We start from the raw sequence: 72089 nt of genomic DNA, 5'->3' as shown, positions 1-72089 counted from the left end.
AGACGTGGGCTACGTCTGGGCGGCGGGGCTCCGGCCAGGGGTGGCCGGAGCAGGGCTGCTGCACGCGGCGGCCGAGGAGGAGAGGAGAGGTGAGTTCGGGTTTAGGGTTAGGGATGGGTCCGGGTCGGGTTCTTGGGTCCGGGTCAAGTCAGTGGGTCATGGGTCGGGTTAAGTGAGTCCGGGTCCGGGTTTGGTGGGCCGGGCTCGAGTCTTTTTATTTTTAACATATTTTATGAATTAATTGGTTTTTGGGCCAATTAATTAGAAATAAAATTATTTGGACTCCCGAATAATTTTATTTGGGCTTTTAAAATTTTAATTAAGTTAGTCCATTAATTTTATGGGCTTTTGAGCCCATAAAAGTTATTGGGCCAGTCTTTGGGCTTTTGGGCCCATTGGGCCAGTTTAAGTTGTTATTGGGCCTAGAATATTTTATGAGCTTTAAATTATTTTAATTGGGCTTAGAACAATTTTATTGGGCTTAAGTATGTTAATGGGCCAGATTTAAGTAAATGGGCTTGAGTGTTAGGGCCAGCAGTCCAGGACCATCCATGAGAAAATTTCATGTGTCCTGATTATATATTTAATTATTTTTATGCATTGAAGTTATTTTAATATTTATATGTTAGTAAGAAATTTAAATTAAATATATATGAAGGACACACATTTTATTTAAGTGCATGCATTCATGAAATAATTTTATGCATAATTAAATGTTTAAGGTTGAGCAATAATAAAATATTTTATGTTGGAAGTTGAAGTAGTGTGACAATTTAAGGGGGATTCGTCCCCATATGTGAACTATTGAAGGGCAGTTTACTGCCAATTTAAGAGGTGATTCGTCACCGCCACGTACGTTGGTTTCCATGCTGATCAGTATTTAATGTATGATTTAAGGTTACACTACGGATACAACCATGCGATGTTAGAAAATAAATTGCTCAACAATGTTTATGTATTATGTTATTTAAGTTAAGTTATGTTATGTTATGAAATTTTCAAGCATGCTCATTCATGTATATGTATGTATTAGTATTTAATTGTTTTAAATTATTTTAAACCCTTGTTATGTTAGCATGTTGGGCCTCTAGGCTCACTACACTGGTATGGTGCAGGTGAGTACGTTGAGGATGAGGTTGTACCCACCGGAGGCGAGGATGTATGAGCGGGCATTCAGTGACCCCGTGACCGTGATAGATGTCTGAGTCACATGCATGTTTTTGATTATGTCAGTACGTTACACATTTTATATTATTTTTCAGTGGCTGTGAGTTTTGAATATTTTATTGAATATTGTCAGTGCATGCAAATTTTAATCATTTTATTTATGCAGTATTTTTAATTAAATATTTGACTCAGATATTTATTTTATTTTAAAGAATGCATTTTTATTTAAGTATTTTATTGTTTATTTATTTATTTTTAAATCTTTTTATTCTGTGCATATATGTATGGGCATATATGTACATATTTTATTAAGTAAGTATAAAAAAAAAAATTCCGCATATTTATTTATTAATTATAGAGTTATGGTCGTTTCATGCTCCGTAATTCATGCTTGTGGCTCTTCTCTTGCTCCAAAAATCATGATTTCTTCAATATTTCTACAAAAATCAACCAAGAGAGTGAAATGCACACACATACAATAAATAATGAATAAAAATTATAAAACAATATGAATGCATGCAAAATAAACATAAAAATAACACAAAATAATGCACACAAAATGCACTTATCAACTCCCTCATACTTAATCTTCCTCGCCCTCGAGCAAGACAAACAATGCAACAATAACACAACAAAAACAACAAAAATAAAGTAGGAAAAAATCATGAGAATTTGTCTCAGAGAATTCACATGTCATATTAAAAACAACAAACGCCCTCAACTCTTCACGATACACCTTTGGTTTAACGTGAACATGTGTGTGTGTAATGTTATTTCAGTTACATCCAACTTAAAAAGAATCCATTTTAAGACTGCTTAGCGAAATATGACATATCAGTGCAAGTTTCTCAATCAAGTGTCTCTTCCTCCCAACAACCTCTAGCACAAACACACCTCCCTTGAGAATAAATACGCACCGTCGGATTTTGCACCCGACATTTTTAAGCCTCAATAATTACCCGCAAACTTAGCTATAACTTTGATAGGATTAGAATTTCAATCCCCTCGTCTATAGCCCGGATGGAGCTACAATCCCATGAAACCCGCAAACTTAGCTATGGAAAAGTGATTAGGATTTCAATCACTATCCAAGACCGGATGGAATTGTTATTAAAAATTCATGCTATTTTTAAGAGAACACCCCCATTTTATCCGCAGACTTAGCCATAGAATAGATAATTAGGATTTCAATTCCTAGTCCACAACCCGGATGGAGGTAATTTTTTCATAAATTTTGTCAATTTTAATTTTTCAAAAATTTAGGTGCGCTCAAGATCATAAGTGCAATGCTATACAATCATTGAAACTCAAAGAACACAATTAGGGTCAACAAACACTTATTGTCGTGCAATGATCAAACAAGCACAACATCATCAATTATTTCGCTACAATTCACCGATCTAACATAAGTTCTTAAAAGAATATTTACGATTTAACCTACGGTTTCTCATGTCAAGTCAAGGGGAAAAACAAAAAAAATTTCACAAAAATCACGACTTCATATTATCATTGGCTCACATTCATTATCCTACTTAATACACATGCACACAACTACGAAAACGTTACGAATGCAACACAAACACGACAAACAACCACAAAAATGACAAAGATGCAAACAGACATGAAACAAGACAGATGCAACACAACACAAAACATTAAAAACTAGTTTATCCCCCCCATACTTATCCAAAGCATTGCCCTCAATGCTTTAGAAATAATGAACAATATTCAAAAACGAACAAACACATAATGAAAACAAAAATAACACTCCTCTGGTCATAAAAATCCTCTTCATCTTCCTCGGCAGCATCTTTTGGGGTGACAGCAGTAAACTGGGTGTAGCGGGTGCAACCTATTGGACATGTAAAAGAGATGGATAAGGCGTAGGAGCAGCAAAAATTAATAGAAATTGCAAAAAAATAAATAAACAAAAAAAGAGAGAAAGAAAACACTGGGTTGCCTCCCAGTCAGCGCTAAAGTTATAGTCTATAGCCCGACTATACAGTAGCAATCATCAAAGAGCGGCTGCCGCCCATAGTAAGAATCATATGATTCTACGTATGGACCTTGATTTCCTACGCCCTCAAGCTTGGCGTGATATTGAAATTGAAAGTTCGTCACTCCAACAACACTCGACATGAACTGATATTCATCTTCATAATCAAAATTCACTTTTGTCTCATCATCGCATGCGAGCTGTTGGGTAAACTTTGTGACAATCCATCGATTAACCATCTCCAAGTACATCACAAGGTAAAATAAATAATTAAATAAACAAAAGGAAATTAATAATAATAATAATAAAAATTCTAGACTCAAGCAAATAATCGTTCCTAATATTAACTAAACAGTCCCCGGCAACGGCGCCAAAAACTTGACCGCTTAATTCGGTATCAACTAGCAAGTGCACTAGGTCAAGTAATAGTAAAGTGGACAAAGAGTCCAAGTATCGATCTCACATGGACTATTGTCAATTCTCAAGAATTAATTATTTAGCTTAATCTAGACAGAATAATAAAACGAGCACTAAAAATTAAATAAAAATTTAATTACTAAAATAAAATAAGAATTAAAATAGAAGAAGAATAAATTCAATTAAATAGAGATAACCAAGACACACGCATGTACCAAACAAATCATGCAAAGAAGTGGCAAATCCAGGATCCAGATTTAATCTTAAATCACGGCGAATTATCCTATCTTTTTTAGCAGTCTATTTCTAACATGTTAAACCTATTCAAGTTATGACGGATTAATTTTCATAATTCTAATCAAACATGAATGCATTCAATGTTTGTGATAATTCAGTTTTCACCTAAAACCGCATACTGAAACCGAATACTATTTCTAGTCGGTTTAACCATATGTCAATTATTGGAGCCATCGAAATCAATTCCTCTTCTGTCGACTTGGAATCAATTAACAAGCAAGTAAATAGTTGATCAAGTTATTCACAAGACATAATTTAAATCCAACAATCAATAATATTAACAAAAATCCGAAAATCCTAAATAAACATCCAAATTTTCAACATAAAATTGTCTGGCCCAATCTCGCGGTCTTAGTTGAAGAAAAACTACTCAAATAACAAAAACAATATTCAACAAAAGTTTAATAATCTAAAGAAGAAAGGAAGAAAAACTCGAATGAAGCGTTCTTCAATCTCCAAGCCTCCGCCCTAGCCGCCTCACGATCTCTGCGTGCGATTGTAACCCTTTAATCACGTTCTAAACTCTCTTATTTATATGTATTTGAAAGCCCATAAAATAAAGCCAGAAAATTTAAGAATTTTAATTTCCGAAATTTTATTTTTCTGATTCTGCGACATGCACGGACCCTGGATAAGGGTCCGTGCCCACCTCCGGGTGCCCTCTACATCAAATTATTTTTTTCCTCGCGACATGTCCGGACCCCATGCCACCTCCGTGCATATATATGTTCCAGCGCGCAATTTTCTTGAAAAAATCATATCTTGAGTTCTAGCCGTCGGATCGAGCCAAAATTTGGACAGCAGCTTTAAAACATCTTGAACTTGATTTTAAACGGTGAAGATCGGATTTAAATCTTTATATCATTAAAAATGAATTTTTGACCATAGCTGCTCCGTAATTCATGATTGTGGCTCTTCTCTTGCTCCAAAAATAATGATTTCTTCAATATTTCTACAAAAATCAACCAAAAGAGTGAAATGCATACACATACAATAAATAATGAATAAAAATTATAAAACAATATGAATGCATGCAAAATAAACATAAAAATAACACAAAATAATGCACACAAAATGCACTTATCAGTCGCTCCCAGTGATAGCAAACCGGGGCTGAGCCTCCCCACAACCGGACACGAATCCATAAGAAGAAACTCATCACGTATGGAAACTGTCATGACTCACATCATACCAGATGCAGTCTAGTACGTATAAAAACATGCATGTGCTAAAGCAATAAAATATGGTAAAGCACATAGCACATACTCATGCAACACATATATCATATTTCATGCCGGCTATCTCGGTCAGTACTTACGTACCTTACTAAAGGTATTCCTAAAAGTCCCACTCTAGGTTTCAAGTCTATCAATAGCTCTACAATGCAAAATACTCATGCATCATTAGTTATGCTCTAAAAACCTTAACTAAACTATTGCATACTCCTAAATATTTTTAGGTAGCCAAAGCTATACCTTCGTTCGTCGTCAGCCCGCTGATGTCGATTGCCTCCAAAACTTAGGCACAGCTCCGCTACTAGTCCCGTAGCGCTTATCCACTTCCGGCCCTTTAGTAGGGCACCTAGAAACCCCCTAAAAAGCTAAAAGACTAACTAGAAAAGGAGAGGAAAAGAGGAAAGTTGCACTTGAGAAATGATCTCAGCACCCCTATTTATAGACAGCGATCGGAGCGTCCTATTTCATGTTCGGAGCCTTCGATCTCTACGTCCGAAATCTCTCAACCAACCACGTGTCTAGCTTTCAGAGAACGTCTGCCGACACTAGTTCGGAGCCTCCGATCCACCTTCGGAGCATCCGAAGTCCCCTCAGTGACATCATTGATGACATAATATTTCGGACAGCTGGCCCTGAACGATCGGAGCCTCTGAACTCTTCAGAGCTTCCGATCTTGGCTCTTGGCTCCCGATCGGAGCGTCCGATTTCATGTTCGGAGCCTCCGATCTCTGCGTCCGAAATCTCTCAGCCAACCACGTGTCTAGCTTCCAGAGAACGCCTGCCAACACTAGTTCGGAGCCTCCGATCCACCTTCGGAGCATCTGAAGTCCCCTCAGTGACGTCATTGATGACATAATATTTCGAACAGCTGGCCCTGAACGATCAGAGCCTCTGAACTCATCAGAGCTTCCAATCTTGGCTCTTGGCTCCGATCCTGGTTCGGAGCCTCCGATACCTCTGAGGACTCGGAACCTACCCGACTATATTTTTTAGTGTTCTGAATCCATTTTTGAACTTCTCAAACCCTTTTGGAAATTCTTTAATCATGTTTTACTTAATCTAACATGATCTCTTGATTAATTATTCATTAATCATTAATTCCAAATACGGGTTACTACATTCTCCCCCCTTAAAAGATTTCATCCTCAAAATCTAGGGTAAATCCCAAGAACGTAAATTAGACTCTTCTTGAGCGTCTGATCGAATAGCTTTCAACAAACTCAGACTCTCGTCATAATTCCGCAAGTCTATTGAAACTAGTCCGCATCAACCTTTCCAAACTCATCAGTTTGGCTCCCGCATAAACTGGAAATGTTGTGTTACTGAAGAAAGTCAAACTTTCTTGTCTCTAATGTATCCCAACACTGATACACCTTCTGTATTCAAAACAAATTCCTCAAACATTCTTTTACCGAGCCGACACTCGCCCAAACATATCTTGCAACTAGAGATATCTAATCAATGACATTGTTTTCTCGTCGCATCCCGATTTCAGCATGACAAACTACTATGTATCAAGATAAGTTTCTTGATGACTTCAATATGTTGACAATATCTTGGAACGCATAGTGTTCTCTATTACTTGATTTCCATAATGAAATCAATTCAGACGATAGTTCACGAGTAACCTCTTGGCACTGATCTTGTACCAATTGAACTAACCACGATCTCACTGATCAAAATAAAACACAACCACCCGTTTGTTCAAATTCACCAATCCAGGTGAGTCTTATACAGACGAATCCCAAGTTATAACCTAACTGGCTTGTGACATTCACCGAATCACTAACTAAATTCATCCATATAGTGGTTCCCAAAAACTAATGATGTAAAACACTTGTAATCAAGAAACACTCTCCCGACGCTGTTCTGTTACATCAAAAACAGGTATTACTCTGCAAGGTAAAACCAATTGACACCAAGTTATACTTCAATGTAACTGTTTACGACGATTTCTAGACTGGGGTAATTTTCCCACAACCCTATGAAACACAACAAGCTTCCAGAGCAACATTGTAAACCAATCCACCACGTCTAGTACTAATCTCAGTTCACGTTTCTCAGTATAACTCAACATTGTGTCCTGATGAAAAACTGTCATCACTTGACAACTATCTTCATAAGTTCAACCCTTAACCATTGGTTCTCGAAGCCATACGCCTACGCTGCCATGGTAAAAATCGCATCTTTGACGAACTACGTCGTCTTGATCACAGGCTACTCACCTATGACTCTCCATCGATGGACTGGTCAAATCCCCTTGACACTATCCCAGTAGCAACATAACTCTATAGGATTCAACTTCTGTTGAACATCCTCCAGGTAGTTATACCCTTGTTATAACTGTGCATATATCGAGACTAAGGAAAATTTCCTCCGCAATGCCTGACTGGAACAACTATCCACAGTACACCGGCATATGGTAACGCTTCCTATTCTATCTCGAGACACGACAGTCATTCGCACCTGGAATAACTCATCCTCGAGTCTCTGATGAAAACTATCATCACTACTCACAAACTCGCAAGGTCGAAAAAACTTATCTTAAAGAAAACTTATCCCAACGGATTCTACGACATCTCCAACTCGTGTCCTTGCTGAATGCATCAATCTTGACAACGTATTGAATTGACTAAGGTTTCTGATGAACACGCCATCTCTGGTACTATCATAAGTTACCAATTACCAAGTTGCTCTTGGAACATGCCTAGTACTTAACATGCCTGCAATAACCTTTACGACACATCGCATCTCCGACTATTGTCTCTTGCTGGAACACAACAGCCTCGACAATTTGTCTGCACTAATGTGACCCACTAACTGGAATGAACAAAATTTTTTCGTTGCGATCTTACGAAATCTTCAATCCTAGCGGCAATCTTGTTGGCTACTAAGTCAATCATTGACTGATTCAATCATCTCATTGGCATTGCGCATCATACATGCTGGAAGATTAGTGAAAACAATCCTGCTAGATCCCAAAAACTAGATGATTCCAGTGCTGGACCATCCGGAGAACAAGGAATTAAAAATGACACTGAAGGAGAAGAAGCATCTGACTAGATGAAAAGAAGCATCCGACTAGATGAATTAGGGATATTTTTTATGCCTTTATGTTTCCTTTATACTTCTTATTCTAATGCAGTTCTTAGTATATATCTGTTTGTGTTCTATCTTTGCTCTGAGTCTGTTATGAGAGTTACAATATGTTCTAAACTGTTACAATGCTAAGTGCCCTGATCTAATAAGTGTTGAGAGTCTGTGTTTCCAACACGATCAACCAACACTCAGTTTTGAAATGATCAAATTCATGGGGAGCATTAATTATCTAACTCAGGGGGAGTTATTCACGTACCTGTGTATGTTTTGTCCAGAAAATCAAAAAGAGAGAGATTGAAAAGAACGTGTTTCATGTGCCTTAGATTTCTTTTCTAAATTGCAATAAATATTTTATTAAAGTGTTTTGTCTTTCTGAACACTTATTAAAATAGTAAATAATATTCTTCTTAATTGATTCCTAATAAAATCTTGTTTCTATCTTATGTAGGAATTCAATTAAATTTTTCCTAGACCATAAAGATTATATATAAATATAAACAAGGGAAACGTACGCAAAAAAGACAGATACACAGAGAATTATAAACTCTTACTGCAGGAACTCAAGAGCTTGAAGATCGAAGAGTATTGAAGAATTCTTGGAGTGATCGTAGCTGATTTATCGTGTTTCCGTAGAGTGTTGGAAACACTTGAAGATCACACGAGTTAAGTGTCGTTCAAGAGTGGTTCCTTGTTGTTTCAAGTTTTGGCACACGAGTTCAAACATCCTATTGGTTTTCTGTTTTGTTTTTATTTGTTTTTAGGGTTTCACTTTATTTTCTCACTTTGTTGAGAAAAGTAGTTTTTAATAGACAATCACTAGTATTGATTTTTGTAAAACTGATTTGTTTTCTAGTGGTTATTTTGTCCTGAGACACCACACAAGTATTGACTATTTGTGTATTATTATATCTGTGTTAGTTACGGTTTAAGAGAGTGTTTGCACTCACTAAAAATAAGTGATTAATAGATTTTAGCTTAAAAAATCATATTTGTGTGTTTTTGAAACTCAGATTTTGTGTTAGCTTGTGCTTATATTAATTAGAATCTTAAAGCTGGTCATGGGGTGATTTTAATTGTGCAAAAGTGATTATACTATTTTGATAAATAAATAAAACTCTCTTTAGGACCATTTTACCCCTCTCATTTTTTCCAAAACATGAAACCCTCTCTTTCATTTCTCTCCTTCGACGGCCTCGTTTCTTTCATTTTTTTGCTTTGAGTTATCATCTATTTGGGAGAAATCATTGAATAAGAGATTCAATTCTTGAGTAATTTGCACTTTAAGGTAAAATCTCCTTGAATTCATTGTTTTTCATTTGATTTAACCTACAATTTTGTATCATGTTTTAAAATTTTCTATACCAAATGCGTTTTGAATGTCGTATATTGGATTATGAAACAAAAAATTGTGAAATGGACTGTGATTTTTTAGGAACACAAACTTATGTAATGTGTGAATGATTTACGTTGCATATCAGCTGCTTTGTTTTGAATGGTATATGTTGGGTTGTGGGATGTTTTTCTGGTTTCAATCGTTTTTGTTGTGATTTTTGATTGGTATGTTTTGATTTCCGGTTAATTTCACCATTCATGAGCAAACCTTTATAGATTCGAGATGGTTTTGTCCACGAAACACAGAGCAGGTGTGGGGACCTCGGGTTGCTAATCTCATTTAGGGCAATTACTAAACAAATAACATTCATTAAACATCAATTGAATAAAGCAAGAGCCAAGTAAAAATTTTTTTTTTTAAAAAAATTTCAGTGTCTCGCTCGATCGGTGAAAAACACCCGATCGAGCGAGCACAATTGCTCAGCTCTCGGATGGAAATATAATTTGGCCTCGCTCGATCCGTCAACTTCTGCGGATCGAGTGAGCCAAAAACTCAAATCCTCTGTTTTGAACAAAATAGGGCCGCGCTCGATCGGTGATTATCACCCGATCGAGCGGGCATGTTTTCCAGCAAAATCAGCAGATTTCTTTTTGCTGTCAAACCCGATTCCATCCATTCTAATTCAACAAACATGGTCCAAAACATAATATATCAATTCCAAAACATGCATATACATATAAACAAGGTCATAAGCATTTATACATGCATTTCATTACATCAACAAGTCGCTAAAGATCGGTAAACGACATCAATTATGCCAAACTTCATACATGTAATTCAAAACCAACTAGACTAAAGTTTCATGCTTCTAAAGTTCAAGACATCATCTACAACCCGAGTCTTCATGTGCTAGACTCTCTCCCAGCTGTCAATGACGTCGATGACTAGCTCCTGCCCCTTCTGTTATCATGCACACATACAAAACAATACAACAACCGGATAAACTCCGGTGAGAAACGATTCTCAGTATAACCAACATATATAGAAAGCGTTAAATAAATCATATCGACTCTATTTAAACTCGAATCAACAAATAGAGTAAATAACGCTTCGACTAAGAATTGATTCATATAACTTCGTGCCATCAAGATTCGTAAACGATCTTGACATGGATATCCATCTAACGAGTTCGTAAACGACTCGCAAATAAGGTTAACCGCAACCTTGGCATAGAATCAATCCAATATAGCATCATATCAACTCGAATATAAAGATCCACTACCTGAGATGGATTGACAACACCACAATCAAATCAAAAACATAAACAAGTATGTGGTTTATGCGGGCCAACTCAAGGTTAGTCGTTCTTGAGTTTCAAAGTCCCTACTTCGCGATGTCGTCATTATACCTTCATTTATCGAGGTTCTGAACTCTTCAAATCTGTGAGATATAAACAAAATACATATATCAAACTTCAAATCAATCTATCATTTTAGAAACGAGTCAAAACCATCAAGAATTCATCAATCAATCGCATTTCAAACCTCAACTCTTTCTTCGTTAGTTCAAGTCAGCGTCTTGTGTCATTTAGCCTTCAAACTCAACTGAAACTGAATAAGAAAAATACTATAACATTCAAAACATCTCAACAACAACTTCAACTCAAATATCGGCTATCAAAACAGTTCCAAAACTTGATTAAACGACGTAGCGATTCAAAATTGATAACCGACGTAATCCCGACTTCGAAACTTGTAACTCAAACTCATATATCAGCATATATCTTATAAAACTCAGTCAAATAACATCATATCAGCAACTAAACGCATCGATATACATGCTATAAGTCATAACCAATCCATTTAATCATCCAACTTCGATCCGGTAGCGCATATACAATCGATAGAATGTTAAGAACATAACAAACACATAAAATCTGATCTCTGCTCAATAACTGATTCTGAAACCCATATAAAACATCATAAAACTTACACGAGATCGAAGCCCTCGTCGTAAGGATTCCAGAACAATTTACGGAATCGAAATCGGATAATCGGAACAAAAGTTACTACAATTTGAATATCAAACTTTCAAAAGAAATGAAGAAGAACTCGGCTCTCTGCTTCAAAATTCTGATTTCGGAAAGAAGATACACGTTTCATGCTGAGTAAGCTAATAAAAATCTGATAAGTTATATACAAATTGCAATGCAGTCCCTTAACTCTTCAATAATTGCAATTTGGTCCTCAGCCCTTATTTTAATTCAATTCCAATCCTAAATAATTTAAGAATATTAGAATTTAAATCAAAACTCTAAATATTCCCAAATTAAATATACTCGGATTAAAATCAAATTAAATTCAGATTAATTTCTAATTAATCTCGGGCCTTACATTTCTCCCCCACTAAGACATGAGTTCGTCCTCGAATTCATAAACAGTATAGATATATAGACTGCATGCTCATAAGAATAAAGAATAAATGAAAACTGAATAAGAACTCACATCAGTGGAATAGATAAGGAAATCGTTGCTTCATATCATTTTCAACTTCCCACGTCGCCTCTTCAACTCCATGTCTACTCCATTGAATCTTCACCAATGGAATAATCTTCGTTCGGAGTTGCTTCGTCTTCCTATCAAGAATCTGCATAGGTCGCTCGAAGTAGCAAAGAGTGGCATCCAACTCAGCTTCATCAGATCGAATCACATGAGACACATCAGATATATACTTCCTCAACATCGATACATGAAAAACATCATGTATTCCAGATAAAGACATAGGAAGAGTGAGTCGATAAGCAAGATTGCCTATCTTCTCGAGAATCTCATACGGCCCAATATACCTCGGAGATAATTTTCTTCGTTTCCCAAATCGAACTGTGCCCCTGAACGGTGAAATCTTCAGAAACACTCTATCTCCCTGATCAAAAGATAATGGCCGTCGTCGTATATCTGCATATCTGGACTATCTGTGCTGTGCTGTTCTCATTCTCTGCTGTATCAGTTTCACCTTCTCAGTCATCTGTCTGATCATATCTGGCCCTAACTCAGGTACCTCAGAAACATCATCCCAATACAAAGGCGATCGACACTTATTTCCATATAATGCTTCAAATGGTGCCATCTTTATACTCGTTTGATAACTGTTGTTATACGAAAATTCCACGAGTGGTATAAAATTTTGCCATGTAACGCCAAAATCAAGTACTACAGCTCTGAGCATATCCTCAAGCGTTTGAATAGTTCATTCAGACTGACCGTCAGTTTGAGGATGATAAGCGGTACTCAAATGTAAGCGCGTACCTAGAGCTTCCTGTAGTCTATGCCAAAAGTGCGAAGTAAACCTCGGATCTCGATCAGATACAATCGACTTTGGCACACCATGTAGTCTTACCACTTCTCGAATATAGAGATCCGCCATTTGATCATGACGATAAGTCATTCGGTAAGAAATAAAGCACGCAGATTTCGTCAATCTGTCGATGATCACCCAAACAGTATCGCATCCTCGAGATGATCGTGGCAACTTCGTTACAAAGTCCATGGAAATGTGGTCTCATTTCCATTCAGGAATCGATAAACTCTGTAATAAGCCACCTGGTTTCTTTCTTTCAGCCTTCACCTGTTGGCAATTCAAACATTTAGATACAAATTCAGTCACATCAGACTTCATTTGTTTCCACCAGTACTGACTCTTCAAGTCGTTGTACATCTTTCTGCCTCCAGGGTGAACACTATAGCGACTGCAATGGGCTTCTTTCAAAATATTCTGTCTCAAGTCTGCAATATCAGGAATAACTATTCGATTATTCACATACAAGATATCATCGTCACTAACCTTGTACTAAGACTGATGTCCTGATCGGATCATTTCAATCGATTTCTGTACATTCTGATCAGCTTTTTGTGCTTCTTTGATACAAATCAATAACTCTGGCTCAGCACTGATTGCATACACTCTCATCGGCCTTCTATCTGTCTCAAATACATATCCAGAACTACAAAAATCTTCAATCAAATTAGATACACCTACCTTAGACAAGGATAAAGCACATACCTTTCTACTCAGGGCATCCGCTGCTGCATTAGATTTTCCCGGATAGTATTTGATTTCACAATCAAAATATTTCAACAAATCAAGCCATCGTCATTGTCTCATATTCAATTCAGATTGTGAGAACAGATACTTCAGACTTTTGTGATCAGAAAAGATTTCAAACTTCTCGCCATATAAGTAATGTCTCCAGATCTTCAATGCAAAAACAATTGCAGCCAATTCAAGATCATGAATCGGATACCTGACTTCATGTGGTTTCAGTTGTCGAGAAGCATAAGCAACAACATGTCCTTTCTGCATTAAAATACATCACAAACCCTGGTGAAAAGCATCACAATAAACAATAAAATCACCAGTACCTGTAGGGATTTTCAAAATCGGCGCTGTAGTCAATCTCTTCTTAAGTTCGATAAAACTGCTTTCACATGCTTCAGACCAAATAAATGGTGCATTCTTCTGTGTAAGCTGTGTAATAGGCTTCGCTATTGATGAAAAATCTCGAATGAATCGACGGTAATAACCTGCCAAGCCCATAAAACTTCGAATCTCTGGCACAGATGTCGGACTCTGCCAACTGATCACAACTTCATCCTTACTCGGATCAACTGAAATGCCATCTCCTGAAATTAAATGCCCAAGAAACACAACTCTTTGCAACCAAAATTCACATTTGGATAACTTGGCATACAATTTTTCTTCTCGCAATGTTCTCAACACAGTACGGAGATGATCAGCATGATCACACAAATTCTTTGAGTAAATCAAAATATCATCAATAAATATGATCACAAAGTCATCTAAATATCTTTGAAATACTCTATTCATCAATCCCATAAAAACTGCTGGTGCATTCGTTAGACCAAAAGGCATGACTATGAATTCATAATGACCATACCTGGTTCTAAATGCAGTCTTAGGAATGTCTTCGTCTCTAACCCTCAGTTGATGATATCCGGATCGTAGATTAATCTTCGAATATACTGACGATCCCTGCAATTGATCAAATAAATCATCGATACGAGGTAAAGGATAGCGATTCTTTACCGTTGCTTTGTTCAATTGCCGGTAGTCAATACATAGCCTCATCGATCCGTCCTTCTTTCTAGCAAATAATACCGGAGCACCCCATGGGGATACACTCGGTCTGATATATCCTTTGGCCAACAAATCTTCAAGTTGGTCCTTCAATTCTTTCAGTTCGATCGGTGCCATACGGTAAGGTGCTTTCGATATCGGTTGTGTACCTGGCATTAATTCAATACCAAAATCTACCTCTTTGTACGGTGGCAATCCTGGAATCTCATCAGGGAATACATCTGCAAACTCACTCACCACCGGTATATCAGTCAATTTCGGACTAGACTTCAGTATATCAACTGCATAGATCAAAAATCCCTCTACTCCCTTCTGTAACAAATCAGTCATAGCAATAACAGATATCAAAGGAATTTTGGCTCGTGATCCCTTATCATAGAATTTCCATTCATCAGTCATATCAGGTCTGAACTGCACAATCTTCTGAAAACAGTCAACTGTTGCTCTGTACTTGGTTAACATATCAATACCGATTATACAATCAAAATCAGATAAACCAAGAACGATACAGTCAAGCTCAACTTCATTACCTTCGTACTGTAGTACACAGTTTCTAACAGACTTCACTGATACTATACCTTTTCCCAACGGTGAAGATATAGACACTACAGTAGCTAATGACTCAACATGCAATGAATACAATGTAACAAATTGTTCAGATATGAAGGTATGTGACGCACCAGTATCGAATAAGATATAGGCAGGATAACCAGAAAGAAAACAGTTACCTGCAATCACATCGTCCGGTGCTGCTTGTGCTTGCTCTTCTGTCAATGAAAACACTCGTGCTTGTTGCCTCGGAGGTTGATTCACCATCTGACCTCCTCCTCTACTCGGTGCTGCAGGCTGTGGTTGAAAAGAGTGAACAGAAGATGTAGATTGACCTACCGGTCTCGATGATCCCGCACCCTGTGCACCTTCAGAACCTCGTTGTGGACACACTCGTGCAAAATGTCCCATCTTGTTGCAAATGTGACAGCTTCCAAATACACCTCGGCATTGTTCATTGGTATGGCGTCCACCACACTTGGTGCAATACACATCAGACTTCTGTCCAGCCCTAGACTGTCGAGAACTACCTGAACTCGAAGAGTTACTACCACCAGATCTCTTGAACTGTTTACTCTTGCCCTTGAAAAAGTTCTTCTTTCCACTACTGCTACCTCCAGCTTCAAATCGAGGTGGCGGTGGAATCTGTGGCTGTTCTTGTGGTTGCTTCATAGGTTGGGGAATAAACTGAGCTCCTCTTTGTTTCAGTATTCCTGCTTCTGCGCCCTTTGCTCGATTCAAAGCATCAGCAAAGGTATTCGGTCTTCCCGAATTCACAAGTGTAAACACATCAGGGTTCAAGCCATTGATAAATTGATCGGCTTGAGCTTCATCACTAACAGCAATATGTGGAGCAAACTTCAACAAGCTGGTGAATTTGGCAACATATTCTTCGATATTTAACTGCCCCTGTTGCAGACTTGCAAACTCTGCTCCTTTGTCCTTACGATAAGACACAGGAAAGAAACGCTGATAGAAAGCAGTTCGAAATACAGACCAGGTAATAACAGTACCTTGGTTTTCCAATGCTTTCTTCGTCGCTATCCACCAACTCTTGGCAAGGCCATGTAGTTGATGAATAATTAGTCTCACACGACGATCATCTGAATAGTCAATAGACTCGTATAACTGCTCAATATCTTCCAGCCAATTCTCACATTCCACAGCATTCTCAGTTCCTTGCAACTTCGGTGGTTGGAATGACTGGAATCGTTTCAGAAGTTTCTCCATCGGATTAGCATCACTAAACTCATCAGTAGAAGTACTACCCTGTCCATGTTCAGGTGCTATCACTGGGACCTGTGCAGCATTTGTCTGTTCAGGCTCATTCATAGCCAATGTCTGTCTAACTCTCGGTGCTGGTCGGGGAGGCATATCTGATAATCAAACAGATTAGTGTACAGTTCAATCTCAAATACATCAAGTCTGTGGCAGTCCACAATGCCTTCTTAAAAGATTTAGTTTCGATTCATCCTCATTCAATACATGCTATTACTTCAATCATATAACAGATAACATGCAATTCTTAAAGCTGTAAATCAAGTCAAATAATAAACATGCTTCGAGAATAACTAAATCAGAATAAAATATTTGATCTACCCCCGCTCATCTATTCTCAGTCCGATAAACTTATGCTCTGATACCACCTTTTGTAGGGACCTAGGGTTGCTAATCTCATTTAGGGCAATTACTAAACAAATAACATTCATTAAACATCAATTGAATAAAGCAAGAGCCAAGTAATTTTTTTTTTTTTAAAATTTCAGTGTCTCGCTCGATCGGTGAAAAACACCCGATCGAGCGAGCACAATTGCTCAGCTCTCGGATGGAAATATAATTTGGCCTCGCTCGATCAGTCAACTTCTGCGGATCGAGTGAGCCAAAAACTCAAATCCTATGTTTTGAACAAAATAGGGCCGCGCTCGATCGGTGATTATCACCAGATCGAGCGGGCATGTTTTCCAGCAAAATCAGCAGATTTCTTTTTGCTGTCAAACCCGATTCCATCCATTCTAAATCAACAAACATGGTCCAAAACATAATATATCAATTCCAAAACATGCATATACATATAAACAAGGTCATAAGAATTTATACATGCATTTCATTACATCAATAAGTCGCTAAAGATCGGTAAACGACATAACATGTAATTCAAAACCAACTAGACTAAAGTTTCATGCTTCTAAAGTTCAAGACATCATCTACAACCCGAGTCCTCACGTGCTAGACTCTCTCCCAGCTGTCAATGACGTCGATGACTAGCTCCTGCCCCTTTTGTTATCATGCACACATACAAAACAAGACAACAGCCGGATAAACTCCTGTGAGAAACGATTCTCAGTATAACCAACATATATAGAAAGTGTTAAATAAATCATATCGACTCTATTTTAACTCGACTCAACAAATAGAGTAAATAACGCTTCGACTAAGAATTGATTCATATAACTTCGTGCCATCAATATTCGTAAATGATCTTGACATGGATATCCATCTAACGAGTTTGTAAACAACTCGCAAATAAGGTTAACCGCAACCTTGGCATAGAATCAATCCAATATAGCATCATATCAACTCGAATATAAATATCCACTGCCTGAGATGGATTGACAACACCACAATCAAATCAAAAACATAAACAAGTATGTGGTTTATGCGGGCCAACTCAAGGTTAGTCGTTCTTGAGTTTCAAAGTCCCTACTTCGCAATGTCGTCATTATACCTTCGTTTATCGAGGTTCTGAACTCTTCAAATCTGTGAGATATAAACAAAATACATATATCAAACTTCAAATCAATCTATCATTTCAGAAACGAGTCAAAACCATCAAGAATTCATCAATCAATCGCATTTCAAACCTCAACTCTTTCTTCGTTAGTTCAAGTCGGCGTCTTGTGTTGTTTAGCCTTCAAACTCAACTGAAACTGAATAAGAAAAATACTATAACATTCAAAACATCTCAACAACAACTTCAACTCAAATATCGGCTATCAAAACAGTTCCAAAACTTGATTAAACGACGTAGCGATTCAAAATCGATAACCGACGTAATCCCGACTTCGAAAATTGTAACTCAAATTCATATATCAGCATATATCATATCAGCAGCTAAACTCATCGATATACATGCTAGAAGTCATAACCAATCCATTCAATCATCCAACTTCGATCCGATAGCGCATATACAATCGATATAATGTTAAGAACATAACAAACACATAAAATCTGACCTCTGCTCAATAATTGATTCTGAAACCCATATAAAACATCATAAAACTTACACGAGATCAAAGCCCTCGTCGTAAGGATTCCAGAACAATTTACGGAATCGAAATCGGATAACCGGAACAAAAGTTACGACAATTTGAATATCAAACTTTCAAAAGAAATGAAGAAGAACTCGGCTCTCTGCTTCAAAATTCTGATTTCGGAAAGAAGATACACGTTTCATGCTGAATAAGCTAATAAAAATCTGATAAGTTATATACAAATTGCAATTTAGTCCCTCAACTCTTCAATAATTGCAATTTGGTTCTCAGCCCTTATTTTAATTCAATTCCAATCCTAAATAATTTAAGAATATTAGAATTTAAATCAAAACTCTAAATATTCCCAAATTAAATATACTCGGATTAAAATCAAATTAAATTCGGATTAATTTCTAATTAATCTCGGGCCTTACAGCAGGTTTCATAACTGTAATTAAATAATTAATATTTAGAAACCAAATATTGAGTTTCTCATCTGTGCCGCTCATGGATGATAACTTGATTTATTGAGATTTGCCAAATTTTAGGTGAAAGATATATTCAAATCAATTGCCTCTAGGGTTCTTCTATTGTGTTCCAAAAATGAGGATAATAACATTAGTAATGAGTTGTAACTGTTCATACCACAAGAAGGCAAAATTCTGTATTTCTTACAAATTTTTTAAGTGCATTCAATGTGAATTGTATTTCTTCCTCGCCTTTTTCTGTGATCTTGTTTTTAATGCATGGTTTTTAGATTATTTTTCTTCTTGTTTTAACTTTTTGCATCACTTGATCAAGTTTTTGACCTTTTATTTTAACTTTATTTCTAATTTTTTGTAGGAAACAAAAACTCCTTCAACAGAGTCAATCGGTTCATCTGGGGAGGAAGAGTAAGATTATAAGTTTTCACGTGTTACTCTGCTTTATAAAAACTAGAGTTGCTATCTTATGCAAAAAAATGTATATCTCCAAGTTGTTTGGAGATTTCCCTTCATGAGAATATCTCTCTCGTGGCCAAATGTTACATTTTTGTTTTTCTGTTGGGTAGTAACTAAATTGTAGAGAAGCTATATCGATAAATTGCTAGCATGGCTGATTATTATTTTGTACTATTTAGAAGATATAATTTATTCCATCTTTGGATAATTTGTTCCATCATTCGGGCTTTTGTAGCAGAAAGTAGAAGATATATAATCATGGATGTTAGATTGTCTGAAAGTGCAAGTTTTATGCTGGATTTTTTTGTAGCTCGTCGAAAAGGCTTTCTATGTTTGACTTTGAAATGTTATCAGCCTGTTCCTTATCAATGATGTTATATTTTAATGAATAAGGTTGTGAATATTCTGAAGTATATTTTTAAAAATTTATGTGTTTTGTTACAATATATTTTCTGAATCATTGTTGCTATGTATATGTGTTTCCTTACAGTATATTTTTTTAAATGTATGCAGTATGTTAGATTCATCACCACAAAGCAGGTTGGACAATCCGATAAAATCATCGAGCATTAACACTTTAGATGACGGGATAAGCGAAGCAGAGAGCGAAGGTACCAGTCCAAATATATTCAGTACAAAGAAAAAAAAGATATATTCATGCTATTATGGTTGGGGCAACAATATATTATGAGAAATATTTACATAAAGAGTTCATTGCTATGATAGAGATTATAGTGGATGGGCTTTTTTGATGTCTATTTTGAAAGGACATCCTCGTCGATGTCACAATAATTTTAGGATGCATAAGGAAGTATTTTTTGAGTTGTGTGCATTATTGGTCACCAATTATGGTCTTAAACCCATGAGATCTGTCACGGTTGAAGAGCAGTTGACAACGTTTATGATGATAGTTGGAGTAAGAGAAGGTAATAAACAACTGCAAGAGACTTTTCAAAGGTCTGGTTTTACAATTAGCAATTCATTCCATAATATCTTACGAGCTTGCACAAAGATGTCTCTTGATTGGGTTAGACCATTCCAAAACTTCACAAGAACACCTTTCTATATCAAAGAAAATCCTAGATACTTTCCCCATTTCAAGGTAAAAAACAATATATTTTTTCCTTGTATGTTAAAATTATCACTAAGATGTAATACTAATTTTTATATGTTTTTTAAAAGGATTGTATCGATGCAATTGATGGATGATAAGTGCATTTTGTGTGCATTATTTTATGTCTATTTTGCATGCATATGTTTGGTCTCATATTGTTTTATGTATTATTTTTGTGTGATTTATTGCTTATTTGTGCATTTCACTCTCCGGGTTAATTTTGTAGGAAAATAGATTTTTGAAGAATGAATTACGGAGCAGCCTTGGTCAAAAATTCAAATTTAATTCTAGATTTCTCTAAATTCAATCTCCACCGTTCCGATTGTAATACAAGATGTTTTAAAGCTGCTATCCAAATTTCAACTCGATCCGACGGCTGAAACTCAAGTTATGAATTTTTCAAGAAAACTGCGCGCTGGGAAGAAAATATGGTGCCTAGGCGCGACCTGGACAAAAAAAAGACATTTGGGACAGAACTTTTCACGCCATGGTGTGTTTTTTCCTACGCCATGGCGCGACACGGAAGGAAAAAAATCAGAATTTTTGAGATTTTAAAAGTCTTGAGTCACGGGCTTTATTTGACTGGCTTTCAAGTACATATAAAAAGGAGATCAGAGGGAGACGCAAGGGGAGAGAGGCGGCCACCAAGCGAGAACCAAGAGCAAAAAAGGGAGACGACGTGAAGATCTCAAGAACCGCGCAAACTAGTTTCTTCTTTTCTCTCTTATTTTTGTTGGGATTAGGGGATCCTACCCCCAAAACTTTGTTTTGATTTCTTCTTGAAGATTGAATTTGATTTTTATGCATTCTTGATTATATTACTGTGTTTATTGATTATTTGGAGATTGATCAACTTTGAATTAATTTTATGTGTTATAATTGATACTGAAAGGAGATTTTATAACATGATAGGGTAATATAGTCCATGGATCTACAACTTGCATAGACATATGGGGTTGGATACATGTTGATAGTCATAGTCCAATAGGTCGAAAGCTAGAGGATTCCACAAATCTTAATGAAATTGCAATTGTTAAATAACATAAGGACACTTAGTTATTGCAATTTGTTAATTAGATTAATATAGCTCGATAGAGTATATTGATAGATTAGGAAATTCCGTCAAAAGCATGACTTGAGAACCGAATTTCAATCATTAGAGAAGAAAAAGGGGTAGGTGAACCGAGATCCTAACAATTGTTTATTTATTTTCTGAATTTAATTTTATTATTTTGCTTTATTTCATCTTTTATTTTAGTTTATTAATTTATTATCATCTTATCTTAATTAACTAAAGAATAATACTTGAGTAATTTTGTCAGACATCAATCTCTGTGGGACGATACTCGTATTTTGTACACTATATTATTACTTGACTCGTGCACTTGCGATATATTCGAGCTTAATTGATATATATATTTAGGTTGATTTTCAGTGGTAGTATTTTCTCGATCAATGGAACACATATCAAAGACTTAATACCATGTCATTTGCAAGTACCATATATTGGTAGGAAAGGTTATCCAACTCAAAATGTAATGGCCGCATGTGATTTTGATATGTGTTTCACATTTGTGTTACCTGGTTGGGAAGGAAGTGCTCATGATACTAGAATTTTCTACTCCGCAATAAGAGATGCATCCAAAAATTTTCCAATGCCTCCAAGAGGTGCATGTTTTATTGTTTTCTTTCAAGTCTAATTATTTCAATCATTTTTATACTGATTATCACTATTTCAATGACTTCAGGCAAATATTATCTAGTCGATGCAGGTTATCCTAACACATCAGGTTTTCTTGCTCCATACAAAGGGCAAAAATATCATATGCCCGACTTCCAACGTGCATCTGTATACAACAATCATTATGAAGCATTCAACCATTTGCATTCATTGTTGCGTTGCACCATTGAACGATCTTTTGGAGTATGGAAGAAAAACTTTTCCATGCTAACTGATATGCCTGTCAATATTATGTGGCCTGATCAAATTGCTCTTGTGTCAGCTACAATGTCGATTCACAATTTCATTCGTAAGAAAGACTTGGAAGATGATGATTTTATGGAGTATGAAAATAATATAGACTATTATGAAGATGATACGAGTAGAGTTAGTAGCCATGATAGTGAAAGTTTATCTCAACAAAGTGATTTGACAATGAATAAAACAAGGGATGATATATGCTCATCTATCGCATTTCGAAGACTTGGCGTCCCCTTGACTCGAACTTTTCGGTTTAGGACCTCAATTTCGTTTTATGGATGTTTGCTGCCTAATATCACTGTTTGAAACTTTATATAACAATTGAAGGATTTATATTTCTCATTTTTTTGTTGAAAAAGTATGCATATAATTCATATACTTGAACAAATAATATATATATGATTGACCATATATGTAGAACATATATTTGGTAAATTTACTCTAATCAAAGTTAATTATTTAAAATAAATCAATATATATATGTTCGGATACCAAATTATTTTTTTTGAAAATAATAGAGAATAATATAATTATGAGCCAAATAAAAAAATTTCATAAAATAAAATCCAATTTCATATATAGTTTACAAAAAGAAAAAAGAAAATAAATAATCCTCAAAATGCTGGAAATAAAATAGAACAAACAAAACAATAAAAAAGAGCAGATACAGTACACTATTTCCACACTTGCACAATTATTAAAAGCTGAAAAAAAGAAATATAGATGTTTTCCTCAATAGGGTTATTTTTGTCATTTTATTAAAATTCTTGATAATCACTTGTTTACCAAACACATTACCATAAAAAAGTTTCAGCTTTTGGCTTTTGATTTCAAACACCACCTAATTATGTTTTTTTTCTCATTTCACCATAATCTATTAATTTAATCACTTCTCCATAAACACAATCTATTGTAAACACTCCCTAATTTTATTTATACCGCTGCATGTTGTCTTGAAGTATTGACAACCGAGAGACAACACTTACTCGAAAAATTACTGTTAGTACTTATTCATGATGAGACGTCAAACCCTTTCAGATCCCATCTTCATCAAGGAATTCGCATGTCTCTATGGGCAATTGCAGAGAAGGAAACAAAGGCAAGGAAACTTTTAAATAAAGCGTTAAAAGTGTACACTTTGCATAAGATTCCCTCCAGTATTATTTCCTTTTCTCAGCATGTTCCATGAAATGAGCTTAACGTTTCAAGCACCAAGACATAGGCATGTGGTATGCACCATTCCACTAATTAAGTCTACCCCAAGAAAGTTCAAATTTTATCTTATAATATCTTTAAAATACAGATTTTTAGCACTTTATAGAACACGTTATATTAAATGATCTTGTTGAGGAATAAATACTGAATTTCTTTCTGTCTTACACAGTCCATGCAATAGAACAGATTTAAGTTGCATATCTTACTTTTATTATCATAATTTTAATATCAGATTTGGGTCAGTTTTGTATCTTATCCATCTGTGGATTCTGCAAAATTTTTGCTCGCATTACTATTATTCGAGGCTTTCTTTTCTTGCCTTTATGCAAAAAATATACCATTTGCCACATTGCCACCTTTTGTAAAGTTGCTTACTTTTTTTTAATATACCTCCCTTTTTATGCTGCAGAAAGTTTTCTTGAGGTGGGATCTTTTGATTGTACATACATCAGTTCGTGAGTTCTCTTCTTGAAAAGCTTCCGCATTTCATACCAAGGTTCATTGTGTTTTTCCTCTTCCTTGTATGCAAGGGCTCTCTACTTATATGCTCTTATTTTGTCGAAAATTACACTGTTTTCACACCCACGCAGAGTTCCATTTGCCTGGCTTTCTTCTGAGTTTTTCCTCCAATTCTTATTCATTCTTAGATTAGATAGTGAGTGCCAGTGGGATACAATAAGTTTGCATGTATTACATTTCCTCTGTATATTCAATGTTTTTTTTTCTGATCAGACTCTTGGAAAAAATTAATCTTTTTGTAATATATAAAGGTGAAAAGAGGTACAAGTAATGGCAGCAAAGGCAGCAGATGAGCCAGTACCACATTTACCAAAGGACCAGCTTCCAAATGTTGCTTACTGCATTACCAGCCCTCCTCCATGGCGTCAGTTTTTGTTTAATTTGCTATAATCTATTCGCTTTTTAGTATATACTTTGCTGATCTTGAATCCCAATTTTTTTTTGTTTTTTTGTTTTGGTAGAAAGGATTTAAAAAAATATTAACGTGGAGCCGGTTTGTTATATATATCTGTGAATCCTTGTTTGGTCAGTTTGTAGATACCATGTCCTAATTTTTGTGATACCATCTTTAGTTATTCTGCCTTTTTCAAGTTGTTCTGTTTTTATCTTTACCTTTTTATGAAAAATAAAAATATTCCTTCTGCTTTAATGTATTTCAATCCAATTTCCATAAACATGTAGTTACCCTTAATCATATGCATTACATTTTATGCATGTGTTTTCTAGAATACAACCGCGTTGACGGTGACTCAGGATGTGTCTAAATTTCTAATTATGTTGGTTCATTTACATTAGTTCAAGTTTGGAACTCCTTTATCTAAATGTTACGATAAACATAGCTGAGTCATAATCGTGTAACTTGTTATGTTGAAACTTAGCATTCAAATGTGTAATGGATTAATGTTTGCCGGTGAATGGTCAGAAAATGCCTTCGCTCTTGGTTTTATATAATACAAAAGGTGTGGAAGTGTAATTTTTTGAATGTAAAATTGTTATTGTTTTGCAGCCGAAGCTATAATTCTTGGATTCCAGCATTATCTGGTGATGCTTGGCACAACTGTTATGATTCCTACGGCCTTGGTACCTCAAATGGGAGGAGGAAATGTGAGGCATTGGATTGCCTTGTGCAGTTCAATTTCTGAACGTCGGCTCTATTTGATTTATATATGCTGTTATACATTCTCACACCAACTTTTTGCACCTCAAGGAGGAGAAAGCGAAAGTTATTCAGACGCTGCTGTTTGTTTCTGGTTTGAACACGCTGTTGCAGACATGGTTTGGAACCAGATTACCTGCTGTAATTGGGGGTTCATACACCTTTGTTGCCCCCACAATTTCGATCATTTTGTCTGGCAGATGGAGCGATCCTGACCCAATATCGGTTTGTGATCTTGATCCTATTGTTGTTTGATCTTTCAGTCTGTTGGCATGTGTGACTCCTCACCTCCATCCGAGGTGCGGGTACATATGCAAAAGGCCTTGTGCAAGTATGGCATGAACATATGCAAAAGGTCTTATCCTCGTGAAGTGAGAGCGTATACCCAGTAGTCCCTTGCAGAACTCACTTAATAGAGTATTGTTTGCGTGAGCTTGTGGGTCAGGTTGTAACAGCATATCATTCTGGTAGCTTAGGCTTGTTTTAGTTCATCAGATATGAACATGCAATAAATATCTCCTGCACCTCATAAACTATGCAGCAAATAAAATTACAAAACCAACTCATCTTATAGTCTTCTGAGACTTACATAAAACTGCATGGAGAGAACAGTACATAGAGAGTCCTGCGCGAAATACTACTGTTTATTTCTGATGATTTGATCTTTAAGACGTGTTTACCATGTATGATGTCTTCAGAAGTTCAAGAAGATAATGAGGGCCACACAGGGTGCACTTATTGTTGCTTCGACAGTCCAGATAGTCCTGGGTTTCAGCGGTCTTTGGCGTAATGTTGTGAGGTTTGTCTAATACCTTAGCCGTTATATCATCAATATTATTGAAGCACATAGTCATGTTTACTAGTTGTAGTCAACAACTAAGTTGTTTAAAACATGTTGTCTTATGTAAGATTACACTGGTTCCAGGTGTTCGATCTGTACTAATGCAACATGTTCAAAATGATGCAGGTTTCTGAGCCCAATTTCCGTTGTCCCTTTGGTTTCTGTCGCCGGTTTTGGGCTCTATGAGTTTGGTTTTCCAGGAGTAAGAAATAAAACAGCTTTTAGTTGCCACATTCAAATATTTTTTCTCCTTTTTCAAGAAACTTTGTTCAGTCAAATACCATACAAACTCACCCTTTTCTGCATTTTGCATTCAGGTTGCCAAATGCATTGAAATCGGGTTGCCACAGCTTGTCCTTTTGGTTCTCTTCTCTCAGGTAACAGTTACAAGTTCAACATTTTGTCCCCCAAGCATCTTGTCACTATAAGCAAATCCAACAGTTAACTCGGGTAACTAGTTTCAGTATCATAACAAGTATGTCGTTTACTACAGTATTTGGTCCACCTGATACGTCCGGGAAAGTATCTCTTGGACCGGTTTTCAGTTTTATTCTCAGTGGTGATTGTATGGATTTATGCTCATTTTCTTACTGTTGGCGGCGCCTATAATGGAAAGCCAACAAACACGCAAATAAGCTGCAGAACTGATCGTGCTGGACTTATAGATGCTGCTCCCTGGTAAGCTTAATTTTCTTGAGCTTCCAAAATTGTTTTCTTTACTAAAACAAGTGTTTGTTCATCATTTGCAGGATAAGAGTTCCGTATCCGTTTCAGTGGGGGGCACCTTCATTTGATGCTGGTGAAGCCTTCGCCATGATGATGGCTGCATTTGTTGCCCTCATAGAGGTTTGTTGTTATTTTCTACTTAGGTTGCAAAAGGATTGATAGTTGCAATATACATTCTACTTGGAGAAGACTTCAGAAGGTTTATGAAGTTATAGCATTGATCCCTTTTTCATTTGGGTACATCTTTTTTGTAAAAAGGAGCATATCGTGTCGCTTGCAACAAATTTTGTCCTTGCATTTGCCTTTAGGAGGCAGAAACTAATTGTTACATTAAGATTTTCTTGCACACAATGTTCATTCTATTTGTAGCACACAGTTCCTTAGTTAAAGTCTAATTACATTTTAAGAATTGCACGTACATAATTATGACTGCAACTTATTTCTTTATGCACATGTTTTGTGCGTCTACTGTGATTTCAGTCTAGTGGTGGCATTGTTGGACTGTCGAGATATGCGAGCGCAACCCCCTTGCCACCATCTATTTTCAGCCGTGGCGTAGGCTGGCAGGTAGAATAAGACATCTTTCACTGCATAGGGGGTTCTTTTAATATCTTAGTAATTTCCCAGAAACAGAATGAATGTTACAGAAAAGATTTCACGTCACCTGCTTCTGTATGCCAGGGTATTGCTATCCTGTTGTCTGGAATTTTTGGAACTGGGAATGGATCATCGGTAGCTATGTAAGGCAGTGACTCTAGATTTCCGCATGATTTCATCTCTTACGCTCCCCATATGATTTTCTTTGCTTCTGCTCAGTGAGAATATTGGCCTGATAGCACTTACACGAGTTGGTAGCCGAAGAGTGGTGCAGATATCTGCTGGATTCATGCTTTTCTTCTCTGTTCTTGGTAATTATCTGATTCATCTTGAGAAAATCGTGTTCTGTAGGTGACTCTGCGCTCTAATAAACAAGAGTTATCTTTTCAGGGAAATTTGGAGCAGTCTTTGCTTCAATTCCAATGCCTATTGTGGCTGCGTTGTACTGCGTCTTCTTTGCTTATGTTGGTAAGTGTTTACAGTCTGTCTATCCAATATCTTGTCCCTTGTGAGATTGTCTTCTTTGCTTATGTTGGTAAGTGTTTACAGTCTGTCTATCCAATATCTCGTCCCTTGTGAGATTGTCTTAGAGCTGTGACCAACTGGCAATATGCAATCAATCCAAAGCAATTTACTGGGGTGGGATTACCTACCCCTAAAATAATGTTCTTTAAAAATCTTGTTTGTAATTATTTTTATAATTATAAATTTGAACGCCAAAATCCATCCCATCGTGCAACGCCACCCCTCGTCTACTCTTGCTCTCATTTCCTACTTCATAGATGCAGCCTTGCATATGCAAGGGCACAACATGGGTTAACCATTTTCGTGAAATGTGAGCCGATGAGAAGTAGCTACTTATGGAACGGTATTATATCAAGTTCCACAATGAGGACCCATGGCATTAATTCTTTAACAAAGTTTACTGCATCTAAATGATTCGCATGATACTTACTTTATGCAATCCTAAACGCACAGGCTCTGGTGGTTTGAGTTTCCTGCAGTTCTGCCAACTTAACAGCTTCAGGAACTTGTTCATACTAAGCTTTTCAACTTTTCTTGGCTTGTCGATTCCCCAGTACTTCAACGAATACACTGCCATCAATGGCTATGGTCCGGTCCACACATCTGGCCGATGGGTATGCACAATAGCAAATTCTTGGCACTCATATATATAAGAATATGTACGTACTTTTTCTTCCTTTTTACTCACAAAAATACTCTTTCCATCTTGCAGTTTAACGACATGGTAAACGTCCCCTTTTCCTCCAAAGCTTTTGTAGCTGGTATAGTTTCATACTTTCTTGACACCACCTTACACAAGCAAGACGCACAAGTAAGGAAAGATAGAGGAAAACATTGGTGGGACAAGTTCAAAGACTTCAAGACTGATACCAGAAGTGGGGAATTCTACTCCCTTCCTCTCAATCTCAACAAATATTTCCCGTCTGTCTAATTTCTGTCCCTGAAAGGACAGCGGATCTTCCTTGTATCATGCTCGTTTAGTAGTTCTGTAAAACTAAACATGTATAAAGAATTATGGGAATCTATAATCCCATAATCTAGTGTCTGGTTAATTTGACATCAAGTCTTCATGTCTCAAGCCATCAAAGTTTTTTTCTTATAATTCAATCTGTTTCCGTAAAACAACATTATCAAATCCAACACTCGCATTCAAGCTGATCTCATGCACAGAACATGCCCTATGGCACAACGATCACTGTCACACCACAAAACCCAACTAACTTCGACATACACAACTTCCTTTCCCATATATAAAGGCATTCTGGTTAACATAAAACTTTTGCACACTTTGCACTGGTTTCGCAAATAAATTTAGAAAATTGAAAACACGTGATGGAAAATACGCATTGCATTATCGAACAAGTTTGTTAAAAAATTACATGGGCGTACCAGGCGAATTATGCACGCGTACCAGGTGTGACTCAATCACCGAACCTAAGTTTGGTATAACCAACAGTTCCATCCACTGTTGCCCTAGTTGCTCGCTTATTTGATTGTTTCCACTTCCTTGGTTTACTGGGATTTTTTTTGGAATGATGGCTACTGGGATTTTGAGCACATTATAGTCTAATTGCATCTCACAAACATTCAGATTGCATAAAAAAGAAAAAGAGATTCAAAGATCCATCACTCAATGGTTGTTTCCAGTCCCAGTCTCCAGCAGTGGCTCTCTACCATAGTCATGACCCCGAGCTCTCTCCTTCCAGATTTCTCCCACTTCCTCAAATGACAATCCCTTTGTCTCTGGCACAAAAAGAATGACAAATATAAATGCGACAATAGCCACTCCAGCGAGTATCAAGAAAGTTTGGCCAGTGCCGACAGCTTCAGCTAAGGACAAAAAACTTTGAGCTACTATTAGATTCGATATCCAGTTCACTGTAGCAGACATGCCACCACAAAGTCCACGGTAATCCTCTGGATATATTTCTGAATTAATTGTCCAAGGGACGGGGCCCATTCCAGGTGAAAAAAATGCGATGTAAAGAGTCAAACCCACAACTGCAATCCAACCATAAAACCCATTTACAGGATCTGTTGATTGCAAGAAAAATGCCACAGCGAGGACAATAAGAGATGTGGTTACTCCACACAAACTACTTAGAGCTAACTTCCTGCGACCAACATGATCAATGAGGTATATTCCAAGAACTGTACCAAGGGCATTCATGGCCGCAACTATGAGGGATAGAAGAAGTGCTAACTGATTGGAGTTAAAGCCAGCCATTTGCACAATTGTTGGGCTGTAGTACATAACTGTGTTGATTCCAGTAAATTGCTGAAAGGCCTGCATACCTGCTCCAGCCAAAAAAGCAAGTCTTAATTCCTTTGATTTAAGAACATTAATGTAACTGACATTGTTGCTTTTCTGTTGCTCTTCCCCAAGTGCAGCAGCAAGCTGCCCTATCTCCTTTTCTAACCGATGTGGATCATAAATTTTAGAAAGCACGAGAATGGCTTCAGATTTATCCTTCTTCATGTAAAGCCACCGCGGAGACTCGGGCAAAAATAGAATAAGAGAAAATTGTACAATAGCCGGCAATGCAGATACTCCAAGCATCCATCGCCATGTGCCTGGAACCTGGTTAACCATTAAACAACAAAAATCACAGAAGCCAACACCAATTATTACCGAAAGAAATAAACATCATGGATATGGCATGACTTAATTCACATTGATCAATTAATCTTATTACATGTGAGAGTAAAGATCGAATATAGAGAATTCTTGGAATGCAAAATCAGTACATCAAAAGTACAAGAAGAAATAGTTATATGCATATATCCAGGGGCGGAGCCAGAACTAGATACCGGGGGGGCCAATAGCAAACTCGAGAAAGATCAAATATTTATTGTATATAACAATAAAATTTTAAATATATATATTATATTTGTATCAAATACTACATCAATATTCATCATAAAAAAATATAAATATATCATTATTTTTCGAATCTATTAAAATTTAGAAATTCTCTTTGCAAATCACGAAAATCATCTACGACTACAAGTGAACTATATCGAACTTTTTAGAAATTTGATTCTCAATATACACTAGCAAACAATCATTAAGAATTTCACCTTTCATCATATTATAAAGCATAATTATGACTATATTTATAATATAATTACATACTTAAAAAAGACAAAGAAATCAATATATTTCAAAATATTAAGAATTCTCTCGAGTACATGTTAGAAATAAATGAAACAAAGAAAGTTATTTGAAAAATCCCTTAATAAAACATTAATGACAATGGATTTTTAAAAAAAAAAAGTCTCACAAAAATTTAAAAGCGAGTTATAATTCAAGAGAGTAAAAAAAAAAAAAAAAACACACCTTTTATTTTGTAGCCTTTAAACAAGATGAAGAGAAGAGGAGGAAAGAGAAGAAAAAATTAAAGACCAAATATTGCATGAAAAAATTGAGGTTGACATGCGATAGATTATGTTTCTCAGTTTTGTAAAATTAATTCCAATAAATAAAAATATATTACTCTTTTGAGAAGATAAATAAAATTATATAAATTTTTTTAGATGAAATAATAACAAAATTACAACACACATATATATAACTTAAAAAAAGTTGCCTCCGCCCCTGCCTATATCTACAACAACCGGTATCTAACTACCTAACAACTCTATTAACCTCCCACTGTTGATTATAATTTAATATATCTAATAAATCTCAAACAATCTTAAAATGTACAGTCATGTTGTCCCTTTTTTAAAACTTTCACCAGCTAACTATTCCTTATAAGAACATAGTAGAGCCATAAACCAAAAAACACAAACACAAACATAATTAAAACATGGATTAGCCATAACACCAAGAGGAAATATAGACTTTTGATAGGGATCAAACGCATGCATAGGAAACCTACAAAATCATTAAATGTTGATGTTGGGGATAAGTTTTGGAACTAGTAATGGGAAACAGAATTAGCAAGGCTTATGAAAGAATGAATTTATGAAAGAGAACTAAATCTCTTTTACTAATTGATAATAATCGGCCATCATTCTGAGATCAAAAGACACTTCTCAGCCGTGTCCATAGTCACCATAAATCTACCAAATACAAGGTGGCAAAACACTAGCAAATCTTTAATGAAGAGAGTTAACCCCAAGCTTGTGTGATTGAGCATGTAAACCTACCATGGTCATCCAATGAACATGTACAATTCGAAATGTCAGCTAAAACATGCTTTTCGAACCTACAATCATTTTAACTCTCCATCTCCCTACAGAAGCTGATCCTAACTATAGCACGGGTTACATTGACAAACCGTCAAGAGCCACACAGTACCTTGCACACTCTTATGTGTCCTAACATTTTAACAAGACGAATTTAACAAAAATAATGATCACAAAAATTAGCAACAACAAACGCCAACGAATAAAATGACCAAAACCAAATCTCTGACCTCTGTAAAAGCAAGGTTCACAAGGTAAGAAAGAAACTGCCCACCAGTAATCATCAGCACATTTGTACTGACGAGGCCACCCCTAATTTCCGATGGAGAAGCCTCAGCAATATATACAGGAGCCGTAACAGATGCTACACCAACACCCAATCCAACAAAGAATCGTCCCGCGATAAGAACATAAGCATTTGGAGCAGCAGCCATGACGACAGATCCAACAATAAACACTAAATCAGCAAAGATTGTAGCTTTCTTACGCCCGTAGGAATCATTAATCCAACCACCTCCAGCAGCTCCAACAATGGCACCGACCAAAGCCATGCTGACAATTGTTTCCTGTAAAAAACTACTCCCATTAACTTGCTCGAAATCCTCTTTTATGTACAAAAGGGCTCCCGAAATAACCCCAGTATCATAGCCAAAAAGAAGACCGCCAATACCAGCAACCAGAGTCAGCCCCAGCACATAAGAGTTGCTGAAATAGGTGATCTTCCGGCCCCCATTTCCTCTGCCATCATTCAAACACCCAGAACTCTCTGCCAATAACTCGATCGTCATTTCCTCCTCGCAGCAATTAATTAGTATCTCACAAGTCTTAATATATATAAAGGAAAATTCTCAAAATACAAACAGAAAATCAGAGATGAGGGTTTTGGTATGGGCAGAGGCACACGTCCTGAGGAGATGACAACCAAATTCAGTCAGCACAACAGTAAAAGATACTGTTATTTTATTCCGCTGAAGCTATTGTCGGAAAACAGTTCAAGAACTACACAGGTAACGAAGTTAAAAATCCCAAGATTCTCTTCAAAACAAAAAAATCCAATATTCCAAACAACGATTTTTGAGATCTCAAAGAATCCTTCTTTTTAGAATGAATTAATTTCAAAGAAGAATGCGAGCGGTGAGCGACAGCAGAAATTCCTTTGCTTCTCTTGGTAAAAACCCAATTACGATTCAAAAAACCGATGTGCGTTTTGTGGAGGAGACCAAAGAGTGGCAAAATAAAATAAAATAAAACTAAAAATTCATTTTGATAGATAAACTATCGCCAAATTTGAATATGAGCGATTGTAAATAGATTAATTGACATAGATAAAACGTCAAATTTGAATATGAACTATTGTAAATTAGATTGATTGATATACGGTCTAGTTAAAAAAATCAATTTTATCCTTTAATAAAATTGTTTGACAAAAACTCTTATAAGACGGTCTCAAAGGTTATTTTTTTGAGACGGGTCTTTTAAATGAGTTATACATTAACAAATATTACATTTTATGCCAAAAATATTATTTATTATTATAAATATGGGTAGGGTTGACCCGTCTTACAGATGAGACCGTCTCACAGGAGTGTTACTCAAATTGTTTTAAGTCTACGTATTTTTAATAAATTCAATTAAATATACCTTTTATTTTTCAAAATTATTTTTTAATTAAAAGTGTAATAATAAATTATATCTATTTAAAATAAGTGCAAATTGCTCAAAAATCCCCAATCCAAACATGTTTTGCTCTGCACTTCCTAGCCATTTTTTTGTACCACATTTTTTGTTAATTTGTACCACATCTTGTATGGTTTTGTACCACATCTTGTATTGTTTTGTATCATATTTTATGACTAGGGACCCCAAAGCAAAACATGTTTGCATTTGGGGATTTTTTAGCAAATTGCCCTTAAAATAAATAAGTATCTTACGATTTTACAAATCTATTTATATTTTACTATTAATAAATTATTTACTCAATATAATAAAATTCCAAAATATTAATAAATGGTATTTTTTCCCTATCTGTATTAAATATTGTCTTTTTTATATATAAAAAATTCAATATCTTACTATTTTATAATATTTAAAGGCTTATAAAAACTAACTAAATGACGACACCATCTTTTCTTTCCGTTTTACCTTTTTTCTTCACAATTACATTTTTCTATTTATTATTCTACTAAAAACTTTTCATTAACTCCATGATTTGCATTTTAAATAAAACTACAAATAAAAGTATAAAACTACGTGGAAAAAAATCTCTTTTATACACGCAAAATGTATGCGTTTTTCACTAGTTATTAATAAAATCACACACCAATAAATAAATCATGTACATGGATAAAATATATTTTAATTTGATCATGTACCAATTAAATCATTTATATTACAACAAACTTCTTAATCTCTATTGGCCCCTATCAAACCTTGTGATCTTTGTAACTCCTGCGAAATACATTATCTAATATATATAATGGAGCCAAAGCAAGGAAGGGTCGATGCCACCTATGGGGTACTATCCATGAGTGGCGTGTTAGTTTTTTATTGGTCAATTTTGTGGGCTCCATTTTTTATTGATCAATTTTGTGGGCCCCGCATGTGGGGCCCACAAAATTGACCATAAATTAATATACGTGAACAATAAAATTGATAGGATCAATTAATCTTAATAAGAATGATATATAATTATAATAGTTTGTAAAAATTGAGTTCAACGTTGAATGCAATAATGATGTGTAGTTAATAAGATAATTTGATGATATTTATAATAAACACTTAAAAATATATTTATTGATAATCATAATATTGTGAAATTACGAGATATTCAATAAAATATTTTAATATGAACTTCTATATATTTATACACTTTTCAACAAAAAAGTAAAAGAATATTTTTTTTTAAAAAAAATATAAACCAAGTATAGTTTTCGTCTGGTTTAAATATTATGATTTGAAAATTTAGATAATAGAATTGAAATCACTTCTATAATTTCATTGTTTTGGTATAATATTTGTTTGATTCTTTTTCAATATAAAGTTGTGATAAAAAATTTTTATTTAATTAATTTATAATCATTGTATAGTAATTAAAGGTATTAAAAAAATTTAACTTCATGCGGGTTTCAATTGGGTAAGTCCTACCCGATCCCAAATTATATTTATGTGGGGTCGGGTATTATCCAAACTTGAATGTATTTAAAAAATAACCCGACTTGATCGGGTAAATACTCAATTGGGTCAAATATCGAGTACCAGTACCGATACTCATACTCGAAGATCCACATTTACCCATAAAATAGATCTAGATGTTCTTGTCATATTAAACAAGTGGACAAATATCAAAAGTACCCATTCTCATTTGAGTTGGTGCCTGGAGGAGCAGCTGAGCACCTGATCGAAATTCAGGAATTTGAGTTTAATATCTTGTAACAACACTTTCACGGACGAGTTTATCTCATAGAGTTTGTTTAATTAATACGATTTATCTAGTTAGCGTGATTTACAGTCTTACCAGCGTAACATCATACAATTTGAATTTCCTAAGTACTTTCTCAATATAATGAGATTATGTTAGGGTAATTCCTTCAGATGTTTTTACAATCTTAATTCCTAAAATAACGTCTGTTTTTCCCATATCTTTCATATCAAAATATTTTGTCAACATTTTATTAGTATTCATGATGATATCATGACTACTACCCATTATGAGCATGTCGTCTACATATAGACAGACAATAACATATGAGTTAGGTGTGCCCTTTATATAAATACATTTATCACAGTCGTTAATCTTGAATCCATTTGACATCATTGTTTTGTCAAACTTTTCATGCCATTGTTTAGGAGCTTGTTTTAGCCCATACAATGATTTAACGAGTTTGCATCCTTTCTTTTCTTGACCAGGAGCAATAAAACCTTCAGGTTGTTCCATATATATTTCTTCTTCTAACTCACCATTTAAAAATGTCGTCTTTACATCCATTTGATGAATTTCGAGATTATTTAAAACAGCAATTGCTATAAGAGCTCGAATAGACGTTATTCTTGTAACAGATGAATATGTATCGAAGAAATCCAACCTTTCTTTTTGTTTAAATCATTTAGCCACTAACCTTGCTTTGTATTTTTCAACAGATCTATCAGCTTTGTATTTTCTTTTTAGGATCCATTTGCATCCTAAAGGTTTGCTTCCTGGTGGGAGATCTACTAATTCCCAAGTATGATTTTGCATGATAGAATCTATTTCACTGTTTATGACCTCTTTCCAAAGCGGAGCATCAAGACTAGATAGCGCTTCGCTTAAAGTCATTGGATCATTTTCTATAGCATAACTAAGAAAATCAGGACCAAAAGTTTTGGCTATCTTAGCTCGTTTACTACGCCTTGGTTCTTCACTTTCACGAGTTTCCTCATTAGTAGATTCATGAACTCTTTTGAAAGAGCTATTTTCTTTTTCTTCCTTACAAGGAAAGATGTTCTCAAAAAATGCAGCATTCCTTGATTCGATTATCGTATTTTCATGTATATTAGGAATTACGGACTTGTGCACTAAGAACCTATATGCACTACTATTGTTTGCATATCCAATAAAGATGCAATCCACTGTCTTAGGTCCAATCTTCACTTGTTTTGGCTTGGGTAATTCTACTTTCGCCAAACACCTCCACACTTTCAAGTATTTGTATGAAGGTTTATGTTCTTTCCACAATTCGTAAGGAGATTCATTCTTACTTTTGTGTGGTATCTTATTAAAAATATGATTTGCTGAAAGGATTGCTTCCCCCCACAAGTTTTGGGGTAATCCAAAACTTATCAGCATGACATTCATCATCTCCTTCAGAGTACGGTTTTTCCTTTCTGTGACACCATTAGATTGTGGTGAATATGGAGCAGTTGTTTGATGAATAATGTCAGATTCATTGCAAAATTATTCAAACGGAGCTACATATTCGCCTCCTCTATCACTACGAATCTTTTTGATTCGTTTGCCAAATTGATTTTCAACTTCATTTTTATAGGTCTTAAACACTTCAAGAGCTTAATCTTTGCTTCTTAAAAGAAACACATAACAAAATCTTGTGCAATCATCAATGAATGTAATAAAGTATTTTTTCCCACCTCTAATTTGTACAAACTTTAAATCACAAAAGTCAGTGTGAATTAGTTCTAGAGGTACCGTACTTCTTTCCACTTTGTGAAAATGTACTTTAGTTAATTTAGCTTCAACACATACTTCACATTTGTAGTTTGAATCAATCTTAGTCTTTGGAATAAGATTTAACTTTTCGAGTTTCCTCAAAGTGTTGAAGTTAACATGTCCTAATCTAATATGTCATAAATTAGAACACTCAACCAAATAATTCAAAGCTTTAACTGAAGTACATTCATTACATTCATCTTGAACAGTCATTTTTCTATATAACCTTTGCCTAGGAACTGTCCATTTTTCATGATTACAACTTTGCCGGCTTCAAACACTATTTTAAATCCGGCCTTAACCAGTCTAGAGCCCGATACAAGATTCTTTCGTATGTCCGAAACATGAAGGACATCGATAAGAGTAAGCTCCTTTTCCGAAGTAATCTTGATCACCACTTTGCCTAAGCCAATGATGTTAGATGTTGCATTGTTACCCATGTAGAGTTGTCGTCCACTTATGAGTGTATACTTGGAGAATAACTCCTTGTCAGCACAAACATGTCGTGTCGCTCCAGTGTCGATATACCATTCTCTAGGATGATCAACCATGTTAGCCTCGAAGACTACTGCTGATAGATATAACTCAGACAAGTCAACAGGCACAGATCTATGTTGGACAACATTTGCCCGGTACTGATTGTCCTTCTTTGGTAAGCGACAATCCTTGGCTTTGTGATTCGTCTTTCCACAGTTCCAATAGGTTCCTTTTCACTTCTTGTTCTTTCCTTGCTTCACATCTTTTCCAAACTGTTTTTTTTTCTTCGTAGCGTTCGGCTCCACCAAGTTTGCCTTTGCTTCCATCGGCATCTTACCAGCTTTTTTCTCCGCTTTGCGATTGTCTTCCTCAATTTGCAGCCTGACTATCAAGTCCTCGAGCCCCATTTCTTTGCGTTTATGCTTCAAATAATTCTTGAATTCCTTCCATAATGGTGGCAGTTTTTTGATTAATGCAGCCACTTGGAAGGGCTCACTGATCATCATTCCTTCAGCCATTATATCATGGAGGATGATTTGGAACTCTTGCACTTGGCTAATCACTGTCTTGGTATCAACCATTTTGAACTCGAGAAACTTTCCGACTACAAACTTCTTTGTTCCGAGGATACGCTATACATCGTATTATCCAACCCATTCAGTATGTAGTTCTGACACAGAAATTTTTTGTGAGACCATGCATCGTAAGCAGCCCTTGTCTGTGTATCTGCATTGTCTGACGGTACAACAGCATCCTCCTTCAAGTACCTCGCAAGATGAAGCATTGTGAGGTAAAACAACATCTTTTGTTGCCATGTCTTAAAGTCAGTACCAGAGAACTTCTCAGGTTTCTCAGCATGTGCAGTAGAAGCAACATGGGTCGTAAGAACATGCGGCGTAACAGGGGGCGACGTAATACTGGTCGATGGATCAGTAGCCATCATACAAAATTTGTCTTAAACTTGTTAGCAACTTAAAATTTTACCAATGTGGGACAATGAACATCAATATCTCATTCACCACCAATTTTTTCAACTTGTCCAAACAATTGTCCAAACATTTTTCCAACAAATATTACGTTAGTTTAAGGATTTTTCCGATGCACATCGAAAAATAGTGGCAGCAAATTCCTACCATTTCTCTATGCTTGTGTATATTAATTTCGCATTTGTCAATTTTTTTTTTTAAAATAAATATAAGATAAATAATATTGAATTTTGAGTTTTAGTAGTACTTAAAAGAATAATTAAGTAAATAGAAAAAATTATATCCACGAATGATAGCGTGCTTATATATCTAGTTTGATAAAAGAATAATTGGACCACAATGGCCAATTATATGATTTTAATAATAAAAATTAAATTGTCAATGATCAAAAATTAAATTGTCAATGATCAGATTTCGTAAGAAGACAAGTAAACCGTACAGAGTGAATGCCCATATTTTCTAGGTCTCTTTTACAGGTAGGGATGGCAACGGGGCGGGGCGGGGACGGGTTTGCCATCCCCATCCCCGTCCCCGAATTAAAAACCCATCCCCGTCCCCAAACCCGTGGGGACTAAACCCCCATCCCCGAACCCGAACCCGAACCCATTGTAGATATGAAAATGAGATTGTGATGGGGTGGATCCCCGAACACGTGGAAAAATCTCCAAACCCGTCCCCGTAGACATCAAAGTTAAAATATTCAATTTTCCAACAATTATCTTTTACATTCCAAAAATCATTAATATTACATTTTTGTGTACTGCCTTAGAAAATTCTCAAACTCTAACTCTAAAATTTTGACAAATATTCATAAATTCTAGATTTATATAAAAAATTTGAGACATTCGAAGTCTCAAATATCAAATAATTCAACTTAGTGATTCAAATATCTTTAACATATATACGCTGAAAATTCTAAATAAATTCAAGAAAAATTTATTATATGATGATGAGTGTGTGTTTTTTATTATTATTATTATTATTTATTATTTATTTATTTTTTGGGGATATCGGGGCGGGTTCAGGGGTGGGGATAGCATCCCCATACCCGCCCCACTCCACTTCGGGGATTTTAAAAAAAATCCCCGAACCCGAACACGAAACTCTCCCCCGAACCCATCCCTGTTTCGGGTTTTTCCCGCGGGGACCCGAACCCGCGGGGAAAATTGTCATCCCTATTTACAGGTTTGCGAGAAAACCACTCGATGTGTCCCCTATTATTTGTTTCCAAGCTTATCCACCACTTTTTTATTTTTATTTTTTTTAAAAAAATAAACAATACATTACTTCAAAAGATCTTGCAACACATTAGAGTTGATAAAAGACGGAATTTTTCCATTACACCATTCTATAATAATTAATAGATGATGACACAAAGGCTTCTCGGGCCATAACCACCACTTATTTACTTTAATTGCGTGCGTATTAGGTTCTAAATTTTAATCTTCATATTATTATTTTTTATGATGTGAAAACCTGCGGCCGCTAATTTTCGGTGCGTACTGGGTAAACTTTCGAACTAACGCAATAGTCTGCAAACTACGTTAACCAGGTAAACCACATCAGGCAAGTCTCGTGTGACAGACTATAGTCCAAGAAGATGTTGGTAGGAGGAATTGAACTCCTGACCTCTGGCCAAGAGTTCATATTATTTACGTGCACCATCATTTGATGATTATTATATTTTTTTATAACGTTGAAACTCGCAACAGCTAGCTTTCGGTACACACTGAATAAAATCTCAGCCTAATGCGATAACTTTCAAACCACGCTAGTAAGGCAAACTGAACTGGGGTTTGCACCGAGCAAGCCCATTACGATAGACTAGTCCAAAAATTTGTTGGTAAGAGGAATCAAGCACTTGACCACTGATCAATTACTTACCTACTCCACCAACTCGGACATCTTCTTTAGGTTTGATGATAGTTCTTCTTTTTCTTCTTCTTATTTCAAATGAAAATAATTAAATAGTCAAATAAGAATATATAAAAAGGTCAAACAAGCATGTGAACTTATGGTATATTCAGGTAGTGTTTTGGAGAGCTTTTACTTATTTAAAAGTGATTTTTCTAGAGATTATTTTGAAGTTGGTGAGAAGTTAAATATAAAGTGTTTGAAAATAGAAGTTTAAAGCTAATAAAAGCGAAAGTTTGTGTTTTTGGAGAATAGTTGCTTCCAAGCTTAATTTTTAGTTAAATGACAATCATACTATTACAATATATAAAATTGATCTCTTTTAATTATTTAAATTTCGATATCACATCATCAAAAATGTATTTATATTATTGTTATTATTATATTATGAATATTGTATGAAAATTGATTTATTATTTTATAACATGAATGCTTGAAAAAATATATAAGATTAATAAAAATATAAAAATGATAATAATTTGTATAAAAAATTCTGAAAATGAAAATTATATAAAAATGTAAAATATTATTTAAAAAATAAATTATTATAATAAAATGGGATTGAAATTTTATAAATTCTATTAGAAATTATTGAAAACTCATAAGGAGAGAAAATCAAGTCAAATAAATCAAGTGTATATAATTATGTAATATGATAAATATTTTAAGGATGTAAATTTCAACTTGTAATTTTAAACTTAAACTCTAAACTAAAAAAAGTACAATCTGAAAAAAAAAAATCACACTCTTGCTTTTAACTTTTGGCTAAAATTCATAGAAGCTGAAGCTGAAGTTGACATTCACAAACAATAAAAAAACACTTCCATGCAGCAAGAATCTAAGAAGTGCTTCCTAAAGCTCTCCAAAACATTCTCTTAGTATTCTGAATGGTTCGAAATCAATACAATGAACATTTGATCATTATTGGATTATTCGTAAAGTAAAGAAATTTTGCATATGATTCAACGAGTGTGACAAGTTGCATGAAAAATTCTCATTTTTTGGTGTCAAAAAAAATTTTGTGAGATGGTTTCACGGGTTAATTTTGTGAGACAGATGTCTTATTTGAGCTACTATCCATGAGAAAACATTACTTTTTATGTAAAAAATATTACGATAAAGTGTTAGGAATCAATCCAGAAGAGTTTGGTATTCCGAGAATTCACAACGCAATCACAACAACATGAACAATAACACAATCCCAGAAACAGATAAAACCAACGCACACAGATCAAACACCAACTCACACGAAAACAAATAAACGACACAAGTATTTACGTGGTTCGGCAAGGAATTTGCCTACGTCCACGGGAGAGCAACACAACACTTTATTAATCACCAACAGAAGAAATCCAAGCTCATAAACTAGAGCTTATTACAGAGACAGCCCAGAAAACTCTAACACTAGATACAGACTCAATTCAAGCTTATTATCATTGAATTCTTCCCGTCACAATCTGCACCCCAGTTCTCTCCTCTGAAATCTCTCTTTTCTTCTCTCTCAAATAATTTCTGGAGGTTGAAGAATTTGATTTTCTATTATGTTCGTTGCGGCCAGCTTCCATCTGCTTATATGTAGATAATTACACCAAATTTCATCTTGGTCTTTAGGTCAACAAAAAACTTACGGTCCAATTATAAAGTCAACATGGTCCAACCCGATAAGTCTTCATTCATCAGTATGATATGCTCTCGTACTTCGATCCGCTTTGATCTTCCTTCAAGCTTATAGCTTCTCGGACACTTCATCTGACTTATATCCGAGTCCCAGTGCTCAAGCAATCGATCTGCATGAACTCATTCGAAGAAATAATCTGACCATCACTTCTGTGGTGATCTCTGATGCTAATCTCATCTTAAGGGGCAACTAATAAATAAACATCATTAATTAGACAATAATAATTCAATCTGAATAAACTTAACCAGAACATTTGGCGACGCAAAACTATATATTTGGCGACGCAAAATCACGTCGCAGAAAGAATAATTTTTTATTTTTTACAGCCCCCCACACGGACCTTGGTCTGGACCATGCACGGGGTCTATGTCTTCATTATTCTGAACACATATTGAAACAATATTGACATGCATTTAAACATCAATCTACATATCTGTAATACATGAATTCACAATTGTAAATCAATACTCGACAACAACATATACAAAGGTTCTTGTTGTTCTAACATGTTTAACAAATTTATAAACTACATGTCATCTGCTTAAAACCCGAGTCACCACTTCTAATCTTTCAATCTCGTGCTATTCAAGCCACAACTGACTTGCTTATGCCCCAACCTGATGCAATACATACATACAAATAAAGAAACAGCCGGATAACTCCGGTGAGAATAAATCTCAGTATGAACGACATGCGTATACCTCATATAAGCATAATAAATCTATATGCTATAATAATTTTAAATCTCAAACATGTAAGAACATGTCAATCATGGAATCATAATCGAATCTTCATTCATATAACATAACTATTCAGTTACAGCAATATCAAATCAATCATATAAATACATTAATATCTTGAATGGCATATAATTACATGCTAGCATTTATAAACACATATTCTAAACCATAGAAATCTCTAGGTTAATGCATAAATGCAATGCATGTTTCAAGGAATAGACTATCAAATCTGATACCAATAAATCTTAGTTCTTGGGATCCCGGGGAAATAAAATCTTTAACCGACCACCAACTTATCCAATCGAGGTGGCGTTAAATATCTCAATTCCCCTGACTTTGGTACAACTATAGTGAGTCTTCTAGCTCTGGAAGTAAATCTACATTCCGTGTCACTCAACTATAGCCCTCCAAACGTCATTTCGCAATCTAGGCCAATCAACCCTCTATGCTTTTCGAGGTAGGGTTCAAGATGAATGCAACATAATATTGATGCATTAAATCATAAAAATACTGATAAACATCTTGAACATACAATTCAATAATCATTCAAAGCAACAATAACAAGTAAATCACATAAGAGCACTTAAACAAATAAGTATGTGATTTTAGGAAATTCGATAATCAAAACGATCTCGAGTTGTTCTTCTAATAATATCTAATTTCTATTCATACCTTTTGTCTGGTTCAAGTATCTGAACTTGTGCCAGTCTTGATCAATCACAAGTTATCCAACCTTTTTTTTTTCACAATCTGCTCAATATCATCAAGATTGTTCAAACTCTACTTGATTCAAACTTTGATTCAATTTCAACCAACTTGAGCTCGCCGACTCGAACTCGATCTCTTGCAATTCAAATCTGAAATGCATTGATATACAAGTCAATATCAGCTGCCAAATATCATTACAATCTTATGTAGGCTCAAACAATCCAACCACTTGATCACATGACTTGAATTCAAACCGACGGCATAACGGTTCGAAACCGGCAATTCTAAACGCATAAGCATCATCAATACCACCATCTAAACACTATATCATCACTAATTCCACAATATAATTTCGAAATATACAGCCCCATATTTTCAGAATTTCGAAAATCCTTTCAAAAATAAAAAACATTCTCAAACAACGATCTTTTCTTGATCCGTCTTAGATATGCTATCGTCGTATATACTAAAACATGTTTATACAATCAAAACTTAATTCTAACAATATCTTAAAATTCAAAAATGGTAGAAATTCTTAAAACTTACGTCAAAACGTAGCACTCAGAGCTGTGATCGCAAATATACGATCAATCGGAAATTCTACCGAGCGGATCAATTTTTATCGGAATTGGAACTATGAAAATCGGCTTTTCTTCTTATTCTTGGCTGAACTCTCGACTTTCTGATTCCATTCTGAAGGATATACACGTTCAATGCAATATTTATCACATGTGTCATCCACTTGCAAAGGAAATTGCACTTTGGTCCCTAAACTTTGGCATGACTGCAAATCAGTTCCCGGACAAGCGATTTAATTCAATTTCAATCCTAAATAATTTAAGAATATTAAAATTTAATTATAAACTCTAAATATTCTCAAATTAAATATTCTCAAATTAAAATTAAATACTTTTGAACCTTATCGTATTTTAGTCCTTGAAATTCTCAATAGTTGCAAATCGGTCCTTCTTTGATTCTAATTAAATCCGTTTCATATTTAAACTCATAATTAAAATATGAATTCCCAGAAATAATCAATTCAAATATTCTAAGCTTTTAATTTAAGAATTTCGGATATTAAAATCTTAAAATCCAAAAAATCCTCAAATTAAATATTTGTGACCCAAAATTGAAATCTCTAATTTTGACATTTCTCAAATTCATATTTTCTCATATTCGGAATTTAAATCTTAAATCATGTAATTAATAACTTAATATTTTCGGGCCTTACAATTCCTCCTCTCTAAGGAATGATTTCGTTCTCGAAATCGCATTCGATCTTAGTACTGAATCTCATAAGGTGCATAGCTAACTGAAGTAATACTTACTTCAATTCTATGAGCTTTAGATATCAATTCTGATATCCTCTCTTCTATCGTATCTTATTCGTCTTTCTGATTGCTTCTGCAATCATATCTATCCATTGTGTTGTAATCACTGCATCAACTAATAGCTGAGCTATTCTTCCTCTAGATCATACTCTGCATCGGCTATTCTGCTAGATTATCTTACCAGCTTCTGCTTCATCTGATTTAATTCACATAACATATTCTAGCTGATGTTCTTCAGCTTATGCATATGTATCACATTTCGTAGATCTGATGAATATTAATCAATAAGCTAGATTAAATACTCACAAGAATCAATTATTGATTCACTTCGGAAATCTCTCTCTGAATTGGATAATGCTCTGAAAATAAATCTTCTTGCTAATCATTATGTTCACAGATCAAAATCTCTATATGTTATTCTTCTATTATCTCTATTGATTCTGCTTTGTTCTTGCTTTGTTCGGATAAATGTTCACATTCTCTGTCTTTTCTCGAATCATATCTGATCTAATAGCTGATACTTCTGAAATTTTGTCTCAATATAAAGACTAGTCTGCTTTTCTTATCAGCTAACAATAAATACGCTGTTGTTATATCTATCAGATAGGTGTCACAGGAATTATAGTAATAAAGTGGCAGAAAGTCAATCAACTAGTATCGAATCTAGTACTATAGTTCTGAGTATATCCTCGAAAACGGGATAGTCAAATCTGACAGTCCATCTATCAAAGAATGGTATAATGAAATCTCATGCAACCAAACACTCAGAACAACTGAAAATCAGTGCCACAATCTAGAAAATAAATATACAGTCTCTATCTTGACAATAGATTTCAATCTTTCCTGTAATCGTATCATCTTGCTAACTTCTTAACAGCTATCTCTTTATTTCTGTATCATGTCTAATACAGCATATTCTTGAATTTGTCGGAATCTACTACTATCTAAATCGTAAAATCATGACGATTTGAGTAGTTTCGAACTAAAAACTTTCAAAAGTTGATCTTATTTCGTCTTTTCCGTAACTAAACTGTTACATAAATCACTTGATCTCTTCTTTTCTTCTTCTTTTACTGGAAATTTAGTATCGGCAATTTCAAATCTGTTGTATCTGCTTTCATTTTCTTTCACCAATACTACTTTCCAAATAATTCATACATGTAAGTCATACATTTTCAACAATTTGTTGGATATGAAATCTGTTGTAGTATGCTTCTGTCAAAATCGGATATTCCATTTCTAGAATATCTGGCATAAGCAAACTACTTATTCACCTCATAATCCATCTACTCTGATCTGCTTTCTTGCCTCATATCGTATTCTAGTGTTCTCAATCACAATTTCATTGCTTGATCTAATATAAATGTTGCTTTTATCTTTCCAAACTAATCTAGCTTAGCTTGGATTGCAACAATTCTGTTTGTTTTTTGAGTATCTGTCTAAAAACTCATGCACAAAAAGTACAAAAATTACAAATCTGTACTCAATCGATCAAGCATTCATCTAATTCTTCTTTTTATGTCCCAATTACTAGCAAATCATGTCATCAATCCATAAATCTTGTTGGTACTCTATATCCAAATTTCTATCAGTTACAAGCCAAAACTTCAAAATACACTGAATATGTACATTAAATGATCAAAAATTCTCGAATCTCGACTCAAAGGAACTTGCTCAAATCAAGATCATTCAAAATTATATATTCTGAATGACAAAATCTGCTAAGTGATACCAACTCACTTGCATCATAAAACTAAAAAAGAATGAATCCAATCAAACTCTAGCAAAGAAATAAGAGTCAATCAAAATAGATCGAGGTCGAATAACAAAAACCTCAGAATCGATATCAAGAGATTCAAGAATCATGATTTTTATAATGTAATAGCTTCAGCAAAATTGAAGAGAAAGCTCAACTGTAACTGATTTTTCTTATTCTCAATTGATATGAGTTTACCTATTAATTCTCTTTTGACAATATTCGAATATTATCTTTTCGACTTAACTTGTTGTCATAGAATTAATAATAACTTCGGGACTAGGATAATTCTTTGCTAATCAATATTCTGCTATTTCTGGAGTTCTTCAGTTCAAGTAGTGCTCTTCTATACGATTTGTCATAAGACCTTCGTACTATCTGAATCATTTCTGTATAGTCTAACCACTGACATATCTGTCAATTCTAGGTTAGTTCTATACTGATCTAGTACATCTACTAGAATTCTTCCGACATTCTTCTACTGTAATCTTGATATAATCAATACCGAAATAAAATAAATCTGATTTTCTGAAACTCATATCATAAATATCTAGAAATTTCTATTGCTGATCATTGCACGAATACAATCGACTATTAACTGGTACTCGGTTCTTGCATTAATATCTATAATGCATGCTAGCTTAGTACTCTAAATATTTTATTATCGAATTCAATCTTATTTCCTCAAATCTGTATTTCATCTTTTCTGACTAATCTTTCAAATGCGTTCTATCTACTCAAAGGCAAAATCTCAGCAAATACAATTAATAAAGGCTCAACAGATAAGGATTGTAGTATAACAAATCACTGATCTATGAATGTATGCTATGCAATCAATATATAAGCAGGTTAACTAGAATTAACTCACTTACCTACACTAGTCTTATCTGATACAACTTGAGTTCAATCTTCTATACTCGCTTATTGCCTATGAGATTATCTGCAATTCAAATTTTCTCTTGATCTGTTTCAGCTAGGGGAGCTATTCGTATATTTCTTCATCTACTGGCTTTTAGGCTGAATCGATATTTGCTGTTGTTGTCACTATCTCTTTCTTCATAGTTATACTGCTATGGAATTTGTAGTGGAGGTGATGATCATAGTTTTCTCAATTACAGAGGCGTGAATAAAGTTCTACTCTGTCTCATTCAACCGATTTGTGGTTTTTGTATTCTATCACTAGCTTCAATCAAATCATTCAAGTGGCTATGTTTCTGTTTGACAAATTCTGCTTTTCTATCTTCTCTATCAAATACAGAAAGAAACAATTCTGTTTACTTACCTGCTAAACCATTTCAGTACCTCTGTTCTTCAATAAGCTCTTCTGTACAATTCACCAACTTCTTGCTAAGCCATGAAGTTGATATAAAATCAGGCTGGTTCTATGTTCATCTGAATATTCTTCACTTGAAAAACTGATCCAGCTTTTCACCTCAACCCCTTTCTAGACATATCATATTATGTATCTTTCTGAGTTGGTGATTAATAGCTCTGGAGTTGTTCAACTAACATACTCCTCAGGGCAATCATCATATCGATCGGCTCAAAACCTTACCTCAACACTGTTCTGTTCTGTCTGAGGTTCTGTTCTGTCTCAGGTGCTCATGCTATCTGCACAATCTGTCTTAGTCGATAACAGAAACAATATATAATGCAGAGATTATAAAATACAATTCAGTATACAACATATAATCTCATGCTTCTTAATCTAACCCATGCTTGCAAATTCTCATGTTTTTTCACATATTACATGCTTACTACGAATTCAATTATTCTAATGAATTCAATAAATCATGCATACATATCAGCATATAAGCATGTAATTCTTATATCAGTAAAGCAAGCAGTGTTAAGCACACAATCATAGTCGCATACAATTCTTTAAAGCAAGTAAAGCATGCATGCAATACTATAAATGCATGCGACTCAATCTACCCGGCTCAAATTCTATCTTAATCCAAGATTTTCTGCTCTGATACCACCTGTTGTGGTGACCTCTGGTGCTAATCTCATCTAAAGGGGCAATTAATGAATAAGAATCATTAATTAGACAATAATAATTCAATCTGAATAAACTTAACCATAACATTTGGCGACGCAAAACTATACATTTGGCGATGCAAAATCACGTCGCAGAAAGAACAAATTTTTTTTAATTAAAAGAACAGCCCCCCACACGGACCTTGGTCTGAACCATGCACGGGGTCTGTGTCTTCATTATTCTGAACACATATTGAAACAGTAGTGTACACGGACCCTTACCCAAAATATGCACGAGGTCCGTGCCCTGCACTCAAAATTCAACAATGAAGCTTTTCAAATCTTAAAAAATGATACAATCTAGAAATAAGATTCTCAACATGATTCTATATACTTGACATGCATTTAAACATCAATCTACATATCTGTAATACATGAATTCACAAGTGTAAATCAATACTCGACAACAACATATACAAAGGTTCTTGTTGTTTTAACAAGTTTACCAAATTTATAAACTACATGTCATCTGCTTAAAACCCGAGTCACCACTTCTAATCTTTCAATCTCGTGCTATTCAAGCCACAACTGACTTGCTTATGCCCCAACCTAATGCAATGCACACATACAAACAAAGAAATAGCCGGATAACTCCGGTGAGAATAAATCTCAGTATGAACGACATGCATATACCTCATATAAGCATAATAAATCTATATGCTATAATAATCTTAAATCTCAAACATGTAAGAACATGTCAATCATGGAAGCATAATCGAATCTTCATTCATATAACATAACTATTCAGTTACAACAATATCAAATCAATCATATAAATACATTCATATCTTGAATGACATATAATTACATGCTATCATTTATAAACACATATTCTAAACCATAGAAATCTCTAGGTTAATGCATAAATGCAATGCATGTTTCAAGGAATAGACTATCAAATCTGATACCAATAAATCTTAGTTCTTGGGATCCTGGGAAAATAAAATCTTTAACCGACCACCAACTTACCCAATCGAGGTGGCGTTAAATATCTCAATTCCCCTTAATTTGGTGCAACTATAGTGAGTCTTCTAGCTCTGGAAGTAAATCTGCATTCCGTGTCACTCAATTATAGCCCTCCAAATGTCATTTCGCAATCTAGGCCAATCAGCCCTCTATGCTTTTCGAGGTAGGGTTCAAGATGAATGCAACATAATCTTGATGCATTAAATCATACAAATACTGATAAACATCTTGAACACACAATTCAATAATCATTCAAAGCAACAATAACAAGTAAATCACATAAGAGCACTTAAACAGATAAGTATCTGATTTTAGGAAACTCGATAATCAAAACGATCTCGAGTTGTCTGATTCAAGTATCTGAACTCGTGCTAGTCTTGATCAATCACAAGTTATCAAACTTTTGCTTTTCACAATCTGCTCAATATCATCAAGATTTTTCAAACTCTACTTGATTCAAACTTTGATTCAATTTCAACCAACTCGAGCTCGCCGACTCGAACTCGATCTCTTGTAATTCAAATATTTTAAGCTTTTAATTTAAAAATTTCGGATATTAAAATCTTAAAATCCAGAAAATCCTCAAATTAAATATTTGTGACCCAAAATTGAAATCTCTAATTTTGACATTTATCAAATTCATATTTTCTCATATTCGGAATTTAAATCTTAAATTTCGTAATTAATAACTTAATATTTTTGGGCCTTACAACTTCGATCTGATCTCAGTATTCTATCTGGACCATGAACTCAATTGATCACTGAACTCATCTGATCTGTACTCTTTGATCTGATCTCTTCTCTATTTTCATTCAATCTGATAGAAGCATACTTCAACAATCTCCACCTTGATTCTTTCAGGTTGAATGCTGCTCTCCATCCTAGATTCCTTTGGCTAGTTTCCAATCACCGCATTAACTAAGTCCAAACAATTCTTGAACTCAGCATACGGCAGTGACTTCATCATAACATCTATAGGATTTTCTTTTGATGCTATCTTCACAAGGATTACATCACCTTTTTCAATCATATCTCTGACGAAATGCATCTTCACATCAATGTGTTTGGATCGTTCATGATAGATTTGGTGTTTCGTCAAGTGTATTGCACTTTGATTATCACAGTATACTACGACTTGATCTTATTTCATACCAAGCTCCGCTATCATCCCCTTTAACCACAATCCTTCATTTATGGTCTCGGTAACAGCCATGAATTCTGCCTCAGTGGTAGAAAGAGCAACCATTGAATGTAGATTAGAATTTCAGGTGATCGTTGTAACATAAAAAGTGAGCACATATCCAGTCAATGACTTTCTCGTGTCTAAGTTCCCAAAAAAATCTGAATCCACATATCCAACCACCGAATCAATCCCATCTTGTTGTTTCTCAAACTTCAACCTCAGCCCAGTTGTGTTTACGAGATATCAAAGAATCAATTTCAGAGCTTCCAATGATATGTACCTGGATTAGCCATAAATCTTGACACAACACTGATTGCGTATGTCAGATCAGGCCTACTACATACCATTCCATATATGAGACTCTCCACTCCACTAGCATATGAAATACCAGCCATCTTCATCTTTTCTTCCTCACTTTCAGGTGATTGATTCGCAGATAGTTTCAAATGTTGTCCCAGAGGGGTCAAGACAGATTTTGCTTGATTCATGTTATACTTCAGAACAACTTTTTTGAAATAGTTCTTCTGACTCAGATGAATCTCATGTCTTTTTTTGTTTTTCATTATGTGCATGCCCAAAATTCTCTTCGCTTCTTCCAGATCTTTCATCTCAAACTTTGAGTTGAGCTGTTGTTTCAAGGATGATATCTCTGCCCTACTTTTACTTGCAATCAAAATAGCATCGACGTAAATCAGTAGATAAAAGATAACCTACCCTTCATCCTTTTTCAGATAGACACATATGTCATATTGGCTTCTCATAAAATGAATACCAATCATGAACTCATCAAACCTCCTGTTCCACTGCCTCGGACTCTGCTTTAGCCCATACAATGATTTTCTCAGTAAGAAGACCTTATTCTGTTTTTTCCTGATGTATGAAGCCCTTAGGTTGTTCCATATATATAGTTTCTTCCAGGTCACCGTTTAGAAACAAAGTTTTCACATCCATCTGCTCAAGCTTCAAATCAAGCTGGTTCACCAGTGCTAACATAATCCAGATGGAACAATGTTTGACCACTGGGGAATAGACTTCATTAAAATATATTCCTTCTACCTGACCAAAACTCTTTGCAACCAATCTGGATTTATACTTGATCTGATTTGTACCAGGAGTTCCTTCCTTCTGTTTATAAATCCACTTGCATCCCAATTTCTTCTAATTCTTTGGTCTGTTTACTAGTGTTCAGGTTTGATTTTTCTCAAGAGAGTTCATCTCTTAATTCATAGCTTCAATCCACTTGTTTTTATATTTATTCACCATAAATTCATCATAATTATTCGGCTCTGAATACTCCACCTCCTAAGCTACTGTAATTGCATACCAAGCCAAATCAGCTTCACCAAACCTCTTAGGATCTCTGATATTCCTTCTTGTTCTGTCCCTTGCAAGATTATAAGTACTCAAATCCTATTTTGGATCACTCGTTATCACATTCTCATCTTGCATCTCATCTGACCCTGTATCTGGCACAGAAGACTCCACCTCAAATGGTATTTTATCATTCACACTGATCTGAATGTCCTTTCCATCTGTATTCATTTTATATCCCAGTTTGGATTCATCAAACTTCACATCTCTGGTGTTGAAGCACTTTGGACCTCTTGACTTTAGGTTCCAAACCTTATAACCCTTCACACCATCCGGATACCCAATGAATATACATTTGACTGCCCTTGCTTCCAACTTGTCATGTTTCAAATGAACATATGCAAGACATCCGAATACCCGCAAGTTTGAATAGTCTGCAGGTGTTCCACTCCACTTTTTCATTGGTGTATTGAAACCAATTGCACTGGATGGACACCTATTTACCAAATAGCACGCGGTAGATAATGCTTCTCCCCAGAAGGACTTAGGAAGAGAAGCATTGATCAACATACATCTGACCCTTTCCAGAAGAGTTCTGTTCATTCTCTCTGCTAGGTCATTATGCTGTGGTGTTCCTGTCAATGTTCTGTGTCTGGTGATGTCTTTCTCTTTACATAGCTTCACAAACTTATCTGATAAGTATTCCAGCCCATTATCTGTTCTCAGGTGTTTAACTATTCGATTGCTCTTGTTCTCAATTGCTAGCAGCCATTCTCTGAACTTGTCATAAGCTTCATTTTTAGTCTTCAAGATGAATATCCATACCCTCCTTGAGTAATCATCTATCAAAGACATGAAGTATCTTCCTCCACCATGAGTTTCTGTCCGAGAAGAAACCTCATAGATCTGAATGAATATAGGTCAATGGCTGCTCAGTTGTGTGACTTCCTTGACCAAACGATACTCTTTTTGATTTCCCAAGAGCACATCTATCACACAACTCCAGTGATTCGATCTTATCTCTATCTAACAGACCCTATTTAGGCAGTTCAAGTAATCCCTTCTCACTTACATGTCCAAGACTCAGATGTCATAGCTTGGTTTTGTCCTGTTGTTCCTGAATACTTGTTGTGCTTCCAATAATCGTTTCACCTTGTAGTACATATAGGAGGTTCCTTTTGACAGCCTTCATAACAACCAGAGATCCTTAGACACTGAGAGACTTCCTGCTCCTGATTTGAATGAATATCCCTGAGCATCAAGCGTTCCCAATGATATCAAGTTTCTCTTCAACTCGGGCACATACCTCACATTATTGAGTATTCGGTCAATCCCATCATGCATCCTTATTCTGATATTTCTAGAGCCCTTTATTCTGCATGATTGATTATTCCCCAACAGTACCATGCCCTGATCTAATTTCTCTAACTTTTCAAACCAAGATCTTATAGGACACATGTGAAAAGAGCATCCTGAATCCAGTATCCATTCGTGGTTTTGATCACCTTTACAAACCGCCAATACTTCTGCTGAGTCATATCCATCTGAAGCTACGGCCAGAGTACCATCTTCCTTGGTTTTTTCCTGTTGTTTCTCTTTCCTTTCTGGACAATCTCTTCTTAGATGCCCAACCTTCTGATATGCATAGCACTTAATATTCCCCAAATTTCTGTTCTGGTATCTTCCTTGACTCTTCGATCTGGATTTTGGCCTGTATTTCCCATTGGATGTCCTCTTATCACTTCTACCCCTCGCCATAAGACCTTCTCCATGTGATTCGGTGTTTGTGTTTGACTTTCTCTGAAGTTCCTTGGATTGAATAGCCGACATAACTTCTTCCAAAGTTATCGCCTGTTATCTTCCATATAGCAAAGCATCCCTGAAATTTTCATATGCTTTAGGAAGTGCATTCAGAAGTATCAAAGCCCGATCTTCATCATCAAACATTACTTCAATATTCTCCAAGTCATCCAATATCTTGGTGAATTCTTCGATCTGGTTTTCAAGGTTCTTATCATCATTGATCACAAAGGAGTACAACCTCTGTTTCATGTACAGACGGTTAGCCAGAGATTTCGTCATGTATAGATTCTCAAGCTTAAGCCACACAGCCGTTGCAGATTCTTCTCTGGCCACCTCTCGAAGAGGTCTATTACCCAGACAGAGAATAATCGCACTGTGTACTTTTTCGATTAATTTATCCTTTTTCTTTATGTCATCAGACATCTCCTCATTCTTCTTAAGAGCTTCCACCAATCCTTGCTGTATTAGGATTGTCCGCATCTTAATTCTCCAGAGTGAGAAATCGTTCTTGCACGTAAACTTCTCAATATCAAACTTCATTGATCCCACCATCTTTGCTTAGTTTTCCACGGACGTCGCCACTTATTAGGAATCAATTCAGAAGAGTTTGGTATTCCGAGAATTCACCACGCAATCACAGCAACAAGAATAATAACACAATCCAAGAAACAGATAAAACCAACGCACACAGATTAAACACCAACTCACGCGAAAGCAAATAAACAACACAAGTATTTACGTGGTTCGACAAGGAATTTGCTTACGTCTACGGGAGAGCAACACAACATTTTATTAATCACCAACAGAATAAATCCAAGATCATAAACCAGAGCTTATTATAGAGACATCCCAGAAAACTCTAACACTAGATACAGACTCAACTCAAGCCAGTTATCCTTGAATTCTTCCCTTCACAATCTGCGCCCGAGTTCTCTCCTCTGAAATATCTCTTTTCTTCTCTCTCAAATAATTTTTAGAGGTTGAAGAATTTGATTTTCAGTTATGTTCGTTGCGGCCACCTTCCATCTGCTTATATATAGAGAATTACGCCGACTTTAATCTTGGGCTTTAGGTCAACAAAAAACTTACGGCCCAATTATAAAGTCAACATGGTCCAACCCGATAAGCCTTCATTCATCAGTCTGTTCTACTCTCGTACTTCGATCTGCTTTGATCTATCTTCAAGCTTACAGCTTCTCGGATACTTCATCTGACTTCTATCCGAGTTCGAGTACTCGAGCAATCGATATGCATGAACTCATCCGAAGAACTCATCTGACCATCACTTCGATCTAATCCCAATATTCGATCTAGACCATGAACTCATCTGATCACTGAACTTATCTGATCTGTACTCTTTGATCTGATCTCTTCTCTATTCCCATTCAATCTGATAGATGCATAATTCAACATAAAAATCTGTAAAATCATCTCACAAAAGATCTACTCTAGTTAAATATCAAATATATGAGCTGAGTTTTCAAATTTAAAAAAATAAAAGACCCACACGATCTGCATATCGGGAAGCATAGTAGCCATGAGATTATTCTATGCTACACCTGGAGTACTTCTCCTCCCATGATGTGGTCAAATATCAACCATTGGATCATCAAGACATATGTCAATTTTCATAAAAATATATGGGTCCCACGTGATCTAATGATATTAAAATATGAGAAGAAACACTCCCGGTGTAGCATAGACTAACCCATAGCCATGTAATGTGAATATTTTTGCGAAACAAGCTAAGTGTTCATTTATTGATTGATTGATTTATTTATTTGTTATGTGGATATAACGCTATACACCAAAAACTCAGTTGTAGGCCATATCATAATCACACGACCCCAATAAATATCTGCTTAGCCATGTCAAAAATTTATGTGATATGAACATCCGTTAGGTACCTAGGCCTCTCCATTGATTGCAATTGCACATAATTTTCTAGGTGTTGACTAGCAACTAATTTTTTTCGTTCTTTTCATGAATTAATGATTGATTGCAAATAATTATGTGTAGACGTTAATTTTTTTTGGATTGTGAATCAAGCTCGTCGATAGCGATATTCTTTAATCGAGAAATAACAGGAGAAAGAAAAGCGTTTACGTGCATGGACGAAAGCATATATATATATATATATATATATATATATATATGTGTGTGAAAAGATATTCGATCGGACGAATACATCATAAATCACAAAAACTCATAGCTATGAGAAAGTAACACGGATCAATGTACATCATAAATCACAAAAACTCCTAGATATGAGAAAGTAACACGGATCAATTTTATGATACGAATTTCTTATTCGACTTGATACATTTAAAAATAAAAAATATTACTTTTATATACATACGCGTCGGATCGACCCGTCTTATAAATACAGATGCCTGAGAATGTAGAGATTTATCCACTCATTATAAATTTACGGAAGTAAAATTGTGGAAAACAAATAAGGGTAAGAATATTTTTAGTAAATTCTGGTACCTTAAAATGATTTTAGTGTTTCAAAAAATACTATATGTTTTTTTTTTGTGAGAATATAAGATAATACTAGAATATATATGAGAAATGAACAAAGTTAACTCATGGTCATGAATCATGATAATATTGGAAGATATGAAACAGAGAAAAAAATATTTAATGTTTTTTTTTTTTCTGAAAACACAAATAAATAAGGCCATTATTTTCATTTTTTTAAAAAAAGAACAGTTAGTTGGAGTTGTTTCAAATAATTCACCAAATTAATATAATAAAAATAATATCAGATCCAATGCGGCAATGCCAGTTATGAATAAAATTTTACACGTTGTCTTAACTATCACATGATCTCATTATCCTACCATTTAACAAAACTTTAGCCTCTTATCGTAACTGATTTGGTAATTTATATGTGTAGACTGAAATACCCTTTAATTTTATTTATTGATAAAAATGATTGAATGACAATATGATAATTTACATGACTCATTTTAAATCCAATCTCAAACCCATGTTCTCTCCATTTTTCCTGCTACCCTTTATTTTTTATACATTATATTTCACACACAACGTGTGTGTAGCTAGTCATAAAGAAGACCCTAAATAATATTAGGTTAAAAAGAAGAAGAAAAAATAAATAAAGTCTCACTTTGTTTAAAAATAATATTATTCGTGGTTAAATGGTGATCTTGAATGTTCAAAAAAAAAATTGGTGATCTTGAAAATTTCTGGTATTTCCTATAAAGCTGGAAATCTACAAAATATTTAAATGACGACGATACAAGATCTTTTAATTACTTTTTTTTTTTTTAAAATAAACTATTTATTTCTCATTTGTATCCGTGTTACGTAGGTAAGTAATATTACAGACATTTCCTAGTCAAATGAGGAGAAAAAAATGTTTAAAAATATAAATAAAAATAAAAATGAAATAAAATTGCGAGTAAGGTGGATTTATGGGAAGAACATGTCATTATTATATATAATAATATAAGACAAATGTGGTCATGATTCAGTCACCATTTCTAAAACCCAAGCATAAAATAACTGCCAATTAAAAAGTTAATGCTTTGCTGCGAATAGAAAATCTCACCTTAAACTTGATTTCATATATATATTCCACCACATACATTAACATTTAGGGAGAGGTACAACATGCATGTCTATTTCTTATCTTTAGTTTTATTATCGGACAATTCATAATTTTAACTAGTACACCGATCACATATTTTCACGTGCACAAAATATATTTTTATAAATTTGAATTTATTTAAAAAAATTCTTCCATTAGGGTAATGAGATTGCACAAAATATATTTTTATAAATTTGAATTTATTTAAAAAAATTCTTCCATTAGGGTAATGAGATTAAAATAATGAGATAGTGGGAAGAGGAGTTAGAGAAGTTTGTAGGACTGAGCGCTTGCCGCTTTAATTATCAAAAACTATAGCTAGTGGTAATGGTGCATCTCAAATTTTTTAAACCGACAGTCCAAGCGTCATTGTTCGATCGTTCTACCCAGCAGGGACAATTATTGCACCCAACAATCTTTCTCCCAATAATTGCACTTCCTGCAATGAATGAAAATCTTGTAGGACCGTACGCTTGCCGCTTTACCAAAAAACTATAGCTGGTGGTAATGGTACAACTCAAATATTTTAAACCGCACAACAGCACAAACACCATGGTTCGACCGCGCTACCCAGTAGAGACAATTATTGCACCCCAACAAAGTTTAAATAATAAATTATTTTTTACCTCTTAATTATTAAATATTTTGAAAGAATGATAAAGATAAATTTGAAAATATATTAAATGACCAAATCTAGTTTTTTTAATGGTTTTATCTATTATATATAATATAGTAAGGATTGGTTAATTGATTTGCACATTTTTTTTTCAATTTGATCATTTCTTATTGGAATACAAACGTGAAATTGGGCAATATTCCTAGCGTGGTTTCGGATATTGCTGACATATTCAATGTTATGTCAACATTCTGACAAAAAAAATTAAAATTGAAAAAGACGTGCAAGTTAATTGACTAAAATTATGAATTGACCAAAAAAAAAAAAAAATGCAAGTTATGAGACCATTGATAATGTTCTCTCTTTAATTAACATTTGGTATAAATTATTAAATATATCTCTGCCTCGTGTGTGTATATATATATAAACGTTTCATTTCCAATTAGTGAACTCCACATGTATTGATAAATTATCACCATTAAATCTATCATGATAATACCTGTATAAATAAGTTGAAATAATCTAATATTAGATGCCTTTATGTTATACTCCCTTGTGACGTAATTTTGGTAAACAATTCTGCAGGTACCGACCCAATGACAAATTAATTATAGATTTTTGTTGTTTTAATTAAGGTCAACAAGAGCATCCATATTTGAACATAAAAACATTAGAGCCCACCTCCCGAGATACTATTATCATGTTAGTCATGGATATATTAATTAAAAATTTTCTCGATTTGAGTATTATTATATACTTTTTAAAAAAAATCTCAACATGCATCGATTGTATGAATCACAAAGGAAATTCATCACATTGTTTGATGCCTTGCATGCATCGGTGAAATTACAAAATTCATCTGGTTATAAATTTGGTTTGTAATTGCCTTCGATTATATAAGTTGTTGAAGTATGATATTAATTAGGTTAACGAGTTTTTTTTTTTTCCTCACTACTAACGTTATATCAAATATCGATGACGTGACACTAGACGATATTGACGTTGGGTCTACCGTAAAAGATTTGATTAATGCTGAAATCTTCAACAATATAGAAATAGTAATTCAACTGACACGTATGTGGAATGTTATTTGGAGAAGTGTTTGAAACTCACTTTATCTAGGCTATATATACATATGAGTGTGATGTGCTCCACCAAAAAACAAAGGTGGTGGTGGTGTGTGAGATTGCTTGCTTGCTTCTACATACATATATTCATTCCCCCGACTAAAAAAATCAAATGGGGAATTGCCAAGCCATTGATAATGCGACTTTAGTGATCCAACATCCCAATGGCAAAGACAACAGGCTCTTCAAGCCTATTGTCGCTACTGAGATCATGAAGATCAATCCTGGTCACTATGTCGCACTTCTCCTCACCACCACCTTATATCCGTCCACCTCCGCCCAAGCCGGAAACAAGGATAGAACGAAAAACAACGACGTCCCGCTGCGTGTGACGCGTATTAAGCTCCTTAGGCCTACTGATACTCTTGTTCTTGGCCATGTTTATAGACTAGTGACTACTCAAGGTTGGTTTGTTTAATTGTTTCTTTCTTTTGTTTTCGAATGTTTTTGAATCAAATTCAGGAGTTTGTTAATGGGTTTTCTTTGTTTTATGTATTTTAATTGCAGAGGTAGTGAAGGGATTGGGAGCCAAGAGACTAGCAAAATGGAAACAGCAGCAGCAATCTGGAGATGCTGTGAAACCAAATTCAGATTTCGAGGGAGTTCTCACAAGAAATGACGTGGAGATGACAAAGCAGGTGGATTTTATGAATTTTAAATCAATCTCTTGCTTAAATTATTTCAAGATTTTCAACCAATCTAGCCTGGTAATTTTCTTGTTAATTAATAATAAATATTGACAAGTACACTGTTAGGATACTCTGTATTTTGAATTTTTTTTTACACACATCTCCAGTATTTATTTGTCATTTCTCGAATAAAGCGCCATATTTTTTTGCCTGTGAAATGCTACAGGTGAAGGAAGGAGGGCACAAGTCAAGAAATAATAAAGCGCCTGCATCAAAATCCAAAGCATGGCAACCTTCTTTAAGTAGCATCTATGAAGCTGCAAGCTGAATATGTATTGTATTATTACCTTTTCTTTTTTATACTTTTGATCTTGTCCTTGGATTGAGATTCTGCCCCAAAATATCTGTAACTTAGATAAGCTAACAGGATCAAAATTAAGAGCACAATCTGGACATGAAACTCTTGTTCTCGGTGTATCAAAGACTTGTTTCCAAGTTGTACTTCGCGAGTAGTTAACAACTTATCACAACATCCAGCACGAATTAGATGGCAATGTGTGATTTTCTACCACGAGTAAGAATCGGAACGAATCTGAAAATTCGACAAAGTTCTTGCAAAAATTTACTTGGTTTAATTTTCGAGAGATTGATACAAGGTTTGATCTACCACTCATGCTAGCCTTATTTTGAAAAAAAAACTTTTGGAATGGTTTGAACAATTATTACTTCCAACTGATGATATCTATGTAAGCATGTTCCGAAGAATGCTTTGCAATGTAAAATATGCATTCTTTTTTCCGATGCCAACGTGCGAAAAGATTCTCAGAAGTTGGACTTAATGATTCTATGATGCAATCTTTGATGGCAAGAATTATTAAAAGAAGGCTTTTTAAAGAGAAATCACAAGTGTGAGATTGGTTCAAGAATTTAAGGAATACCGTGTGCGCGGTAACATTTTTCTAGAACATTCCCTGTTACATATAACAATGGATCGTAATACATTAAGTTTTGTTGTATTGTAACATATAAATGATTAATGAAACATGCCGAAGAATTGTTGCTGATGATTTTTTTCTGGAATACTAGTGCAATGAATTGGTTTGAATGAGACACTTAGGTAGTGTTTGGGAGAGCTTTTTAAAAGCACTTCTTAGTTTTTTCGTTAACAAAATTTTGAAATTTTGTGAAATTTTGTTAACGAAAAGTTGAGAAGTGCTTCTTACAAGCTCTAAAAAACGCTATCTTACTTTCATAATTTTATTAATACAATTTTTTTATTTTTCCTATTCAGTTATAAACTTGACCCTTTTTCGATGAGTGTCTACAATAATCTGAAATGGTCAAAGTTGAAGATAGGAATGAAACCAAGAAAACTGCAAAAATAATGATTATAGGAACAAAATTTGACTTGAAACAATCATTTGAGCCATCTTTGCAGCACTTTGGAATGGATTAAGAAGGAATCATTCCTCCACCACATAATACCATTAGATACTTCATTTTGCAAGCAAGTGTCCCACTGGAACAAAATTAATACTAAAAAAAGTAAATAATGGCTTTTGCTTTCCTTTCCTTTTGGCTTTCTATTGAGGAAAATATATATATAAAAGAAGAAGCATTAACAAGAAATATCTTCTTAAAACTATTCAAGTGTTTTTCAGATTTGTGGCCAACAAAAGAAAGGAATCTGGCGCATATTTTATGGAATCGAGATAATTTTTTGCAAAAACTAGGCGTGCCTTTATTAACATATGAAGTTGTTTTGACAGATTTGTTTTTATGAGATCAATATTCTGAAAAAAAGAATGATTTTTTGTGTGTGATATATATAGTCATATATAGCAGTGCATTATATTTAATTGGTGTCTAAAATTTTATTATCTGGGAAAAATATTGACTTGCTCTCTAGAAATTAGTATTCGTGTTATATTATTGCTGCATTTCATTTACTTTTTTCTGAAAATAAACTTCATGCAGTGATTTGTAGCATATGATCTATAAGTAGAAGTATATAATATAACTATATTAAATACATTTCTCATTTTAAACTTACCACTGCATATAAATTTATTTTTTGAAAATATTAAAATTAACTTGTTAAGAACTTCACTAATTAACTAAACATTATCAAGAAAAATACACCATTATGCATGCATTTACTTAAGAAAAAAATTATGGCAATTAATTTTTATGTTAGTTTGAGCACTGATACGATGAATTAAATATTTAAAAATTTTAATTAAAATAAAAAATAGTTAATAATTAAAATTTTAAAATATACGAGTTATGATGATTATAGATAAATTACATGAACATGGTGGTGCTGATGTGACTCAAACATGATGTTGACGTGTGCAGTGTCATCTCAACACTCACGATGAAGAGTAGGTCTTTCCGTAAGAAGGTCTTACGGATCTTTATCCGTTAGACGGGTTAACCTGCTCATATTTACAATAAAAAGTAATGCTTTTAGCATTAAAATTAGTATATTATCATGGGTGACCCAATTAGGAGATCCATCTCATAAAATTTACCCGTAAGACCGTCTCACAAGAGATTTTGTGCACGATAAAAAATGACTGAAGCTGTCAAAAATTGAAAAATATATACTTAAATTGAAATTTGATAACATAGAGGAACAAAATCACAATGAAATAAATATATAACACCAAAATTGCACTTCTAACTAAATTTTTTCTCTTTTTTATAATTTTAGACACACATAATAGATAAGGACTCCAAAAACTCCCATTTCAAGCTTCAAACAAAGACTCCAAAAACTCCCATCTCAACTTGGTTATATTACAGCAAAAACACAATAATTTTGTGATGGTACCCCCATCAAAACAAAATACTAAAAGGGAAAAGCTCCAGCAAATAAAACAGAAACAATCGTTCTTTAAAGTTTGATGTATCTCTATACTTGATGCTAGGGGTGGGCAATCGGATCGGGTAGTTCGGGTTTCAACCCGACCCCATCCCGATCGGGTGCGAAAATCGGGTAATTCGGGTTTTTATTCGGGTTTGGATAGTAACCAAACCCACTTTATATTTAGTCGGTTCGGGTTCGTAGTAAAATGCTACCCGAAATATCCGATCGGGTATCCGATAGTTTTTAATATATTTTTTTTAAAAAATTATATGGCTAATAGATTATAGAATTGAGCAGCTGAGAAGGGAGAAGGAAAGCGGCAATGGGCATTTCGGCAATCGTCTTTTTTCTTCCATGGTAGAACCTCAAAATTGGAGATCCATTTTCGAGATTGTAAATAACCTTAGAATTTCTTTCTTAGTACATTAATTCTGGAGGTTTAATATTTGCTTCAGTTTCTCGTCTCGAGGCTCTTCTTCTTGTTTCTGCCGATTTAATGTCAATTCGCACAGCTTTATTGGACTTTTCCAGCCACCATGTTTGCTGCAGATTGTCGAGTTGCTTTTTCTTCATTTAATCTATCTGGGTTCTCTTTCTTGATCGAAATAATGTTCATGTTATGTGTTCTAAATTGTAAGGATATCATGGTTCATAAAAATTATCAGAATCAGATGTTGTCAACTACACAACATGCAGCGGAAATATTAAAACGTGAATAGTAACAGCAAACCAACAGTAAAAATACTCAAGAGTAAATATGCACAAGTTCTAAAGTAATAAAAGGTTGCACATAAAACAGATTCAGATGTTGTTACTAGGTCTTGTCACATCTTCCATAACACCTTGATTAACATGCACCAGAATTTTTGAAAACATGAATAAAATAGTTAAGCAACCAAACAAATCAGACTCAAATATTTAAGCAAGAGTATAAAATACTCTTGCAGCGCAGGACAAAACTTTCACTAGAAAATAATCAAAGAGTTTTACAAACCCTAAAACTAGTGAATTATTGTAAAAATCAATTTTCTCAAAGCATGTGAGAAAATAAAGAATAAAACAAATAAACCAACCCCTAAAAGTCTACTGAAGGTAGACAAGAAAATCAAGAGAATAGAGTTGGCCCTAGATGCCAAAACACGAGAGCAAAAAAGATTTCAATCTTCGATCTTCAATCTTCAATCAACATGCTCTCAACCTCTTCACGACATCTACAGAAAATAACTTCAACAAATAGACAAGGACTCTTCAACGTGAAAGCACTCCAGAAAGTCGAGTTCCTTGTCTTCTACACTTAAGCTCTCTCATCTCTCTTTTATTTTGTACGCTCAAATCATTATCTACGGCTTGATCTCTCTTTTCTGCGCTCTCTCGTTTTTCTCCAAGCCACTTGATCTCTACGTACTCTTCTTCTATTTAAGCGTGTCAACTTATCTCCAAAAAGAGTCTTGATCTTGTTTCCTTAATTCAAACTTGAATCTACAATGATAAGGAAACAAAGATAAGTTAAATTAGGAAATAAATATATATTATGATAAGTGCATAATATCTCATACAAAATAATCAAGTAAATATAAAAATATTTAAGCCCTTTAAAATATAGGAATATATCATTCTATGTCCAATATAAAACAATTCCTATTTAAAATATCTCAAACAATAAGATATTTAAAAAGATCTTAACTTCAAGTCCAAGAAACCATATTTTAAATCTAGGAATATTATATTATCTCAATTCAAATCAAAACAATTCATAGTTTAAAATATATCAAACATATAGATAGGAAACACAATATTAACTATCAATCATAGAAAGAAAAAACACAATATTATAATCTTTCAGAACATGGAAAGATATCAAGGAATAATTATCCTTTCAATCTCCCCTTTTTTGCCTTTCTGGACAAAATATCTAAAACCAATTCAGCAACTCCCCCTGAATATTAATTCTCAGAACTCCCCCTGAGTTCAAACTTCTCAAATCAGTTCTCCCCCTGAATTTGATCTTTCAATTCTGAGTGTTGTCAAGGATGTTGGCAACATCTGCACACAACACTTGGCGATATCAGAAAATATTTAATACATGTTCAGAAGTGAATCACAAAACACATTTAATCAATTCAGCACAAATCACAACTCTCTTAAATATCAATTCTCTCCCTGAATACGAAAATACATTCTCTCCCTTAGTCTAAGCATGGATGTTGTCGAGGATGTTCCCAACATCTCTTCACAACACTTAAGTCAGAGTAGAAATAAAACTTATAAGTACAAATCAGAGAGTTATAATCAAACAAGCTAAAATTAATTAGAACCAGATCAGAGCAAAAACATAAAACAAACCAGAGCAGAGCAAAATAAACTTAAACCACAAAAAAACTAAAACTTATTGCTCTGTGACAATCCGTCATTTGCTTCGTCAGAACTAGATTCTTTTCCATCAGAGTCAGAGTCACTATCTTCTCCATCAGAGCTAGAGCCACCAGATTTAACATCTTCTCCCCTTTTTTGTCCAGAAGAGGTACCTACACCAAGAAAAATTCGATATAAAGATAGACGAGCTTTAAAGTAAGCAATGTCTGCTTTGGCTTGTAAAATCTTCTGTTCAACATGAAACATCTGGATTGAATAAAGATAGAATCCAGCTGTTGAAGTAGGAGGAACAAATATGGCAGTGGCAAGGGAGGTGTTGGCAACATCTGCCACAGCATCTGCAGCAGCACCTGTTTCTGACCAAGGTAGGTCCAATTTCATGTTACCTCTAAGTAATGCAGAAGCAAGATTCAGTACCTCAACAACAGTAGATAAATTCTCATCATCATGTTTTTCAAAATATTGAGATACTAGCACAACAAATATCAAAGAAGGAAACAAGAGCATGTAAGATACCAAACCACAGTTTGCATATTGCATAACTGTAGTAAAACACAAGCTTTTCAAAGTTCAAAGCTGCTCCAGTTCCTATAGCAAACAACACCACAACTTGATGATTGGTGACAAAGGTTGAGTTGCTTAAAAGAGTTCAAGTCTTCATTGCAGTCTTGTGAAGAACATAAGATATTTTATCAGAGCAGATTGCACATCTTCTTTAACCTCGGATGAGTTAAAAAATCCATTAATCACAGTAGGACTGAACTCGAAAATCTGACCCCTCACATAAATTTTCCCAAATTTTGCGAAAGAGGGTTCGGAACTGCTTCATTCAAATTGCAGTAGAATTCCAAGACCATAGGTCTACAGTAAAGAGTGTCATATGTCACAGTAGCGAACATATTTCTGAGTTAGAAAATTCTTACCATATTTTGTGTGCCATATGCTTTCAAATCAATGATGTGGTCCTCAAAAAAATCACAATTGGCATAGTGTTGTCAATCGTTTGCAGCATTCTCAGTAAAACAAACAGAGGAATAAGATTGGCTTACTCGGTAGTCTTCATCTAAGGTGTTGTCCAGGATGTTAGCAACACCTTCAAAAACATCTTCTGTAGAAACAGCAACACCATATTCCTATAGAAAATGTGCAGCAACAGTGACAGTAGCCAGCAAATTCCGATTTTTGAAAAAAATCTACCATATTCAAATACTCCTCATCTAAGATGTCAGCAAGAATGTTAGCAGCATCTGATGCAACATCTGCTTCTGAGGCAGATTCCTCAGAGCCTTCATCAGAGAATGCAAGTGATGGATCAGCAGTAGTAAAAATGACCATCAAATATGTATCAGCAGCAATAACAATGACCATCAAATATCTCAATAAAAAAATCATCCTCTAAGATGTTGTCAGAGGTGTTGTCAACATCTGGCTCAACATATTCTTTGTAGCCCATCTCTGTTCAGATATCAAGTGAATCAAAATTCTTCTCTGCCATAAATTTTGAATAGTTAGAATAAGAAGAGAAGAATTAGACAATAATGTAAGGACCGACGAAATTCTGTAGAAGTGATAATATGGTGAGGGTGAGCAAAGAGTAACAAGACCATAAAATATTCTGATGATAAGATCAAATCTAAACAACAAACCCTTCACCTCTTAATCACTCAGTCGCAGTCAATGTTCCCTAATAGTAACAATTGCCAACATTAAAATGGAGTTTGAAATCATTATGGCAACAAATTTCTGAATTAAGGCAATAATTCAAGACAATTGATTTCCACAAAATTTCCATAAAAAAACTCCACATCGAAATAAACTCCACTAAAAACACTTTCAATCACAAAACAATTCGAAATATTAGTGGATAGGGCAAATCACTAAATTTTGCTTATTTCTAATTTAAACTTATCAGCAAGATATATTCACCATAAAATAAATATTCATGTCTTAATTATGTCTAAAAACAGAGTGTAACAATGCAATAAAATGCAATCACATGCAAAAAAATATGTTGACAAGTGAGGTGTTATCCACGATGTTGGCAACATCTTCTAGCAACACTTCAGGATTCTCAAAAATTTTTATTTCCAGATAGCCATTAAATTCATTATTACAAAAGTGGTAGTCTGCACACTAAAGGAACGATCTTCAACGGACCCCTTTAGGTAGATTTTTTCATTTGCTTCTGATTTTCAATCAAATTTGATGATTGAATTGATTATTGTTAACCTTTTTGTTAATTTGAGTTTCTGAATTTGCGAAATCACTTTTCACTTGGGACATGATCATGGAATTCACGAACATCCCTCCACTACTTTGTGATTTAATCAAAACTCTTTATCAATTAATCCTCATTAGACTGTAAAAACACTTTTGAAGAGAATCCTGAGTGAAAACTAGTAAATGGTTACAAAGTGTCAAACACATCACAAACCATAATGAATGCAGGAATGTAATATGCCTAGAGAACCTAAAAATGCACATGCATGAAAAGATGTTGTCATAGGGTGTTGGTGTGGGGACCCGGGTTGCTAATCTCATCTTAGGGCAATTAACGATTAATAAACAATTAATCGAACAATAAAAGAATATTCAAACCAAGAGCTAATTTTTTTTTTTTTTTAAAAAAAACTGAGCACCTCGCTCGATCGGGTAAACTTGCCCGATCGAGCGAGCAAGAATATCCTGCTCTCGGGTCTGAACATATTTGGCCTCGCTCGATCGGTGGAACTCACCCGATCGAGCGAGCCCCAAATCCTTATTTCTCTATTTTGAACAAACACAGGCCGCGCTCGATCGGTGGACTTTACCCGATCGAGCGGGCTACTCTGCTTCAAAATACTGCAGAGTTCTTTTGCTGATAAAATCAATTATCAACTCCAAGTCATGATGTCTAAAATCAAATAACATGTATATAAGCTATTGAACATGATTCTACATATTTTACATGCATTCAAACTAATATCAAGTGATCTAGAATACATGAACTCTCCAATATAAATCAATACTTGACAAAAACAACCTATACAAAGGTTCTTGCTTTCTAACATGTTTACCAAATCATAATTACATGTCATCTGCTTAAAACCCAAATCACCACATGCTATCTCTCTTCTCAAGCTATCCAAGCCAACTCTAGCTTGATCATGCCCCAACCTGATGCAATGCACACATACAAACAAAGCAACAGCCGGATAACTCCGGTGAGAATAAATCTCAGTATGAAAGACATGCATATACATCATTAACGCATATGGAATCTATATGCCATAAAACTCTAAAATCATAAAACATGTAATAACATGTAGATCATAGAATCATCATCGACTCTTAAATTCTTACACATAATGATTCATCTAAAGCAATAACATATAAAGCATAATAAAACATTCATATCTAGAATGGCATATCACAACATGCTAGCATTTATAACTGCATATTCTAAACCATAGAAAACTCTAGGTTAATGCATAAATGCAATGCATGTGCCAAGGAATAGGCTATCAAATCTGATATCAATAAGCTTAGTTCTTGGGATCCCGGGGAATAAAATCTTTAACTAACCACCGACTCTCCCAATCGACGTGGTGTTAAATATCTCAATTCCCCTGACTTTGGTGCAACTATAGTGAGTCATCTAGCTCTGGATATAAATCTATATTCCGTGCCATGAGTCATCTGACTCTGAAAGTAAATCTACATTCCATGCCACTCACTACAGTTCTCCAAACGTCATCTGCACTCTAGGCCATTCTGCCCTCTGTGCTATTCAGGCTGGAGTTCAAGATGAATGCAACACAATCTGTATGCATTAATCAAATAAATACTGATAAACATCTTGAACACATAAGTCAATATTCATAGCAACAAAAGCAAGTAAATCACATAAGAGCACTTAAACAACTAAGTATGTGATTTCAGGATAACTCGAAAACCACCACGTTCTCGAGTTGTTCTACCTGGCAGGAATAATGTCGATTCATACCTTTCATCGCGATTCAAATATCTTGAATCTGTTGCCAATGCTGATAATCTCAAAACTAGCCAAATCGGTCATACAATTCTGCTCATTTCAATCAGTGCTACTTGAAGGTAGTCTTGCTTCAACTTCAACACTTCAAGTCATTCGAACTCGAACTCGTCGATTCAACTTCGATAATCTTCAATTCAAATCTGAAATATATTATAACATATCTAAACATCAATTTCCAATCTGAATCGATGATTTTGTAGAGCTTATTCAGTTCAAATCTTGCTAAGACAATCAGAATTCAAACCGACGTCGCAACTATTCGAGTCCGATAAATCTTTCGATTCAAATATCATTATCTCTACATTCTAAACTCAATTTCATATTCAATTCATTCACAATAAACTTGAAGATGAGCTCTAGACATTTAGAATGCATAACAATTCAAAATCTTGAACCGGCGGCGTAACGGTACGATTTCGGTCTTTCCAAAAGCTTAAACATCAATATCATCACCACCGTAACATAATAACATCAACAATTCAGCAGCTGAATTTTCGAAATATGCAACCCCATAATTTCAGAATTTCAACAATTCTTTCAATATTCCAAAACATGTCCAAACGACGATCTTTTTTCGATCCGTCTTAGATATGCTATCGTCATATATGCTAGAACATGTTTATACAATCAAATCGCAATTCTAACAACATCATAAAATTCAAACATAGTAGAACTTCATAAAACTTACTTCAAAACGAAGCACTCGGAGCTGTGATCACAAATATATATTCGATCGAAAATTTTACCGGGCGGATTGAATTTAATCGGGACTTGAAGGGACAAAAATTGGCTTTGGAACCCTTTTTCCCCCTTCTCTCGTTTCTGGACTGGGAATCTGATGCCTTCCCCTTCTTTACACGTTTTTAAGGCCAAGTTGCAAGGCAAATTTCACTTTGGTCCCTGAACTTTGGCCTAATTGCAATTCAGTCCCCGAACAAGCGATTTAATTCAATTTCAATCCTAAATAATTTAAGAATATTAGAATTTAATTCTAAACTCTAAATATTCTCAAATTAAATATTCTCGAATTAAAATTAAATCATTTCGGACCTTATCGCATTTTAGTCCTTGAATTGCTCAATATTTGCAAATGGGTCCTTGCTCGGATTTCATCCTCAAATTAAATCCTTGATATTTATCATCTTGAAATTCACATCTTAAATTCCATAAATATCAATTCAAATATTTTTAATCTTTTAATTTAATAATTCCGGATATTAAAATCTTAAAATCCGAAAATCCTCAAATTAAATATTTCTGACCCGAAATTGAAATCTCTAATTTCTTAACTTCTTCAAATAACTCTTTTCTCATTTTCGGAATTTAAATCTTAAATCCCGTAATTAAGAGCTTAATATTTTCGGGCCTTACAGTTGGCAATACTCCGGACAACATCTATGTTTTGTCTATAATGCACACATATTGAGAGACTTCCTTAGATTGAAAAATCTCTCGAAATACAATTCTTTGGTGAAAATATCAGCTAATTGGTTATCAGTTCTAATAAACTCAATACAGATCATGCCTTTCTCGACCAAATCTCTAATGAAGTGATGTCAAATGTCTATGTGTTTGGTTCGAGAGTGTTGTACTGGATTTTTGCATATATCAATAATGCTTGAATTATCACAGTATATACAACTAAACATGATATCTAGCCCAGTAGCACACAAAAAAAAAGATACTTCCAATTATGCTTCTGTAGAGGGTGTTGTCAACACCTTCGGCAACATCTTCCCTCGACAGTTTTTCACTTGACCTCATCGGTGTACGCATGTGTTTACAATTTTCATTCAAATACTTTTTCACAAGATTTCTAGCATACTGGATTTGACACACAAATATTCTACCATGCATTTGTTTCACTTGCAAATCCAAGAAATAACTCAACTCACCGACCATACTCATCTCAAAAGTAGACGACATGCACTTCACAAATTCATCTACAAGTTTTTCACAAGAAACACAAAATATTATGTCATCCATATAAACTTGACAAATAAGAATATTACCTTGAGACTTTTGCACAAACAATGTCTTATCAACTCACCTCTTTTGAATCCAAGATTGAGCAAGTATTTGGTTAATCTTCCATACAATGCACGTGGTTTTTGCTAAAATCCATACAGTGCCAAACTTTTTGGGTTCACTGTTTGACACAAAACACGAAAATCTTACCTGTGAAAACATGGAACTCATGCAAATTAGTCCAGCCATCTTTCGATAATCCACATTTTCTTTCCTTTGGGTTTGCATATCTCCATGCACATATCCAATGATCTCACTGTCTTCATCCTCATTTTTAGCAGTGGATTGTTCAAATTTTTGTTTCTGGAGATTTTGTAGGAGGTGTTGTCACAGGTGTTGTAATACCTTGGACAACATCTAAATTTCCAGAATTTTCAAACAGATCATAAACTTCA

The 72089-nt window shown here is 34.7% G+C and overlaps 3 protein-coding genes across 3 annotated transcripts; 2 read left to right on the top strand and 1 right to left on the bottom strand.

Moving 5' to 3' along the window:
- The first annotated feature begins 24008 nt into the window (after positions 1 to 24008).
- LOC140883480 (nucleobase-ascorbate transporter 6-like) lies at positions 24009 to 29329 on the top strand. Its single transcript, XM_073289963.1, has 15 exons — positions 24009 to 24245; positions 24520 to 24632; positions 25275 to 25372; positions 25476 to 25649; positions 26123 to 26223; positions 26392 to 26467; positions 26583 to 26642; positions 26759 to 26943; positions 27015 to 27111; positions 27472 to 27558; positions 27673 to 27731; positions 27808 to 27899; positions 27979 to 28056; positions 28567 to 28727; positions 28826 to 29329. Exons 2-15 carry the CDS (start codon positions 24539 to 24541, stop codon positions 29042 to 29044), a joined length of 1581 nt encoding a protein of 526 aa, XP_073146064.1. The 5' UTR covers positions 24009 to 24245; positions 24520 to 24538; the 3' UTR covers positions 29045 to 29329.
- Positions 29330 to 29443: 114 nt separating this feature from the next.
- Positions 29444 to 33518, bottom strand: LOC140883481 (inositol transporter 1). Its single transcript, XM_073289965.1, has 2 exons — positions 32538 to 33518; positions 29444 to 30694 (listed from the first exon to the last, which is right to left on the bottom strand). Exons 1-2 carry the CDS (start codon positions 33093 to 33095, stop codon positions 29744 to 29746), a joined length of 1509 nt encoding a protein of 502 aa, XP_073146066.1. The 5' UTR covers positions 33096 to 33518; the 3' UTR covers positions 29444 to 29743.
- A 26295-nt stretch (positions 33519 to 59813) lies between these two features.
- LOC140885312 (uncharacterized) lies at positions 59814 to 60889 on the top strand. Its single transcript, XM_073292278.1, has 3 exons — positions 59814 to 60163; positions 60267 to 60397; positions 60615 to 60889. The coding sequence occupies exons 1-3, from the start codon at positions 59872 to 59874 to the stop codon at positions 60714 to 60716; spliced, it is 525 nt and encodes a 174-aa protein (XP_073148379.1). The 5' UTR covers positions 59814 to 59871; the 3' UTR covers positions 60717 to 60889.
- The last annotated feature ends 11200 nt before the right edge of the window (positions 60890 to 72089 follow it).

This window comes from Henckelia pumila, chromosome 2 (genome assembly GCF_033568475.1).
Source record: "Henckelia pumila isolate YLH828 chromosome 2, ASM3356847v2, whole genome shotgun sequence".
Classification (NCBI taxonomy): Eukaryota; Viridiplantae; Streptophyta; class Magnoliopsida; order Lamiales; family Gesneriaceae; genus Henckelia; species Henckelia pumila.
The sequence above is the reverse complement of the archived record's forward strand: the minus strand, read 5'-3'. Positions and strand labels throughout refer to the sequence as shown.

What these genes read in the sequence shown, in the direction of transcription:
- LOC140883480 (XM_073289963.1), top strand. Translation starts at nt 24,539, where the DNA reads ATGGCAGCAAAGGCAGCAGATGAGCCAGTACCACATTTACCAAAGGAC. An exon ending in ATGAGTTTGGTTTTCCAGGA is followed by an intron (nt 26,468 to 26,582) that starts GTAAGAAATAAA and finishes TTTTGCATTCAG; the next exon opens with GTTGCCAAATGCATTGAAAT. An exon ending in TTTTGGTTCTCTTCTCTCAG is followed by an intron (nt 26,643 to 26,758) that starts GTAACAGTTACA and finishes CGTTTACTACAG; the next exon opens with TATTTGGTCCACCTGATACG.
- LOC140883481 (XM_073289965.1), bottom strand. Translation starts at nt 33,095, where the DNA reads ATGACGATCGAGTTATTGGCAGAGAGTTCTGGGTGTTTGAATGATGGC. An exon ending in TGAACCTTGCTTTTACAGAG is followed by an intron (nt 30,695 to 32,537) that starts GTCAGAGATTTG and finishes ATGGTTAACCAG; the next exon opens with GTTCCAGGCACATGGCGATG.
- LOC140885312 (XM_073292278.1), top strand. Translation starts at nt 59,872, where the DNA reads ATGGGGAATTGCCAAGCCATTGATAATGCGACTTTAGTGATCCAACAT. An exon ending in TAGACTAGTGACTACTCAAG is followed by an intron (nt 60,164 to 60,266) that starts GTTGGTTTGTTT and finishes TTTTAATTGCAG; the next exon opens with AGGTAGTGAAGGGATTGGGA. An exon ending in ACGTGGAGATGACAAAGCAG is followed by an intron (nt 60,398 to 60,614) that starts GTGGATTTTATG and finishes GAAATGCTACAG; the next exon opens with GTGAAGGAAGGAGGGCACAA.